This window comes from Impatiens glandulifera, chromosome 1 (assembly GCF_907164915.1).
Source record: "Impatiens glandulifera chromosome 1, dImpGla2.1, whole genome shotgun sequence".
NCBI lineage: Eukaryota > Viridiplantae > Streptophyta > Magnoliopsida > Ericales > Balsaminaceae > Impatiens > Impatiens glandulifera.
Window position 1 is genome coordinate 55,481,254 of NC_061862.1, and position 72,089 is coordinate 55,553,342.

General features: G+C 31.0%; 7 protein-coding genes across 9 annotated transcripts; 2 read left to right on the forward strand and 5 right to left on the reverse strand.

Annotated features, from left to right (window-relative positions):
- Positions 1-4,511: 4,511 nt before the first annotated feature.
- Positions 4,512-9,854, forward strand: LOC124941841 (pyrophosphate-energized vacuolar membrane proton pump). Its single transcript, XM_047482204.1, has 7 exons — positions 4,512-4,833; positions 6,538-7,112; positions 7,750-8,129; positions 8,226-8,312; positions 8,402-8,732; positions 8,822-9,232; positions 9,320-9,854. Exons 1-7 carry the CDS (start codon positions 4,578-4,580, stop codon positions 9,584-9,586), a joined length of 2,307 nt encoding a protein of 768 aa, XP_047338160.1. The 5' UTR covers positions 4,512-4,577; the 3' UTR covers positions 9,587-9,854.
- A 675-nt stretch (positions 9,855-10,529) lies between these two features.
- Positions 10,530-14,308, reverse strand: LOC124941851 (COBW domain-containing protein 1-like). Its single transcript, XM_047482215.1, has 10 exons — positions 13,944-14,308; positions 13,696-13,761; positions 13,431-13,611; positions 12,458-12,654; positions 11,825-11,875; positions 11,599-11,690; positions 11,370-11,488; positions 11,196-11,290; positions 10,981-11,085; positions 10,530-10,889 (listed from the first exon to the last, which is right to left on the reverse strand). Exons 1-10 carry the CDS (start codon positions 14,259-14,261, stop codon positions 10,752-10,754), a joined length of 1,362 nt encoding a protein of 453 aa, XP_047338171.1. The 5' UTR covers positions 14,262-14,308; the 3' UTR covers positions 10,530-10,751.
- Positions 14,309-20,577: 6,269 nt separating this feature from the next.
- Positions 20,578-21,669, reverse strand: LOC124921269 (multifunctional methyltransferase subunit TRM112 homolog A-like). 2 transcript variants are annotated; one of them, XM_047461900.1, is made up of 2 exons: positions 21,591-21,669; positions 20,578-21,152 (listed from the first exon to the last, which is right to left on the reverse strand). In XM_047461900.1, exon 2 carries the CDS (start codon positions 21,126-21,128, stop codon positions 20,760-20,762), a length of 369 nt encoding a protein of 122 aa, XP_047317856.1. In that variant the 5' UTR covers positions 21,129-21,152; positions 21,591-21,669; the 3' UTR covers positions 20,578-20,759. The 2 variants fall into 2 exon arrangements, with proteins under 2 accessions (XP_047317856.1, XP_047317857.1); XM_047461901.1 differs by lacking the exon at positions 21,591-21,669 and adding an exon at positions 21,369-21,439.
- Positions 21,670-27,420: 5,751 nt separating this feature from the next.
- On the reverse strand, positions 27,421-30,105 carry LOC124921308 (AAA-ATPase At3g50940-like). Its single transcript, XM_047461944.1, has 2 exons — positions 28,967-30,105; positions 27,421-27,934 (listed from the first exon to the last, which is right to left on the reverse strand). Exons 1-2 carry the CDS (start codon positions 30,041-30,043, stop codon positions 27,449-27,451), a joined length of 1,563 nt encoding a protein of 520 aa, XP_047317900.1. The 5' UTR covers positions 30,044-30,105; the 3' UTR covers positions 27,421-27,448.
- Positions 30,106-34,521: 4,416 nt separating this feature from the next.
- Positions 34,522-40,735, forward strand: LOC124920898 (dynein regulatory complex subunit 6-like). 2 transcript variants are annotated; one of them, XM_047461475.1, is made up of 16 exons: positions 34,523-34,596; positions 34,787-34,974; positions 35,063-35,191; positions 35,284-35,491; positions 35,713-35,859; positions 36,102-36,176; positions 36,807-36,878; positions 37,282-37,353; positions 37,625-37,696; positions 37,841-37,912; positions 38,490-38,561; positions 39,105-39,176; positions 39,242-39,385; positions 39,465-39,536; positions 40,010-40,156; positions 40,248-40,735. In XM_047461475.1, the coding sequence occupies exons 2-16, from the start codon at positions 34,792-34,794 to the stop codon at positions 40,427-40,429; spliced, it is 1,719 nt and encodes a 572-aa protein (XP_047317431.1). In that variant the 5' UTR covers positions 34,523-34,596; positions 34,787-34,791; the 3' UTR covers positions 40,430-40,735. The 2 variants fall into 2 exon arrangements, with proteins under 2 accessions (XP_047317432.1, XP_047317431.1); XM_047461476.1 differs by lacking the exon at positions 36,807-36,878 and having other exon boundaries at positions 34,522-34,596.
- Positions 40,736-40,909: 174 nt separating this feature from the next.
- Positions 40,910-42,606, reverse strand: LOC124921721 (pentatricopeptide repeat-containing protein At1g80550, mitochondrial-like). The gene has a single exon (XM_047462411.1). The coding sequence runs from the start codon at positions 42,496-42,498 to the stop codon at positions 41,110-41,112; it is 1,389 nt and encodes a 462-aa protein (XP_047318367.1). The 5' UTR covers positions 42,499-42,606; the 3' UTR covers positions 40,910-41,109.
- Positions 42,607-68,777: 26,171 nt separating this feature from the next.
- LOC124922093 (uncharacterized ENTR1 family protein-like) lies at positions 68,778-71,147 on the reverse strand. The gene is made up of 5 exons (XM_047462819.1): positions 70,702-71,147; positions 69,445-69,471; positions 69,296-69,358; positions 69,161-69,229; positions 68,778-69,080 (listed from the first exon to the last, which is right to left on the reverse strand). The coding sequence occupies exons 1-5, from the start codon at positions 71,095-71,097 to the stop codon at positions 68,976-68,978; spliced, it is 660 nt and encodes a 219-aa protein (XP_047318775.1). The 5' UTR covers positions 71,098-71,147; the 3' UTR covers positions 68,778-68,975.
- Between the last annotated feature and the right edge of the window lie 942 nt (positions 71,148-72,089).

A 72,089-nucleotide genomic window follows, 5' to 3' on the forward strand; every position in this document is an offset into this window, starting at 1 on the left:
TTAAATTTATTAAATATATTAATTATATTAAATGATTTAAGATTTATATAAAATATTTAATATTTAATTTTCAATATTATTGAATTATAACACATAATAATGTATTAAATAATAGAAATAATATTAAGCCTGTGTGGTTTCTCTTCGGTCGGTTTATAGATTAAAATGTACAAACAAATTATTGACGTTTGTTTATCTAAATCACAAACTGTCGATTTCGGTTTATTAATCAATTTGATTTAATCGGTTTGACACTCGGTTCGGTTGATTTATTCGGTTTATTCTATTTTAAAAATCTTAATAAAATGAGGCTAATCACTCCAAAAAAAAAAGAAAATCATGTGTGATCATTATATCCCCCAAGATTGAATATTGGTTTCAAATTCATATTAATTAGGATTCCAATATATTATTAAATAATGTTAAATCAAAAAGTCAATTGCTTTAAAATTTAACACTTCATCGGTTTGAACGCTTGGTGAATCTGAAATGGTTTTGCAATTTATACTCTAGCAAAAAAGCAAGTGGGAAGTCCCAATATCTATACTCCATTCCATAATCACAATTCATATCATAAGTATCTTCAACATTGAAAAACCAACATATTTATCTATCAAACAATTTTATAGTATCTACATCATTAAAAAAGTTCACCCAAATTATTTAAGACATATAACCTACCCATATCATAAAATAGATTTACAATAAAATAAATTTACATTGAACTAAAATAAATTTTATCAATGGCTCACAAACAACCTAATAAATTATTCATTCCATCATTTATTCTTCACAAGAAAATTATGTGTAAAATAAAGATGTAAGAAAAATATGAAGTCAATTAATTAAAAAAGCTTTATACATAAAACAAAACAAGATAAAGTACAGAAAATGATTTGTTTTAAAATCTAAAGAAACCATATTTGTGTATGTCTGTCGACTTCTTTCGTCCATTAAAACCTCTTACCTTATAGACAATAAGAAGAAATCGTAAACTGAAACCGAAATATTAACTATAGAAAGACACCATTTAATTAGTGAACATGTAACTGGAGCAATAATTAATGGCGTGTTTAATGAAGGAAGCTGAAAAGGATATAAAGAGCCCCTCTATTCACTTCGTTTATGCTACAACGCGACTCAAATAAGCAAGGAATTGCATTTATTCTATTTAAGCTGAAATACAACTGACCAGTACGCACCAATTGGATAAGTTCATTTCAAGATATTTAGATCATCGTTTAGGGTTTAGGGTTTAAGGGTTAGGATTTAGAACTTAGGGTTTGATTAGTTCGGTTCGGTCAGTTTGCTTGCCTACCTTGTGTCTTAGGAAATAAACATTTTAGTTGTGTTTAAAAAATACTCAAAATAAATAAATAAGTTTACCTCATGTTAAATTTTGTTGTGACCAGATGATGTAATAATATGAAATAACTACTTTTAAGTCAATTATTATTTGAAAAAGAATGTAAAATATTTTTCTATTCCAAAATAAATAGATAGTAATTATTGTTATTATTATTATTATTATTATTATTATTATTATTTTCTTCATTCTTTTATTTATCTATTTTCTAACCTATCTCTAACACTATTTGTTTTTTAAAAAACCATTAGAGAAATTAAATTTGTTTTGAATTTGATTAGAGAAATTTTTTGAATTTGATTAATTATTTGGTAGTTGACATATATATACTTATTGGTTATGCAATAGTGGATGAATGAGTTTCTGAATTTTGAAAAATAGATGATGGTAATAGGTAATAGATAATTAATTAATATTTTATTTTATTTTTTTGATAAAAAGTATTATTATAATATATTTAATAATTTTAATTAAATTTATTTATTTCAAAATAATAATATAAGAGGTTTTATTTTAAATTTATTATAAATAATAATAATAATAAAAGCTTATAAATTAAAATAATTAATTAATTAATTTTTTTAATAATTATATAAAAATAAATTATTTTACTTTTCTTAGAATACATATTTAATAATTAATAAAACTATACATATTTAATAATTAATAAAACTAATATTTAAATAAATGTTTTATTATTTTAAAGTTAACATTATTAAATATAATATACTACAGCAATAATTTATTTAATTTTTTAGATATTAAATATATTTTATTTAAAAATAATAATATATCTGTTTTTAATAATTATGAATTAATATTAACTTATAATAATTTTATATTAATAAAAAATTAATAATATAATAAATAAAATACTCAAATTTTTAAATAAAAGTCTACAAATATTAAACAAAAAATCAATAATTTTATTATATATATTTATTAATATTATAACAATTAAAATATTAAGAAAATATATATTTATATTTTAATTTTAGTATTATAAATATAATTATTTTAGTATTTATGAAAATTTTATTATATTAATAGTATAAATTATAATATTAAATATATATATATATATATATTTAATTTAAATATTTATTATTTGTTTTATTTTTTTAATTAAATATTTTTTTTGTTTATTTATTTATTAATATAATTACTTTCTTTTAAATAATAATGTTAATATTTTAAAATTATCAATTATATATATATATATATAAATCAATAAATATAATATAATTAATAGTAATATATTGGTAGTATATATATATAATTATACTTTATATATTATAATAAATAAGATTTAATTATCATAAAAGTAAAAATGATAAAATCAAAATTTAAAATAATATATTATCATATTTTTGTATTATTATTTAAAATTATTAAGTAATTGTACATTTTTTTTTATATAGAGTATTATATAAAATGAAAGAAATACAAAATACCAATACGATCAATAATTTATTTTTGTTATTACTATATAAATTTTAATAATATTTTTTTAAATATATCTTTTATTAATTGTAAAAAATAAATAATCTTTATTTATTCTATATACATTATTTAAATATTTTTATTATTTTATTTTTTTTTTAAAATAATTTATTTTTTTTAATTATTTTGAAAAAAATATTTATTTAATAATTTTAATATTTTAAATTATTAATTATTTATAAATATATAAATAAATATTTGTAATATATATATATATATAATATGAAACAAAATAATTATTAGTTCTATATAAATAATATTTTAATTTAAAATATTATATATTATAAAAATAAGCATAAGTAAATTATAAAAAAACTAAAAATTATAAAATCAAAAATTAAAATTATTAATTATTATATTTTGTATTAATATTTTAAAATTATTAATTAGTTGCATATCTTTTATATAAAATATTATATTATTATTATTATTTTAAACATTTAATTTATTATTTTAAAAAAAATCATTATATTTTTTTTAAAAGTATATTATTAAATAAAATAATTAAAATAAAATAAAAACGAAATAATTATTTTTTAATAAAAATAATTAGAAAATGATAGAAAATAAAATAATAAAAGAGAGTTAAATTTAAAAATATGTTATTATAACTTTATATCTAGAATTTTCCTATAGAACTTTTAAACCAAATAAAATTTAATATACAATAGTTTAAATATTTATATTTAATTAAGAAAATATATACCTAAAAAACTAAAAAAAAATCTGAAAAAATATAAATAACTTGTGATTAATTCCGATCTTTCATAACTGAACGATTTTCTTATATAAAATGTTGGAGAAAATTGATTATGATAATTAGTTACTCAAATTTGTTTAATTTTTAACTTGTAAAATAAAATTTTGTTTAATCTGTGATAAGGGTTTAGGGTTAATAGATGCTTATTGCAATGAGATAATATAGATAAAGTGAAGAGACATAAAAATATAAAAATAGTGATTATAATAGTGGATGAGGTATTCTGATTTTCATTCATTTCTTTTAATAAAATTTTCATATATTATAAAAAAACAGGTAAGATAATTTATAGCTTATAATGTTTATATATATATAAATGATGTCTAGATAAAAAAAATAAATATTTAAAAATTTTACCTTTTGGTAGATTCAATTTTTGTCTCATTAGTTATTTTTAGAAGAAAAAAACATTTGTCACAGTTGTTCTTTAAAATTCACTAAAAGAGAAAGAGAAAAATTGAGAGTGATTTTGTTTATTTCTAATATAAAAATTAATGAAAGAAATGAATTTTTTGACAATCTTTTTACATGATGTTACAATGATTTTTTTAGAAAATAAAAATCATTGTTAAAAAAGATATTAACATATGTTAGAAACATATAAAGTCAAAACATGTAAATATTTGGGTCTGAGATAAATAATACATAAAATAGACTAGCTAAAAAAAAGGTTAGTCCATAAAGAAGAAAAGTAATCTAGTTCAAGCGTGTATTACACGCGCTAAATTCTTATCCAAACCATAAATTTCTCTTCCCGCCTTATCCTTTTACATTATTACAGTAAAATCACACGACTCAAAATGAAGGTGTACTGAAACGAAGGTATGATCGCACACACCATGTAACTCCGCCTATATTCTTTATCCATCTTCATTTATCTATATATTAACAGTTCACATTTTTTTTTTCTCTCTCTCTCTCTCGCTCTAGGGTTTCGATCTTGCAACAATGGGGGCGGTATTGTTGTCGGATCTTGGTACACAGATAATTATTCCGGTGTGTTCGGCAATCGGGATTATCTTCTCGTTGTTTCAGTGGTATTTGGTGTCCCGCGTGAAGGTTTCGCCGGATGGAAACGTCGGTAGTTCTCCGACGAACAAGAAGAACGGTTACAATAATGATTATCTGATTGAGGAAGAGGAAAGCATCAATGATCATAATGTCGTCCTTAAATGTGCTGAAATTCAGAATGCCATATCTGAAGGTGAAGTTTCCATCTGGATCTAATTTATTTATTATTATTATTTATTTCCATTTTAGATCTCTAGGACTAAAGCTTCGATTGAGTCTGAGTTCTTATAGGGCGAGAAATTAGGGTTTCATAATGAGCAATTATATTATTTGTTTTATTCAGGAGATAGTTTCCATAACTAGGGGAAGTATGGTCCATATTTCGTTTGTATGCAAATAAAGTTTCTGTCTTGATGCTCTTTGTTAATTAATTAATTAATTATTGATATTCCTTGCACGTGAGATGCACGTGATCAGAATCCCAATCTTGTGTTTTCTGGGTTTAAGCATTTTTTTTAAATGCTTCTCATATGTATGCTCTTTCTTCAATTAGGAAGAGCATGTGATTTGGGATTATTGTAATTTAATCCTCGGTTTGGGGGGCTTTTTTTTTATTTAATATTTAAAAAATGCATCTCAATGAAGAATCTACTTTATAAATTTGAAAATTAAATGCATCTTTTTTTAGATTGGATTTTAATATCGATTTTAAAGATTATTTTTTAACATACAATCTACCTGATCTAGAATACAAATGTTTTAATATTTTTATTAAGGTAAAGCACTCACTTGGAGTTGGTTTGTTCAACTAGTATGCCACTTATTGATAATTATTTGTACAATTAGAAGGGGATGTGATAACATATACAAGAAGAGAGGGGAAAGAAATGACCTAAGCCTTTAGATGAGAAGCTTAACCCTCTATAGGCTAATAGCCTCTACTCCTTATATCTTCACTTTCACATCTAAGTGGTCTAAACTATTGCATAAAATGAACCCATGTACTTGTAGTAAATAATAATTCATGACATTATTCTAAGGATACCTTCTCCAGACAGTGCCTTTGGGCTAGATCTGCTTGATGTTCTGGCCAAACCCATCATGCCATATGTTATTTACTCAACTTCATTTTTCTTTTGAGTGATTGCAATGGGGTTGAGTACCTTGAGCTTTTGATCTTGGGTTTTTTTGCAAATATAAACTGTTTATTTATTTATTTAGAAAAACTTGTTTGATGTACAAAGTAGTTTATTTGGATAAAATGTCTAAAATATCTAACTATTTAAAATGTTATAAAAAAACAAAGTAATAGTAATTGATTGAAGGAGATTGATGATGGGATGGTGGTTTATTTAGATTAAATTCAAATAAATCACATCAAACAAGCCCTTTTCTTCTCAACATTCAGAAAATTGTTCATCTTAAGACTTAAGGTGCAAAGATTGTTCACATAGGTTATGCTAACTTCCTGAGTGAAAATAAGTTTTCCTCTTTCACATCTTTGGTGCCAAAAGAGGAATCTTGAGTATATTTTAATTTATTTTTACTTTCTGATTTATTATCTTAAGATTTAGCCTATCTAGAATTCATTGTAATGAATTAAAACATCCACATGCTCTTGCAGTAATTCTCATATATGATTTAAACAATTCATTTATGTAAATAAGAAGCTGTGAAGCTGCGTTATACTAAACAGGTTAGGGTTTATGAATAATTTCAAATATACAATGTCCAACATCCTATATAATATTTTGAGGGATCTTTATCAACCATGGTTAGCTTATTTAGATTTTTTATTGATGATATAAAAATATTACATCAGTTTTTTATGACCAAGTATTGGACTGTTTTTATTTTTCTCTGAATGCTAATAATATATGTTAATTTAATGTAACAGGCGCAACATCATTTCTGTATACCGAATACCAGTATGTTGGGCTCTTCATGATTGCATTTGCTGTCTTGATATTCCTTTTCTTGGGGTCTGTTGAGGGCTTTAGCACGAAGAGCCAACCTTGTACCTATAATAAGGGAATGACTTGCAAGCCAGCACTGGCAACTGCCTTCTTCAGCACGGTTTCGTTCTTACTTGGTGCTATAACCTCTCTCATCTCTGGTTTCCTTGGAATGAAGATTGCGACCTATGCTAATGCAAGGACAACTCTAGAAGCAAGAAAAGGAGTTGGGAAAGCTTTCATAACCGCCTTTAGGTCAGGGGCAGTAATGGGTTTTCTTCTAGCTGCTAATGGGCTGTTGGTCTTGTACATTACAATCAACGTGTTCAAGCTTTACTATGGGGATGACTGGGAAGGACTTTTTGAGGCTATTACTGGTTATGGTCTTGGTGGATCATCCATGGCTTTATTTGGCAGAGTTGGTGGAGGAATCTACACCAAGGCTGCTGATGTTGGTGCTGATCTTGTAGGAAAGGTTGAAAGGAATATTCCAGAAGATGATCCAAGGAACCCAGCTGTAAGTACTATGTTTCGTAAATTACATACAATATTTCTTATTTGAATAGGTTTAGTTAGTATAAAGCTAGTTTGATATTTTCAATGAATGCAATTTAATTCATTAATCCTATTTGAGCCTATTTGAAAACTGGTATTTTATCACAATCACTAATCACTGCTACAATTACATTGGTAAATTGTCAAAGTAGCATTTGGTATGAAAGTTGAATAGTGATTGAAATAGATGAAACATCTTTGTTATAAAATCTTTTGTACATTTTTATCCACTTTTCATATTTGCATTTTTACCATTTTACCCTTACTATTTAGAGGGTTTGGGTTGGGGAGCAATGGCACAAACAGACAAATTAAATTTTATGTTTTATATTTTTGGATTTAGGGTCATTTAAGAATGAGCCTAAATTGTGCCAAAATTTTGGATTTTGGCCCAATTTTTTTTAGCACATTGACAAATTCTCATAACCAAACAGTCCATTAACTAAAGCTGAAGCAGAAATAGTGTAATACTTTTTAATGCTTAATGAATAGCTTAGTATTATTAGTATGTTATATTTCATTGTTCCTGATACTAAATCTTTTTTAGAATTTTAGTGTTGTGATGATATATTTAGTTATTTATATGCTTGTTTTTTCAGGTTATTGCTGACAATGTTGGTGACAATGTGGGAGATATTGCTGGAATGGGATCTGATCTTTTTGGGTCATATGCAGAATCATCCTGTGCTGCACTTGTTGTGGCCTCTATTTCATCTTTTGGAATCAACCATGATCTAACTGCTATGTTTTATCCCCTGCTCATCAGCTCTGTGGGTATTATAGTTTGCTTGATCACTACCCTTTTTGCAACGGACTTCTTTGAAATCAAGGCTGTTAAGGAAATTGAACCAGCATTGAAGAAGCAGCTTATTATTTCAACTGTTCTCATGACTGTGGGGATTGCTATAGTAAGCTGGATTGCTCTTCCATCCTCCTTCACTATTTTCAATTTTGGTACTCAGAAGGTCGTCAAGAATTGGTAAGCAGAAAGAGTATTGAAACGAAATAAATTGAGAAAACAAGAGAAGAGATATGTGGTGAATTCATTTTTTTTTTGTTCTTTTGTACTTTTCAGGCAGCTTTTCCTGTGTGTGGCTGTTGGGCTCTGGGCTGGACTTATAATAGGCTTCGTGACAGAGTATTATACTAGCAATGCATATAGGTAAACAATGTTTATCTTTTCCTCTATGTATAATGCAAACAAACCCCAATCCAATCCAATAAACTTATTATTTTTTATCCTTATTGAAGCCCTGTGCAAGATGTTGCTGATTCGTGTCGAACTGGTGCTGCAACTAACGTAATATTTGGTCTTGCCTTGGGATACAAGTCGGTGATTGTACCAATCTTTGCGATTGCATTTAGCATATTTGTAAGTTTCAGTTTTGCTGCCATGTATGGTATTGCGGTAGCTGCACTTGGCATGCTGAGCACGATTGCGACTGGATTGGCTATTGATGCATATGGTCCCATCAGTGACAATGCTGGTGGCATTGCTGAGATGGCGGGGATGAGCCACAGGATCCGTGAGAGAACAGATGCTCTTGATGCTGCAGGGAACACAACTGCTGCCATTGGAAAGGTGTGTAAAGAGAGATATCTATCATGAAAAAGTTATTTTTACTTATCAGTTTGATATTATAAATTGGTTTCTTTGGGGAATGGGGGCAGGGATTTGCAATTGGATCAGCTGCATTGGTGTCGTTGGCTTTGTTTGGTGCTTTTGTGAGCCGAGCATCGATCACAACGGTGGATGTTTTGACTCCAAAAGTTTTCATCGGGCTATTGGTGGGTGCGATGCTCCCTTACTGGTTCTCTGCGATGACAATGAAAAGTGTGGGAAGTGCTGCACTGAAGATGGTTGAGGAGGTTAGGAGGCAATTTAACACGATTCCAGGTATCATGGAAGGTCTGACGAAGCCCGACTACGCGACATGTGTCAAGATCTCAACGGACGCGTCGATAAAGGAGATGATACCACCTGGTGCCCTCGTGATGCTTACGCCGCTCATTGTTGGAACTTTCTTCGGTGTGGAGACTCTCTCTGGGGTGCTTGCAGGAGCTCTTGTGTCCGGAGTCCAGGTATGTAGGAATCAATTAATTTATTAATTAATTAATTGTTTGATTGGATATGAACCTGGTTAAAAAAAAACTTTAATTGAATAACAGATAGCAATATCAGCATCGAACACGGGCGGAGCATGGGATAATGCGAAGAAGTACATTGAGGCCGGTGCATCTGAGCATGCTCGGTCGCTTGGGCCAAAAGGGTCGGAGTGTCACAAGGCAGCGGTTATTGGGGACACAATTGGGGACCCTTTGAAGGACACTTCAGGTCCATCGCTAAACATTCTTATCAAGCTTATGGCAGTTGAGTCACTCGTTTTTGCTCCCTTCTTTGCTACCCATGGTGGTATCCTTTTCAAGATTTTCTAAACAGGTCAATCCTTTTTCCTGTTATTATGATTGTGTTCGATTGATTCCATCAGACAATGGGTTTTTTTAAGAGTTAGTTTGGTGGGTAGCAGTAGTACTAGTAGTAGTATAAGATGATGATGACGATTCTTGGCAGGTTTTTGATGATCTTAAGGGAATGTTGTTTAGTAGTTGTTGTAGTAGTAGTAATGTTATGTTGTTAAAACTTGATTTATTTGTTCTTGGGGAGTCTTGTCTCCAGATAGATTTGATCTTTTTGTTCTCTTCAGGGCAAACTCTATGGATGGATATTGAGGGATCTATATATGCATCTCATTTTACTTATTGTCTTTCATATTATTTATTATATCTTGTTTTGACATTTGTCAAGTCAATTGATGATGGAAGACTTGCCCCTAAAAATATAGGATAGCTAAAGTACTCGAATTGATTGGTTATAGGAACTGGCGATGCCATATTCAATCCAGACCCAATCTTTTTCTCTTTTTTTTTTTAACTTAATTTTGATTTGTTAATTTATAAACTCATTTTATATTTGTTTGACAGATAACATAATTTTAACTCAATTAACATTTTAACACATTTCATTTAATGTATTCAATCATTTATTCCACCATCAATTACATTTAGAGATAAAATATAACCACTTAAAAACATAAGAGTATTCAAATTTTTTGTTTTTTAAATTTTAAGTGTAACTATTAATCTTATGTGGGACTTAAACTGAAGAAAATTTATAAAAAACACAATTGACAATATTACATTTGTTTTCATGTTTATAAAATTCAATATTAAAATAAAAAAAAGTTTTGGTCCTGTTTTTTTGATTGGGTATCTAACGGGTAAACGAGGGAGTACCCGAAAATTTTGGTTACAGATTTACCCGACCCAGAAAAATTTGATTATTGATTTACGGTTTACCCAACCCTTATGGGAACCCCATTGGCATGCCGTAAGATTGAAGGACCCTTTTCATGTAAACACAATAGATTCTACATGCAAAATAGGCCTCTTAACTTAAAGGAATTATCATCTCTGATGGAAAAAATTCGCTGTCTTTGGAAAGGAAAATGGATGGTATGGTAACTTCTCAATTAGTAAGTAACTAGTACATAAACATAACCTGGTATAACCAACCAAACATCAACAGCACTCAAGCTTATCATCAGATCAAACACGCCTTAAATCCCGTCTCCAATTCTTTCCTGTCCAAGTTTTTGCCAATGAACACAATCTTGTTTACTCTTGCTTCATCAGACTGCCACAGCCTGTCCGGGGAACCTTGAAATACATCATGAACTCCCTGTTGTATATGGAAATCAAGATACATTATATAGGAAGATTATTGTTATAAAGAAAACAATTGTAGTTTGTGGGGAGAGTCTTCTAATCACCTGGAAAACAAATCGTTCATTCATGCCATCCACAGACAAGAGACCCTTCATCCTATATATATCCTCACTCCTATCCATCAGCAATGTACCTAGCCACATGTTAGCCTGCAAAACAGGATATGCAACGACCAAATATATATAGAAAATTAAACTTTTATCCTAAAAAGAAAATTTACCCAGAAATTGTTAGGTGTGGTTGATTTGATTAAACTAACCTTTTCAAGGTCTAAGCTTCCCTCGCATACTATGCTAACTGAAGACACACCAGGATCATGAGTGTGGTCATGGCCATGGGCATGATGACCATGATCTATTTACATATCAAAATTATTAGTACATCTGATCACAGAAAATGTTATAACAAGAAAGCTCTCACAAATTGCTTTTACCATGTTCATGGTGATGATGTTTGTGGTCATGATCATGTTCATGATGGTGATCATGTTCATGATGATGGTCATCAACATGATCTTCCTCTTTACCTTCAGCATTGACAACACTTTCAATTCTGTAAAATATTTTTAAAAAAACTAGCTTATAAGAAAATTATATCATAATATTCCTTGTGTGACACAATAAATTTAAAATTCACAAAAAAGAATGGCATAAGACAATTACCTCTCTAAGTCAAAACCTCCAATTCCAAGGACATAATCCAAATCCACTTTTCCAAATTCTGTCCGTTTTAAATGAGCCATCCCATTTATGTTCTGAGCTCGACATGTTTGGTATATTCATATCAATAGAGGCCCCAAATAGATTAGAGTAGGAACAAACAATAATGAATAGGAGATAGAACAAAAGAGACGAGAAAAATGAAATATTTTACACTTATCATACTGACCTTTATCCGCTGAGTCAATGAAGCAATTTGCTGTTCTCCAACAAGATCAATCTGTAAATTCATTGAGATGCACAAGTCATGTATAAAGCAATAATTATACCATAAAGGGAGAAATTATGTTGATCCTACATTTTATCATCTTTTCAAATTAACCCTCAACGAAATTGCTCTCATTTTAGCTTAATATCAGGAACAAGATACCCACACATTCAATACTGTTGACATGATAACTATGTTCCCTTTCGAGAAATCAACAGTACAAGTGGGAAGAAGTTTAGAAATACCTAAGTTGCTGGCTTTAAAAGACAGAGAAACCAAATAGGGTGATGAGACTTCACTAGAAGTTGGGTTTTCGCAGTATTGACGGCTTTTGCTCATTTACGCACATGCATATTTAAGCTCTTATGTTTCTTTATTGTACTTTGTCGTTACTCAGAACAAACTTCTTAAAATGAAATGAACATTGTGAAAAATAAAAATAACAGTTAGCAGCAACACAAATGGTCCTAAACTCATGTGTTAACGAAAATCACTGTTTGATCAGGAGCAATCTCATGTCTTGTTATCACAAAACAAGGGACTCAACTAGCTATTTCAAATACTGAGGGTAAACTAAGAAATTCCATTGAGTACCTTGTTTACTATAATGCGGTCAGCGTATGCAATCTGTTCAACTGCTTCATTTACTACTCCCTTTGGCTTAACTTCGTCCAAATGAAAGGCAGCATGTTTAGCATCAACTAGAGTTACAACACCATCAAGCTTAACTTCATTAAAAACTTGATCCTCTGCATAAAATGTTTGAATAATTGGAGCTGGATTTGCCAGTCCTGCAAAGCAAAATGTATGACGAAATTCAATAAGATGAGGATCATAAACACTTCAACTGTCCTATTTTATGTGACACGCATCCAATGCACCAAGACGTTTTAATTGATGAAAGTAAATTTTAAATGTATTGAAGCAATTTTTATTCTTTTAAAATCCAGGGTTTATTCCACATTTCCACGTAAGAAGCTAGCATATGACCCCCACAAATATGCCCCCACTTCAATCAAAGCATTCTTATTGGGAATCGAATCAAAGATCTTTGCTAAACGTCTCTTAGGAATGTATTGTAGCAAATGCAGATACAATACTATCAGCATTGTTAAAAACCAAGTTCATCATGACAGAACCAAGCATGATGAGATTGACAGACTTCATATTGGGGAAGATTAAAGGCAAATAAAATTTGAACTGTTACATTCCAACAACTGATCAGATATCCTCACCAAGGCTCTTGCACGAATGAGATTTGAAGAGGTAAGTTGCAAGTTGGGCATGTACATCTATACAACTCAGCTTGCTCATAATTCTAAGATAGAAATTTACCCTAAAATTAATGTGTACATTGTGATCTATGTATTTAAAGGGCATGACCCTTGGAATAGGATTAACACACGATTTACCTACCCTAAATTCCACAGTAGATTTTATAGGTATTGTAGTAAATATAGATATACGAAAATACATCTATGTCACACAAAAAGGGACTAGAGAAGAAATCATTTGTATCAAATAAACCGAGACATGAAGCAAAAAGCCACAGAATCTTCTTCGTCACCTGTAGTTTCTATAACAATATGATCGAAGCGACCTTTCTTCTTACTAACCAATTCGGCAATCATTCTAACAAGATCACCCCTTACTGTACAGCAGAGACAACCATTATTGAGCATTATTATGTCCTCAACCCCAGCAGCCTTGGCAGCTACCAATGAACCATCTATATCTACTTCACCAAACTGCAAAATTTGATATGAAAGTTCAAGCTCATACGCATTTAAAGTAAAATCAACAGCCACAAACATTAATCACTAATCACTTGCCTCATTTTCGATGACTGCAATTCGCTTCCCATGATCCGCAGTCAATATATGATTTAATAAAGTAGTCTGTCAACAATTCATAGAGAATTCAATAAATAACTTAAAAATCTATTGCAGCCTAGTTCAAAACTTTTAAGACCGTGAGCATATAACCAAGATTCGTCCACCACATAAAACCCATTTCAAAACTTTAAGACCGCGAGCATATAACGAGCTAACAATTTATAAAGCATGAGTCAAGTTTGCACCTTTCCAGAGCCTAAGAAACCGGTAATAATGGTGGCGGGGATTCTGTCATCCGGAGGAATCTTGGATAAGACGTCGGAACCATTATCACTCTGGGGAGTTTCCGTCGCAGAAGCAGCAGCCGTAAAGCGACGATTAAAGCGTTTCCGGATGGACCAATTGAGAGTTCTAGGAATAGTTGGTTGGACGGCTAAAGTTCGGAGATTCCGAGATTGAGGAGAAAGTGGGTTTCCCCAGAAAAGACGGAAGGCGGCGGTCCTCTGAATCTTGGCCAGTCCAATGAAGGTCTTTGTTACGTCCGTCGACATTATTGTAGCCATGGCAGCCAGCAGCAGCAGCAACTGTATAAAAAATCCAAATCAGAGGGTTTTCAGGCTTTGCTTCATTTATATATATTATTATTATTATTATTATTATTTCGGATGAATAAATCATATCCTCACATTTTGCCGAATTTGGACAAAGAGCTTATTTTTTTTTTTTTACTTTATTTTAATAGACAATATAACCCTTATAATTTGTTATGCGGTTTTCGAAATTGAATTATACAATTATGTTACGGGTGGTGTCGTTATAGACGATTTTTTCCCGATTTGATAAGTAATTAATCGGAATGAGACAAAGATTCTAATTATTTTAAAACATATATATTACAAAGTTATCCCACGAGGAATCCTCAAGATCGATCAGAACCAGAATGATAAATTGATAATAAACAAAAATCACCGAAATAAAATCGGCTGGGATGGTAACAACATTTTCTGCCAATCGAATTATACCATTATGTTGTGAGTGGTGGTAGTGTGTTAATTTAATATATATTTTTTAATTAAACATATTTATCTTATTTTATATCATAATAAATCATTAATAATATATAATAAATTTTCTATATCATGATAGATATCAAAGAGCATCAAAACTTTCAATACACAAATTCACATTATCTAATGTTAAAGATTTTACTAAATAACTAAAACTTTCAAATTCAATTTATACAAGTGTTTAAAATATTGACTTAAAAAGTATAAGTTGAATAATTGTGGAGTTTAGAATTACTTAAAAGAGAAATAATGTGAAGAGGAAATTTGAGAGAGAATTACGTGACACAATCTAATTCGTTAAAAAAATATTAAACTTTTAAATTTCTCTTACCCTTTATCATTTTTTCAGTAAGTGATGTGATTAACACGTCATTTCTTTCCCTATTACTCTTCTTATTTAAATAGTTTAAATTTAAACTTGTAAAGTAAGTGTAACTCATAGTATAAATACAAATATATTTGTTTTTACACCAATTCTAATTCAAACAAATTTACCATTATTTTTTTTATATTTAATCCACCTTAAATAATTATAAAAAAATTATAAAATTAAATCACTTAATAAATCTAAAAACACTCAATTGTAATAATAAAAGGGAATGGGAGGTCGATTAATCTAATTTTAATTAATTAAATAAAACAATAATAAACTAAGTCTAGAAAATATTGATTTTTTTTTCTTTTCTTTTAAGATGATACGCTTAGACCATATCCTATTTACACCTAAATCCAGGACAGCACAAGCCTAATTATTAAAATTAATAAGATATTTTTATTAAATTTATTATAATTTTAAATAAAAAAGGGTTATATCTTGGTGGTGAAAAATAAGTATTTAAAATTTTTAGTTGATTGTGGGTTCAAATCTCATTAAAAGCTATTTTTTTAATCCACTTTTAAAATAGACTTAGGGCAACAATATTTTCGATCTTTTTTTTATCCGAGACTGGGGCAGTCCAAATCTCAGGACCGACACTGCTAAATCCAAAACCAAGGTATCATCAATTTTCTATGAAAACGTAAATATGCGTTAGCACTGTTCACGTATCTATTATGTTTTCAAAATTATAGAATAGTCCTTTGATTATTAATATGTGAGTGAAATATATCCTTATTTTTTTATTATTTTTTTTTTATTGATATGGGTTAATTTTAGGATTATCTTCTTGTACATCTAACTAAGTTTTAAATATCTAAAATAATCTTATTTTAAATTGATACTTATATATTTATTTTTGTTTAAAATTATTTTATATATATATTTTTTAAACGTTGGGTTCCGATTCTCTTTCGAAGTACGATTAATCCCCGCAAATTAAGCACATAGCCCGTAAATTTACTCAACCAATTTAATCAGACGAACGAAATTTACCGTCTGACGAGCTCAAACTCAGGACCTTGGAGAGACTAAGGACTTGGGGTATCCACTTCCCTTTGCCGCTAGGCTAGGAGAGGTGATAACATTTTTTATTTGAAATTGCTCTTTATTACATTTAATTTTGTTTGAAATAGTTTGAATCTTTCAAATAAATGAAGAACATAATTCAAAGTATAATAAATTTTTACTTTATGGTCGAAATTTGAACATTCTTGATAACTAATTTCAAACCATCTATCGTTTAAGTATATTATTATTATTATTATTTCGGATGAATAAATCATATCCTCACATTTCGCCAAATTTGGACAAAAAGCTTATTTTATTTTTATTTTTACTTTATTTTAATAGACAATATGAACATTATAATTTGTTATGCGGTTTTCGAAACCGAATTATACAATTATGTTACGGGTGGTGTCGTTGCATACAGTTTTTTCCTGATTTGATAAGTAGTTAATCGAGATAAGATGAAGATTCTATTTATTTAAAAAATATATATATAGTACAAAGTTGTCTCGCGAAGATTCTTCAAAACAGATCAGAACATAAAAGAAAATCACCAAAGTAGAATCGAAATAGGATGGTAAAAACATTTTCTGTCCCATTGTAATTTCAAGAGAGTGAGCCGTTTGTGTTAATTTAATATATTTTTTTCTAATTAAACATATTTATCTTATTTTATATTATAATAAATCATTAATGATAGATGAATAAATTTTCTATATCATGATAGATATCAAAGAGCATCAAAAACTTTCAATACACAAATTCACATCTAATGTTAAAATATTTTACTAAATAACTAAAATTTTCAAATTCAATTTATACAAGTGATTAACATGTTGACTTAAAAAGTATAAATTGAATAATTGTGGAGTTTAGTGAATTATTTAAAAGAGAAATGATTTATAGAGAAAATTTTGTGACACAATCTCATTCGTTAAAAAAAATAACAAACTCTTAAATCTTTCTTCACCCTTTATCATTTTTTCAGATTTTGCCAGTCACTTCATTTATTAAATTTCCTCCCCTTTTACTCTTTTTATTTAAATAGTTTAAATTTAAATTTGTAAGGTAAGTGTAACTCATTGTATAAATACAAATATATTTGTTCTTATACTAATTCTAATTCAAACAAATTTAGCATTATTTTTTTATATTTAATCCACCTTAAATAATTATAAAAAAATTATAAAATTAAATCACTTAATAAATCTAAAAACACTCAATTGTAAATTTGTAATAATGAAAGGGAATGGGAGGCCGATTAATCCTAATTTTAATTAATTAAATAAAATAATAATAAACTAAGCCTATAAAATATTGATTTTTTTTTTCCCTTTTAAGATGATACGCTTAGACCATATCCCGATTGACACTTAAATCCAAAACGAAGGTTATCATCAATTTTTCTATGATGAAAACGTAAATATGCGTTATCACTGTTCGTATCTATTATGTTTTCAAAAATATAGAATAGTCCTTTGATTATTAATATGTGAGTGAGTTATATCTTTTTATTTTTTATAATTTTTTTTATTGATATGTGTTAATTTTAGGATTATCTCCTTATACTTCTAACTAAGTTTTAAATATCTGCATAATCTTATTTTAAATGGATCTTTAATTATACATTTATTGTTGTTTGAAATTATTTTTTATACATTTTTTTTAAAACGTTGGGTTCCGATTCTCTTTTGAAGTACGACTAATTCCCGCAGATTAACCACATAACCCACAAACTTACTCAACCAATTTAACCAGACGAACGGAACTTGTCGTCTGGCGGGCTCAAACCCAGGAACTTAGAGGACCTGGAGTATCCAGGTCCCTTTGCCGCTAGGCTAGGAGAGGTGATACCATTTTTTATTTGAAATTACTCTTTATTACATTTAATTTTGTTTGAAATATGAATATTTCAAGTAGTAAAAAATGAAGAACATAATTCAAAGTATAAACAATTTTTACTTTATGGTCGAAATTTAAACATTCTTGATAACTAATTTCAAACCATCGATCGTTTATGATTCCAACTAGATTGTGTTTCTTAGATTTTGATTAGAACTTATTTTGACTTATAAACTAATTTTGTCTTCAAATAAAATTATATTAATTCTCACTAAGGCGATAGTCGCAATTTTGTTGTAAGTTTAGTTTAGCTGGCTGATTCAATTATATTACAGATTTGTATTACGATATCATATTTTATACGATATCATATTTTATATATCGTAATGTTTACCATATTATTATATTTTAACTATATAACTATCGTACATTTTTATCTTATTCAACATCAATATTTTTTAACGCTTAGATAGTTTTGGAGACATAACGCAAACATACAATATTAACAACATCCTTCTCGTCTTAGTCTGTAATATCGTTGTTTGAAAATGGAACATAATAAATACGTTGTCGTTTGATAATATGTCGTTTGATAATATAGTTGAAGAAATTATCTCAAGAAGAAAATAAATTTTTTTTCCGTAATAGGATTTAGAAAAATAAAAATGAATATATCATTCATAAGAGAAATTTGTGCATATTTTAAACATATTTTAAACACAAAATAATGAATTTATAACCTTTTAAATAATTTTAAATATTTATGGTGTAAATTCAAACAAAAATAAATGAAATAAGGAGTCATTTTAAACAAATTAAATGTATAAGGAGTAATTTCAAATAAAAATAAATGTATAAGGATCGATTTAAAACAAAATCATATATATAGAGATATTTAAAACTTAGTTAAATGTATATGGAGCTTTATGTCTATTATTAATTAATTTTATATATTTAATTTTGTGTTTTTATCATATATTTTTTTATTAATATTTTTTACTTATCATAAATTTATAATAAAGAACCATATTGATAAAATAAAGTTAAAAAATTAATTAATTTTATCATATTTTTCTTCATTTTAATGAGAAAAAATATTGGACTCCATTTATAAAATTAAAAAATATATAGATAATATTAAAAAAATAAAAAATTTATTTAAAAAATATATATTCTGTAAATTAATTCATGACATTTTGAATTTGAGATCTATAATTTTTAGGTTAGAATTGTCTTAATAAAGGTAAAACTCATTCATTTATTGACATATTTGGTGGTTGTTTTTATTAATTCATTGACATAATTTGTTTTTCAAAGTAAATTGTATTTATTGACAAGTTAGTTAAAAGAAGGACCTATGAGTTTTTTAAGTCTTTACCCGGATTTTGAGTAAATATTTGTATGAATTAATTTTAAATTTATTTTTTTAGAATTTAATAATCATTCTATTTTAAATAGATAAGATCAAGATATAAGAAAAAAAAATAATAGTATTTTGGCACGTTAGATGGATAAAATAGTAATGGGATAAATGGGAAAAAAAAATATTGAGTTTTAGGTAAAATTCCAAACAAAAAAACCAATATCAAACAAGCTCTTGAAGTGATGTACCGAGCTTGTACAATAACTAAACAAAAGATACAAACAAAATACCCAAAGAAAGATGCTTGCAATGATAGGATCAAACCATTGTAGCATCTTCTTCTTCTTTCCTTTTTCATGTACTTGTATAATAACTAAACAAAAGATACAGCCTCAGTTCCATGCATCGATCAAGAATAAATATGAACTGTAAAATCTAAACATAAACAAAATATCCAAAAAAAAGATGCTTGCAATGCTCGATTAAAACCATTATAGCATCTTCTTCTTCTTCTTCTTTCCTTTTTCATTCTCAGATCCAAGGTTCAGAAATTGGATCCAATTTTCATTGAAAAACTTTCAACACAAATAAAACTTTAAGCTCAAGTTGTATTTAAAAAAAAAAGAATTACATTTTCAGATATGATGGGTCAGCTAGAGAAAACCAGGGCAGTCTCATAAATGGGTCCTGGACTCAATCTTTTACTTAACAATAGATGATACATCAGTATGTTTTCAAATGTTGTGTGTTGGTGTGACAAACGAGATGCAATGTCGATTTATAGGATGTTTGTACTTCCAAGTTCGAGTTCTTGTAAGACTATAACATACAATTTGTTGGTTTGATTTGAATTGAAAGTAAATCGAGGATTAATAAAATCCATTGGCTATACAATCTATAACCAGACCAAATTTAAGGGATTAATAAAATCCATTGGTTAAACTCTCCGATTTTGACAGCCTTGAACCAGACATATAAGAGGAGGATGAGTTCAATGTTGGTAATATATCATTTGGTATATTATTTGTCTAACCATTTGCAACCTAGGAATCAGACTGCAAATTAATAGTTTTTTCTTCAATGCCTTATTTGCAGATGAAGAGCAATGAGATACACATCTATCATGAACAATTGACCTAACTAGAATAGCAACTTCTTTTCATGTTGATTAATATATGGAAAACCATTTTGAAATATTAAGATTGAGCACAGACAATCAATTAAAACACAAATCAATCAAGATTCAAACTCAAATCCAGGTTATATTCAATTTCTTGTATAAAAATTGTACAAACCAGAAGAAGTTGAGTCATTTAGCACCATAAACCCTAACAAAACCCCTAAGAAGCTGAATTACATGACAAAACCAGAGAGATTGATTACCTCTGGATTGATCGTGAAATCAGACTTCGTCTTCGTTGAGGAGCATGTTAGGAATTCCCTTAACGACTGGAAACCGTCTACCTGTTTCAGGGCAGATTAGGGTCCCTTCCTCGAGATGAAATTGGAGAAGAGCGCGATGGAGGCGGCGAAGGAAGTCTTCAGAGTCGAGCATCGACGGTTCTACTTCCTCCGGCAACTCAGCATAGCCCATAGTCCGAGCAGCATCAACGAGTGGCCTCCACTCAATCTTGTAGAACATGTTTCGAAGAAAATCCGGATTGAAGTCTACCTCCTTTTCCATTACTTTCTCCGCTTCGATCTTCAGAGGGAATCCGTTGGTTACCCCCTTTATGTTCGATGATAGCATGTTGTGAGTTAGTAGCCTCATCTTTCTGCAATGCAACTGAGATTCCTAACAATAAGAAGTGAAAATAGATAATAATGAGATTCCTCAGTTTCGTCTAACCTTATATCAGATTAACAATAAACATAACTGAGGAAAAGGAACATGGAGATGAAAATCATATCATTTGAACTGATCTACGACTTCAATAGAGAAACTATGACCTAACTATTACATAATAAACAAAGAATAGAATCTGATTTTCAAACTGCAGCAGCAACATACCAATTAATGAAGATAACAGTTCTAAATGATCTGATCCAAGGAGATGCTAAACATAAAGGAAGCCACCACATCAATGAATATCACTGATACATAGTGTATTAAATTGCAAATTAAATTGCAGATGATGAATGTTTAAAACAAAATCGAATTAATCTAAGAAGTAGCCTTATAGATTCATATAGAACAGTGAAAACGTGAAGATGCAGAATTACATGAAAGAACCTTTTTTAATGAAGAAGACTCTTCCGCCGCGCCGCGCTTGGATTCTATAACCTAGAAAGAGGAAGAGAGGGGAAATTCTTTTTTACCGATTTTTCAAACCATTTTTTCAATTATACCCTCATTTCATTTTTATTCTTAAAATATTTAATTTTTTCTGATACTAAATCTTCCATTATTTTATTTTATAAATATAAATATATATTATTAAAATTAACAATACATATATTAAATAAAATATATTATATAATATTAAATTAAAATATAATACATAAATATTAAAATAACAAATATATATATATATTATTTTACTTAATTTTATAAATATAATATATAAAATTCAAATTCAAATTAAACATTATAAATTAAATAATTCAAATAAATATTATAAACTAAATAAAATATATATAAATATTAAAATAACACATATATATTTTATTTAATTTTATAAATATAATATATATAATTAAAACTAACTGTACTAAATTAAATATTTTAAATTTTAAATGAATATTATAAATTTAAATAAATTTAAATAAAATAAAATAAACATAAATCTTAAAATATTTAGAGTGTGCTACCACCTTACAAAAAAATTTATAAATGTGTCTATAAAAAATTTATAAAATCAAATAAATTTAAAAATATTTATAATATTTACATTATTTTAATATTATTTAATATATTTATTATTTTAATATTAATATAATATATTTTAATATATAATATTAAAATTTTATTTAATATATTTTATTTTAGTATATAATATTTTATTTGAATTTATAATATTTATTTGAATTATTTAATTTAGAAAATTTAATTTTAATTATACATATTATATTTATAAAATTAGTAACAATAAAATAGATGTGTTATTTTAATATTTATATAATATAATATATTTTATTTTAATATATAATATAAAAGGTTTATATAATATATTTTATTTTAATCTATGCTATTTTATTATTTTATTTTAGTTTATAATATTTTTTTAAATAATTTTATTTATAATATTTAATTTTAATTATATATATTATATTTATAAAATTAAATAAAAATATAATATATTTGTTTTTATTATTTATATAATATAATATATTTTATTTTAATATATAGTATTAAAAGTTTATGTAATTTATTTTATTTTAGTATATAATATTTTATTTGAATTTATAATATTTATTTGAATTTTTTAATTTATATGTTTAATTTTAATTATATATTATATTTATAAAATTAAGTACAATATAATATACGTGTTATTTTAATATTTATGTAATATATTTTTTTTAATATTTGTATAATATATTTTATTTAATATATGTATTATTTATTTTAATTATATATATTTATATTTATAAAATAAAGTAATTAATAAGTTTAATTTGAAAGATATGTAATTAATAAATTAATAATTTAGACAGAGTGATTTGAGTATTTTATAGAATTAGAATGAAAAGAAAATATAATTGAAAAAATATTTTAAAATATGGGTTTATAATGAAAGATATAAGACATATATATTATAATAAAAAAATATATTATTAACCCAATCATTCTATTTTTATTTAAATTAATATTTTTTAATATAATTTAATAATTTTACTATCAAATAAATATTACAAAATAAACTTAAATTATTATTTTTAATTAGATTAATAATTAAAATATATATTATTTATAATAATTAAAATTAATAAAAAATAATTATTATTTTATTAATAAAATTAAAATTTCTAATTTATTTATAATATATTTTATATAAAATAATTATTTAAATATTTAGTAAATAAATATCAATCAATTCATATAAATACTATTTTAAAATAAAATATTTTAAAATCTTTTAATAATTTTAATAAGATTAATAATTCTAAACATATATACAATTTTATTTATAATGTATTAAAATATATAATAATTTTTAAAATGTTATGAGCTTATTAAATAAGAAAAAATCATCAGAATAAAATTGTATAAATTTATTTAAATAAATTCATAATATTATATTTCAATATTATATTATAAATAAATAATTTATAACTATTAATCACTATCATACAATATTTTATTTTAAATTTTTATTATTTAAATGATTCGATTTATATTTATTTAGTAAATATTTAAATAATTATCCTAAATAAAATTTATTATAAATAAATTTTTATATAGATTATAATTTTTAATTTTATTAAAAAATTAAAATTATTATTATAAATAATTTATTTGAAATTATTATTAATTTTAATAATTATAAATAAAATATATAATTAAAAAAATAAAAGTATTATTATCAAATTATTTTTTAATTAAATAATTAAATAATTAAATGTATATTATAAAAAATAATTATATTTAATATAATATTTCAAATAAATATGTGTATTGAACATTTAAGTTTTTAGTAATTATGTTATTTAAATTTTAAAAATAATTATGTATTTTAAATTATTTAATTTAAAAGTGTAAATAGATTAAAAGAATTATTTAAAAAATTATATTACAAAAATATATACATTTATAATATATTTAAATAATAATTATTTTAATTAAGTTTATTTGTTAATGTGTATTAATAGGAGAATATATATATTTATTGTATATTTTAAATAGTTATTAATTGAATTTAGATTATTAGATGTTTTTTATATGAACCTTTCTCAAAAATTAACAGGTTTAAAATTTATTTTTTCAGTTCATTTTTTCTTAAATTAAAATAATTTACTATTTTAATTCAGGTATTATATTTTTATTTTTTTTACTGTTTAACATTTTTATTAATATTATAACTTATTATTAAATACATTATAAATTTAATCAGTTATATATTTATTTATTTAAATTATTATTTTATAAAATATAATAAATATTCGCTCAATCATTTTTATTCTAATTTGAAATTAACCGTATTCATAATTTGAAAAAATGTAGTCTATATTAATATAAGATAACTCTTTATTAATATAAGATAACTCTTTAGATGGATATCTAGAATAAAAAAATTTAAAAATATATTTCTATTAATGTTTAAACTTTCATTTATATTTTTATTATTATTATTTTATTAGTTTTAATATTATACATATTTATATTATTTTTAAAAATTGTTATAAATAAATAAAAATAAAATTTTAACATCACTCCCTAATATTTTTAAGGGCTAATATTACAATTTGAATTTGAATCCTCTCTGTATTAACAGAACCAAATTATCCTCCAAATTATCCTGTTTTCGAGAAGGTATTTGTGTATTATACTCCAAATTATCCTGTTTTCTGGATGGTATTTGTGTCCCTTATTATCTCACCACAATTTGAATACTATAAACACAATTAAATATATAAAATTATTAATATATTTTTTTATTTATTATAATTTATAAGAGTGATAAGTTTATTTTTTTATAATAATATAAAATTTTAAAATTTTATAATATATATTATATTAATTTTTTTCATATAATTTTATTGTATAATTTTTTTATTTTTTAAATATTTTATAAACAGTCTAAAACTGGGACATAAATAATATTAAAAAAATTCTCAAATAAAAACAAAACTAAAGTATTTTTAAAAACTTTTTAATTCTATTTAAAAAATGAGGCACAAATAAGAGTGATGTAAAGATTATGTAATTGGTGTTTTGATTAAAACAATTATATATATATATATATATATATATATATATATATATATATATATATATATATATATATATTATATAGGAGTTTCATTATATACTTAAATTAACAAAATTAATTTATATTAAAAAATTACTTAGTTAATAAAATTAATTAGTTAGTGTGAACTAACTAATTAATTGTTTATTATTTTCTATCATATTTTGTTAATTTTTTAAATTTAATTAATAATTGACAATTTATATTATAATTTGCACTTTGATAATTAATATTTTATTTGGCAGAAAAAACATTAATAAGCTAATTCAAATATTAACCCCATTTTGGACTTCGAATTTCTGTTCCAATCTCTTCAATGGAGCACTTGCAAACTTTCTCTTTATCTTTCGCTATCTTTATTTAATCATTCTCATAAGTATTAGAATAAGATCAAATTCATTTATCTGTTTACCTCTTTCTTATTCATTTCTTTTAATATACTCACATTTTCATTCTCCTCTCTAAAATATCTAATTTCTCACCCTAAATCTATTAATTAACCTATTAATTAGATATTTATCTCAATAAATTTAATAATTAATTAATTTTATAAACATAATATATATAATTAAAATTAATAATACTTTATTAAATAATTAAAATAAAATTTAAATATTATATATTAAAATAAAATACATTATATAAATATTAAAATAAAATATATTAAATAAATATGAACATATTTTATCTTTATTTAATTTTATAAATATAATATGATTATTAAAATTAAACATATTAAATTAAATAATTCAAATAAATATTATATATTAAAATAAAATATATTACATTAATGAAAATAAATCAAATAAAACTTTATTTTATCTTTATATATGTTATTTTATTCTTACATTAAAGAAAATAAATCAAATAAAACTTTATTTTATTCTTACAATTTTATTTTATCTCTATACATTTTATATAATATATTTATTTGAATTATTTATTTTTATCTTTACTTAATTTTATAAATATATTATATTTTATTTTATTATAATATTCATTTTAGGAGTGAGTACATAATTCAATTTTATTATACAACTTAATTTATTTTAATGTTTATATAATGTATATTTATTTAAATTATTTAGTTTCATCTTATATTATTTAAAATAATCTCATAATTTAATTCATTAATTAAAATATTAAAAATACTATTTTTTATTTTATATTTTTATACATTATATATTAATATCAAATTATTTGTTATTTATAATCTAAATAAACAAAAATTAGAAATAACCCATTAGAAACACTAGATATACAATGTCTATGTTTATACACTGTTATACATTAATTCTTTACTAATTATATTTTTTGTTCTGATTTTAATATTTCAATTAGAATGACTATAAAATAATTAAACATAATAAGGTGACACTTCATATAAGTCAAAAACACCAAATAACTAATGAACTAAAGAGAAAATTGTGTGGGAAACATGCTTATAATCTCAATGTTATTAAGATTATTAAATTTATGGTTGACATGAGTTTTAAATCTAAGGAAGAGATGTTAAAATGACAATAATCAAATACAATTGTGAGAATGAGGTGGCTTTAAGGTTAAGTATCTATAAACACAATAGAATTAAAGTCATATCCATTAAAGGAAAGTGTTTTGATAATTGTTTGTCAATAAAAATAAGACCAATTCGATGTCTTGGATTGGATGGTAAAGACTTCTCAACCAGAGCATATTTATTGTAAAAATAACAAAAATGTTGGAACTCCTCAATTCATCGCCTTAAAGTATGAGAAAATGATTAAGATAGATTGGGTTAGTTCAATCATGTTTGTTCAGACACAGTTTGAATCCACTCATGCAACACCATCTGTATACAATAGATCCGTCGATTACATTGAAAGTTCTAATCAAAGACTGGAGTTACCAAATCAAAGACTGTAAATCTTGTTCAAATAGTAAATCTTGTCGGTGAAATAATTAACTGAATCAATGAAAGTTTGAAGAGATTCTAGGTGGGAGACTAGGTTAACAAATAAGAGAAATAGTCAATTACCAAATAAGAATGTTTAACTTGTTTTGGAGGCATCTTTAATCATCATAGGCAAATTGAAATGATTAGTTTTAGGATAAATGCATGCAATTGCTCAAATCTTTAAAATAAACTCTGATATCAGATAGATGTTATAAATTATATAACACCTTTTTTTCATTAAACTCAAACATATATATTAACCCTCTCACTGGTGCTCATTTTATTGTCAATGGTGGGCTTATTCTCTTCAACTTGGACACCTTTTCCTTGGAATTCCTCTTCTTCCTCCCTTATTCTCAAAGCTTCCTTCTCTTCATTTTCCATAATTTTATCTTTCAAGAAACGAACTACGCCCCCAAGCGCTGTCTCGGGCTGCTCACTCTTCAACAATTGCTCGGCAATTTCGGCCGGGGTTGCCATTGCCATCTCCAACACAGACTTGACATCGTCGAATAGAGCATGTTCAGTCAATCCCAAGTAATTCTTAGCTAGAGTTTGGAATCCACAAAATGTGCAATAAGACATGTGAACATGCAAGTCCATTCGGCCCGGTCTTAATAGAGCTAGATCCAACCGATCTTTGTGGTTTGTGGTAAAGATAATGATCCGCTCGTCCCCACAACTAGACCATAGCCCGTCGATAAAATTTAGAATGCCAGACAATGTTACCTGAAATTAAAAAAATAATACCATTTTTTAAGTTTTTTTTTAAGACAATAACCATTTTTTTTGTTTTGTTTTCTGTAATAATTCCTCAATACTATTTTTGTAAATTTACTATAATGAGACGCAATAACTATATATAACCCAATGTAGTAACCCAACTTAAATTAAAATGTAATTTTAAGTGAAAATTAAGTCTAGGATTCTGCTACATACAAGGCTTTTAAGACTGTAATTTATTAAGCCATTAAGCAACTTGTGAGGACTACCCTATAACCTGGAGTTGGGGTGTCCAAGTGAAAAATAAAAATTATTATTATTTTTTTTAATTTAGCAGTTTTATTTTGTATTATTTTATTTATTTATTTATTATTTTTATTTTATTTTTTTAAGAAAGGAGAACTAGCATGAAAAGTTATATTGTATTATATAAAATAAATATAATAATTTTGTATAATTTTTAACAAAAACAACATAATTTAGATAATAATTTATCACACAGTGAACCTAAGAATCCAACCGTTCAACTTAGGTCTACAAATGAGTCAAGCCGAGCTCAAGATAACTTTAACTCGACTCGATTAAATACTTATTAGCTCGACTCGAGTTCGAACGAGTTTACAAATTTGAGCTCGAGCTCGACTCAACAATTACCTACAAGTTCGGTTCGACTCAAAAAACTTAACATAAAATTAAATTTTCAAATATTTATTTTAAATTTTAGATTTTAATATTAAAATAAATTATTTATTATCCGGCTCGAAAAAGCTCGACAAGTAATCGAGCAAGTATTATATAAGTTCGAATATTAAATGAGCTCGACTCGAACTTGGTCAAAGTCAAACTCAAATCGAGTTTTGACCGAGCAGCTCGCGAACAACTCGACTCATTTGCAGCCTTAGTTCCACTAATTTATTTTTATTTTAGGTTCCCTAGAAACGTCCTATAGAACGGTGCTAGGACCTTAACCTCTATGTTACGTTTTAAATGAGAATTGAATTTAGTAAACAAAGTATACGAGTGACTGAGGAGACTGACTTGGTTGGTCTTGTGATTATTGTGTTGCTGCTTAACTATGTTAATGGTGTGAGGCTGACGAGTGGACTGAAGCGCCTTGATGATTCGCTGATCGGTTTTCCTATCCTCAAGATCAAGACTACAATCGATATCTTCCACAACAAGAATCGACTGATTCGCTGTCGAAATCAACAGCCTCCTTAAATCCCCGTTATCACGAATAGCAGTCAGCTCTAGATCATAGATATCAAAATTCAGGTAATTCGCAATCGCAGCAATCAAACTAGATTTTCCAGTTCCAGGAGGACCATACAGCAAGTAACCTCGCTTCCATGCCTTCCCAACCGTCCTATAAAACTCCTTCCTCTTAATAAACATATTCAGATCCTCGATTATCATCTTCTTCATATCTCCGTCCATTGCCAATGTATCAAAAGTTGCAGGATGCACAAGATTAACACCGCTCCACGAGCTATCCATGTCCGAGTATCTCCTCGCATGCTCGTTTCCGAGAGTAAAGATCTTAAGAGTCTTCCTCTGTTCCTTTAGTTTGCGCGATTCCTCTATGACGAAAGGGAAATAGGAATCGAACACCAACTGTTTGAATCTTTTATTGAACACGAGTCTATAATACCTGATACTGGATTGCGACGACGACGAGGTGGAGTATTCTCCATGGAAACTAGACGTTCGACTCGATTTCACCTCTTGAGTGACCTGTATCCATTTGAATTGTGCGCCGTTGAAATGATCAACCATCTCCTCATTCCCGGCCATTGAGGTGTGGATATTTGTATCCTTATCCGGCATTGTGACTCTGAAAGTCGAGGTGGATTGGAAGATCTTAGAACCTAAATAGATTTCAGCTGCCTTGTAGAGCTGATTGAAGCCAAATCCGTCGAGTTCTTCAACAATGAGAGTGATTTCGGAGGAGATTGACTTGTAGATCGTATTGATGCCTAATTTGAGATAATAGCGGAATTCGTCTGGGATTAGGTCACGTGAAATCGAGCGGATGAGGACGACAGTAGCAGCAACCGAGGCTGCCGTAGAAATCACTTTATGCAGAGAAGGTTGGACCTCGACGTCGGAAAACATGGTGGCTAGTCGTCGATCAGTCTGGAAAGCTGGACTTGAGTCAATGCAGAATTAAGTGAGTCTTCTTCTTCATCTTCATGTTCAAAGATGGATTATATATATTAGAGGGTTTCTGGAGTGTGGAATGAGACGAACAGATGCAAATTTTTCAATGCTTGGGTCCCAATCTATTGTATATTTGACTAACAATATTAACTTTTTGACATTGGTTAAAAAAGTTAACTTAATATCTTAACTTAACTATTATTTTTAAGAGAAATGATTAGGTGAGGGAATTTGGTGAGGGAATGATGTGGCTTAATCTTATTCGTTGAAAAAATCAAATAATTTCTCTCTTTTCTCTCTTTCCTCCCACTTTTACATTTTCCAACCAATTAAGGTAATGCCACGTCATTCCCTCACCAAATTCTCTCACTAAATTCTCTCACTCTATCACTCCTCTATTTTTAAATAGGAAGTGTACGGGATACGGAAAAAAATATATTGTTACAACGTCCCGCGCATATATTAAATTTAGTGTTGAATTTAAAATATAAAGTGTTATTAGTGTAATTGGTTAAAGAGTTGTACTTATTTTGTTATTTTGTTAGTGAAACATATCTATAGTATTTTTATTTTTAACCATTTTAAGTTTGTGGGCGGGTCAACCCAGAATCTATGTATTTTTATTTTTAATCGTTTTAAGTTTGTGGGCGGGTCAACCCAGAATCTATGTATTTTTATTTTTAACCGTTTTAAGTTTGTGGGCGGATCAACCTAAAATCCGACTCAAATATCTTCTCGACCGACAATTCAGACACTTTCAAAATTAAGCATTATATATATATATATATATATATATATATATATATATATATATATATTAGATTAATAATGTAAATATATATTATTTATAATAGTTAAAATTAATAATAAATTATTTTATTTTTTTAATAGAATTAAAAATTCTAATCTATATATAAATAGATATCAATCAACTCATATAAATAATAATTTAAAATAAAATACTTTTAAATATTTTAATAAAGATTAATAATTCTAAATATATATACATATAATTTTATTTATAATATATTAAAATATTAAGAACTTATTCTAATAATAAGAAAATATTATCAACTAAAATTATTTAGATTTATTCAATTAAATTCACAATATTTTTAAAAGTGATTATAAATTTATTCAAACCCAATTTATTTTTTCATTCTCCATCTACGTTTCTAGTTCTCTTTCTCTCTTTCATCCATAGATGTTTGTTGCAATTGAAGCTCATCCGCGTAAAATACTTTATTTTCGTTGTTTCAGGCACTCTACTTTGTGTATCAACCGCCGGTTCGTTTGACCTAGTGTCTCCGACGTAAACATTGTAAAACGTCTTGGCAATCGTTTCCACAGGTCTATCTCTCTCTCTATATTCTATTCTAATATATCGCGATGTTTCTTTAGGCATTTTGATATATGTTTAATTTTGGAGGTTCCTTCTTTCTGATTGTTCATCTAGATGTAGGCATTTTGATATAGGTTTATTTTGGAGGTTCATTCTTTTCGACTGTTCATCTAGATTTAGGCTTCCAGGTTCTATTGGATATCATATTGGAGACAACCCGATCGAGCTAGATGTAATACATTTCTTTGTGCAATGTTTCTTGTTAAAACATTGATGCTTATTTTTGTTATGTACTTATGTGGAGACTGGAGAGCATTGTTTGTGTTAATGGGTGAATTTTTGTTAACGTGTATTTACGGGTCCGTGTATAAGAATTTAAAAAAATTTCGTGTTTTTTCGTGTTGAATCGTGTCGTGTATATGTTGATCCTAAATTAATTTCGTGTATAACGGTTATGTTGTGTCGACCCGTTAATAAATAATTCGTGTTTGGGCTAAAAGGGTAGACACAATAAGTTTAATGGGTCGTGTATGGGTTGACCCATAATGGGTCGTGTACCATGAAGTACACGATACGAAACACGACCCGTTACTCGAATTGTCACCCCTAATTATAATCACTTTTCAGCAACGAAACTGGTTTGAAATTGATTTTACTTCACACTCTTTTGATTTATTTTCAAATTATAAAATATTTAAATAAATATAAATATTTATTTTATCTATTTTTTTAAATATTTTTTGGTTTATAAATAATTAATTTGGGTTCAAATATGTATAATATTGATCTCAAATTATTTATTTTATTTATTTAAGCCCTCTTAATTAATTTAGGATCAAATGAATACAACTTATTCTTCAACGAATCAATCACCATTCTCAATCGACCTCTAATCTTGTGAATCACACTTTTAATATTTATAATCAATGATTAATTAGTCGACATCTTTTGACTCACACTTTTTCATATGACTCTTTATCATATTTTTACACGTCTCTTATTCATCGGTAAATCAACCACCAATCTCAATCACATTTTCAAACGCCTGTTATTCATCAAAAAACCAATCACCAATCTCAATCATAGTTTCACACGCCTCTTATTCTTCAACAAATCAATCATTAGTCTCAATCGACTTCTAATCTTGTGACCTCATGATCTTTGTCACTCACATCTTATCCCTTGACAAACCACATCTCAATCACACTTCACATGTCTCTTATCCCTAAAAAAATAAACAACCAATCTCAATCGACATTTAATTTCGTGACCTCACACTTTGGTCAATCAAATATTTTATTCATATTTTTTAATCACTCTCATTTGTTACCATCCTATTATCCCTCGGAAAATCACACTTGGTTAAAGGATTGTACTTGTTTTTGTTAGGTTGTAAGTTCGAAACACATATATAACATTTTTAATTTTATTTTTATCCATTTCAAGTTTATGGGCAGGTCAACTCATGATCCAATCCAAGTATTCATTTACTCACACACACATATATATATATATATATATATAAATTAACCATAACTTTCGACCCGACAAACCAAACAAATTTAAATTAAGCATTAAATATATAGATTAGTTTGTTAGGAATATCGCACGTTTATAAAAATTTGGTGTTGAATTTAAAATATAAAGCCTTATTACTTTAGTTGGTTAAAAAGTTGTACTTGTTTTTGTTAGGTTTCAAGTTCGAAACATATATAGCATTTTTAATTTTATTTTTATCTGTTTCAAGTTTATGGGCGGGTCAACCCACGATCCGACTGAAGTATCAATTTACTCTCATATATATATATTAATCTATATATAATGTTTAATTTGAATTTTTTTGAATTGTGAGTCGAGAGTTGTGGTTAATTTGGATATATATATATATATATATATATATATATATCCAAATTAACCACAACTCTCGACTCACAATTCAAAAAAATTCAAATTAAACATTATATATAGATTAATTTGTTATGAATGTCGACACGTTCATAAAATTTGTTGTTAGATTTAAAATATAAAATCTTATTACCTTAGTTAGTTAAAAAATTGTATTTATTTTTGTTAGGTTGCAGGTTTGTTTTGTTAAGTTGAAAGTTCGAAACATATGTATATTATTTTTAATCGTTTCAAGTTTATGGACGGGTCAACACACGATCCGTTCCAAATATCTACTTACTCTCACATATATATTCAAATTAATCACAGCTCTCCACCCGTCAATTTAATTTAAGCAAATTTAAATTAAACATTATTATATATATATACATATATATAAATTAATAATTTATTAAATTATTTATTATTTTCTAGTTTATTTGGTTATTAAAAAAAGTAATTAACTTATGACCATTTATATTATAATTTGTACTTGATAAGGATGTTTTATAAAACAAACATAATTAAAGTATAAGTAATGTCTGGTTAGGTTTGAATTATTTAAATAATCTAAATCACTCAAATATTATTTCCTCAAATATTATTTCGTTTTTATCGATCCTATCATTTAATTTATTAATCAAAATATTAAAATACTATATATTTTAAATTATTATTTATTATTTTATTATTATACATCAATAAAATAATAAATAATAATTTATATCAAAAGTCTATGCTGGAATCAAAACCATTAATCCAACACCTCAATTCATTTTCTTTTTCATTTCTAGGTAAAAAATCACATATCAAACCTTAAAATAAAACAAATCTACTAAACAATGTTAGAATAATTTCTATTAAATATTTTGAATAATGAAAAAGTCATACTAATTATAAGGAAATAAATGTGTAAAGAAAACTTCCAATTAAAAATATGAGATAACTTGGGATAATTTATTACTTTTGACTTTTTAAACTTTTTATTTATTTTTGTTTAGAAATAGAAAGGAGAATAAAATTGCACATGTTTGTTAAAATCATATAATATAATATATTTTGATTCTGAAGCAATCTCCGAACTTAATAATCATTATGCTCTGATCCCACGTGTCGGATACCTGTTGCTTCGGATTTCGGCTCGTCCACAGGTGACTATGTCTACGCCCCCCTTTCATTATTTTTATCTTCTCACTTCCATTCTCTCTCATAGCCGAGCCATGATCAACTGATCATTCATGGACTGATTCCAATAAACATTATTAGGTTATAGCAAAAGAAGGTTCGATTCTTCTTATACTTACTGAACTTGATCTTCTAATCCTTTCCTTCTAAATTTAAAACTTACTTGTCCATCACTCTTTGCATGCGCGCTTGATCAGTTTATGCTTGCTTTGTACTTTACTCTTCATTTGTTAAGATGGATAGATGGATTCCTAAGTGTACTACTTTATGATGCGAATTGATTACAGAAAACATGGGGACAGTTTCTTCTATGAAGAGAGACCAGTTTGTTAATCTTGTTTCTGGAAGGTATTGTGACAGTGGCAGTTCAAAAGGGTACTTGAGTTCCACACTTTCTCGGCTTTCTGTAGAGGGAAAACAAGGAAAGCCAGAATATCCATCTTTATTGGACCTCTGCATATACAAGACATGTGAGGTGAAACACAGATAATAAGTTTATAAATGGAAATTTTTTCTCAGTTCTTTATAACCTGCGTCATTAATTTTCTCATTTTCTGCAACAGGACATTGAAAGATACAGTACTTTTGATATACTTCCAAGGGACGTTAGTCAGTTGATCTTCAATGAATTGGTGTGTTCACAACGTTTAACAGATGCTTCTATTGATGCATTTCGAGATTGTGCTCTACAGGTAAATCCTTTGATGGGTTAGGCTTTTATAAATGTTTCTCATGGGAAATCGCGGGGAGGATTCAAGAAATTGTTTTTGTCTTTTGTTGGTAGGACTTTGATTTGTGTGAATACCCCGGGATGAATGATAGGTGGATGGATGTTATCTCATCACAGGGGACATCTTTACTTTCTGTGGATCTTTCTGGTTCTGATGTTACAGATGCAGGATTAAGCTGTCTTAAAGAATGCAGAAACCTTGAAGACTTGAATTGTAATTATTGCTACAACATTTCAAACCGTGGGCTAAAGCATCTCAGAGGTATATCCGATATTCCCATTTGTTGTATCATATTGCTGCCAAAGTGTCATTTCTTGATCTTTTTCTTTTCTTTCCTTTTTTGTTTGGTTAAAATGAATATTAATAGACTCTACTTCTCTTTATTATTTTGTTTAAGTTGTCATGGATAGGACATACTATGATGCAACACAATAATTCTTTTATATACGTCCATTTTGTTTTGTTTTGTTTTGTTTTTTCAGGTCTTTCAAACTTGGTATCTTTGAGTTTTAGAAAGAACTATCAAATCAATGTTCAAGGAATGTCGTTCTTTTCTGGTTTGTTGAACTTAATAGAATTGGATCTAGAAAGATGCCAATGGATTGATGGTGGGCTTGTTCATTTAAATGGTAAGAGGTCTTTAAATAAGAGATGTAAATCATTGTATTTTTATATGCTTGTTTCTACATCATACATACTGTTGAATCTTATTTTACTATATCCACTATATCCACCTTATTTCTTCTTTTTTGGAGGAGCCCTCTAATTGCTCAACTTACTTTTTTCTGGAAAGTCGAGTGTATCTTATTACTGACAGTAGTCCTATAGATTTTTTTTATGCTTTTGATGTGCATACAGCATTTTCCCGCAGGGTTAACAAAACTGGAATCACTCAATCTCAAATGTTGCAATTGCATAACAGATGTTGATATGAAGCCTCTCTCAGGTCATTATTGCTTTTAGCCCCCACACTGTTGCTTACCTGTTTTCTAATTGCTGAGTAACCTACATGTTTACCCAACAAGTACATGAGGAAGTGAAATAATTGGATTCATGTTGAATCTCATTCTCTACTCCAATGCTTTGATATTCTGTTAGATAATATATGAGTGCCTCATTTTTTTTTGGGAAAAATGAGTGCCTCATTGGAGATTGATGAAACAGGCTTGTGTTATTATTGTTGTTTTCTAAGTTATTTAACATTTAGAGATTGTGTGTTATAGCTCCTACAGTACTCAAAGAAACATAGAATTTACATGTAACTATTTTAGTTCCAGAATAGAGGGTTGATGAGAAGGGAGAATATTACCCTAATTCATTTAATAATCACTCTTCGGTTTGCCCACTTCTATTTATAATCGTAAAGGTTTTCCACATGTTCTCTATTTAATAACTAACTACAGATGTCCTAATCTCCCTAATAACTACTGATAAGAGCAAATAACATAATAACTTCAGGGGCTATCTTACAAATTTGTGCCCCCATCTATAAAACCTAATCCTACTCACATGGAACATCACATTACTAGGATCAACACAAGTCTTTGCTATAACAGTTCATTGCATGTTGTGCCAGGACTTACCAACTTAAAGGAGTTGCAGATTTCATTTTGTAGAGTCTCGGACATTGGCATCACTTTTTTGCAAGGTATCTAGTTTTACCTTCAAATTGCATTCTAATATATTTGATTTCTGCATATTATCTACATTGTAAGTGCTATTTTAAATGTTTCCCCTGCCCCTTCTTTTGTTTTGTCCTTTTTTTGGGAGTGCTATTGAATTAATTTTGGGAGTTTTTTTGTGGGGGAGGAACAGATACTGAGACATGTGATTTTTTTGAAATGCTAAAGTTTGTATTAATAAAGTTGTTGCAAGGGCGACTTCTAACAATAAAAACAATGTCCACACCAAGTCTTGTAAAAGTCAACCAATAATCCATCATATACACCTATAGTGTTATATTACATTTTGAAATGCACAAGTTTGTAGGATTTAGTGATTCATGTCGGAACTAACCGTATGAAAAACATTTTGCAATATTTCCATTGCAGGTCTGCACAAGCTTGTTCTATTAAACATGGAAGGTTGCTATGTGACTGCAGGATGCTTAGAATCTCTTTCAGGTTGATGTTGTCTGCTTCTTTTATTCATGGTTCCATATTTCTGGTTTTCTAAGGAGAAGACATTGTATATGGTGTTTTCCATGTAACAATAAAAGTCTGACATGATAAGAGTCTTAAGAGCTTGAATAACATTTCACCTTATATTGTTTCTTATGATTTCAATGGACTTATTAGGGTGTTATAAGTGAGAAAACTTATTGAGACACCCCTTTTATATTTGAATTTTTTTCTCACACATGCTGATTTTAGTTTTATTTTCCCCTATTTGCAGCTCTTCCGTCCTTGTCATATCTTAATCTTAGCCGTTGTGGTATATTTGATAATGGCTGTGAGAAGTTTGCAGGTAGAATGCTAACTCCATAAAAAATGGATTTTTTCCTAATATTATATTGCAACTTCAGTAAAATAGATAGATCACCTTTTAATTCTCAAAGTTATTGAAGGATGTTATCTAAAGAACTAATTTTTTCCGCTCCTATTGCTGTAGAAATGAGGAAACTGATAGCACTTAACTTGGGATTCAATAATGTCACAAATGCCTGCTTGGTTAACTTGAAAGGTATTCTTTACTTACCTATTATTAGAGTTTTATGAAATAAATTGTTAACTTTTGTTCCATTCATACCTTTGAAGGATTTATTGATTGTTGTGTATCTTGTTTGAATGTTCTGTACAAAGTGTGTTATTTCTTCAAGGTTTGTTACATGAGTGGTGTGTGACTTGTTAGGATTGATAAATAAACATTCGTATTTGATTGTTTATTCTAAAATAGACTTCTTGAAAGGATCTATTTTATTTTCTTAGAGCTTGTTTGATGTAGTTTTTTATTTTTTAAATAATCCAATGTTTTGGAAGAAAAACCCTTTATGATGAAAAAGTTAATTATTTAGGTTAAATGACTAAAATATTCTCTGTATTTAATATTTTAAAATGTTTAAAAAAAGTATTTTAGTAGATGATTTGATTGATGATGATTGATGGATAAGGGTGATACGGTAAATCAAACAAGGCCATACTCTTTTCACGTTGGATTTGGTAGCAGTAGCTTAATGTAAGCGTGTCTTGAATGAATAGAGTATATTCAGCTTGAAATGTTTCTTTGTTAATTTCCATACTTATGTTGTTGTTTCAAGCAGAATTAACAAATTTGGAGAGCTTAAACTTGGATTCATGTGCGATTAGTGATGGAGGCTTGATCAACTTAGCAGGTTGCTCATCATTGAAATTTATTTATGTCCTTCCCTTGTGCCTTCTTATTGTTTAGTTAATTTCTCTAGATCTTTAGGTGATGTTGGGTTATATTTCTTTTTATTGGTTCTTGTGAATTCATTGTTTGGTTTACTTATGCTACTTATGTTGAATCATGCCTTAGTCGTGAAGGATGACTTAGAGTTATTGTGAATTTACAGCCCGTCCCCATTAACCGCTCAATTTTTTAAATTCCATTCATCACTTGTGGCATTACTTTTAATAGGGTTGATAAATCCTAAGTTAAGCTTCAGATTATTTTTTTTGTTTAGATCAAGGTTCAAACGTCGTCTCTTAGTTTAAGGCTCTTACCATTTGAGCTATCTGTGTGGGAAACTTGAGATTTTTCCATCACGTTGAAAATGCAACTAGCCTTGTGGAGCTCTGTAAAATTTCAAAAAATCAATTTAGTTCCCCAACTTCATGACATGTCTTCTGAGTTTTGACTATTGAATTGGTGGAGTGTATTCTTATTATTAATACTTGGTTAGTCTAATCCCCAGGTCTCTACAATTTGAGATACTTGGATTTGTCTGACACTGAAGTTGGAAGCATCGGTCTCAAACATATCGCTGGTTAGACCCATGTCCCTGCCATACTTAAATTTATGTTTTTGTTGATATTCTGTCTTTGCACACAGGTTTGACGAATTTGGAAAGCATTAATTTGTCGTTCACTAACGTCACTGATACCGGCTTAGTAAACTTATCTGGGTTATCATCACTCAAGTCCCTTAATTTGGATTCCCGCCTAATTACTGATGCTGGATTACCTGCTCTTACAAGTATGGTTCGTCTCTTCCTATTATTACAACCATCTTTATAATTGTTCATCGCTTCTTGTGTGTATTTGTTGATATGCAGGCTTGACTGGATTGACTCACTTGGATCTTTTTGGAGCACACATTACAAATTCTGGAACAAAACACCTGCTTAGTATGTCTTACCCACGTTTGTTTGCATAATCAAAGTCTTTTCACTGTCAAATTTTATCTTCCCTTGTTTGATCAGGTGAAGTAATTTTTATATAACCCATGGGTGAGGTAAGTTATGAAAAAAACAGGTTATTTAGTTTTACTATAGTAAAACGAAAATAATGGTATAAATATATTTTAATTTTTCAAAAAAGGGGTATTTGGTATTTTGGTTGAGGATTAGTTGTTCATAATCTCAAATAACCCACATCAAGCTATTGGGTATTCATTCCACAGTTAGTGTGTTATCCGATGATTATTATTGATTCAGATTTTTATTTTGAGGGAAGAAAATTTAGGTCATGTTAAGAACATTATATAGTAGCCAATTGCTAAGCGAGTTTGTCTCTTTGCTTCAGATTCCACTTTGAATAACTGCATAGTCTTGTATCTCTTTGAGTTAGTGTGTTATCTGATTGATTTTTATTGATTCAGAATTTAAACAGCTAAGAAGTCTGGAATTATGTAGTGGACGGATATCAGATGCAGGTGTGAAGAACATCAAAGAACTCTCATCCTTGGCAGTGCTAAATCTTTCTCAAAACCACTGTCTGAGTAATAGATCTCTCAAGATGATTTCTGGTAATCTTTTTTGTTTGTTTTACTTTATTGTTGTTTGATTCAGTTTGCTTGTCCTTAAACAACCTAAAAAATCTTTGTAATGTTGATGCAGGGTTGACAGAATTGGTTTGTCTCAACGTTTCGAATTCTCGGATTACAAATAAGGGACTGCGGCATTTGAAGATGCTGAAGAATCTGAAATCACTGACCATGGAGTCCTGCCAAGTGTCTCCATTTGAGATGAGGAATCTTCAATCCACTCATCTCCCGAATCTGGTAATCATCCGCCCCTGAATAATAATAATAATAATAATATCAGTGCTAGCTCAAGTGAACAAGAATGGTTTCTAAGAGATCAAATGTCATTAACTTGATATGTAGTTAAAGTGGAAGTTATGACCGTGAGGTCAAAATAAAATAAATAAATAATAATAATCTCAGTGGGGCGTTTATAAATAATAGTTAGATTAAGCAGTTAGTTAGTTAAATTGTGCATACAAACATTTCCTCATATTAACTGAAAACAATTACTTTCTTCTTTTAAGGATATGTTTCTTTCTTGTATAGCTGCCAATTCTTAAATAAATTTGCGTCTATGCTTCAGATTTTATTTTGAATAATTGCAGTGTTTTACCTCTTTCCAAGTTTTCAAAATTGCTTCTATTCTTGGTTCATATTTATTTGGAGTAATTCGAAAACTTTGACAATGTTAGTTAAATATATTTTAAAGTCAATTACCCTTGAATGAATTCAGGCGACAAACAAACGCACAATTATATAAATTTGAGAAAAATTCTCTTTGATCATGTTCCACTCTTGTCGTAGCATCTTTAACAATATAGGAACATTCAAACATCATGAGATGTTCGCTCTGCACTATCTTCGATGGTTTTCATCTCTTTGCTTTTGATTATACAAGGTAAATTGAAGGTGGTTTCCCAAAAGTGTTGAAGCTCTTCTTTAATAGTTAGCTTTCATTTTGATGAGATGGATTTTACGGTATCCATCAACTTGGCGTCTAACTCTACCCTCGGCTTAGCCGAAAGCCCTTTTGCCAACATCTCATCGTCGTACTTCTTAGCCATGTCTATCAAACCCTTGTGCAACAGAGCATCAATCAAAGCATTATAGGTATGGTTATCAGGACTCGGCCCGTGTTGTTCCATTTTCTTCCACACGAGAAAAACTGGCCGAAGAAAACCCAACTTTCCGAATTTCCTCATAAGCAAGACGTAAGTATCCAATCTAGGCCTCACACCATTGACAATCATCTCATCGAACAACTTGAGGATCTGCATTGGCTTCTCAAGATAAGCAAAGAATGATTGATATGTAACCACATTGGGAGAATATCCTCTCTTGGACATTTCAACAAACAGGTTATGTGCTTCTCTGAACCTCCTGTTTTGACAAAGAAGATTTATGATTACATTGAAAGTCTCAACTGTTGGATGACAACCCAAATCAGCCATTTCGTGGAAAATTCGAACAGCAAAATCAACACCCTCTGATTGTCCAATCGCGTTAATTACAGTGTTGTAAATCACCACATCTAATTTGATCCCTTTCTTGTTCATTTTCTTGTACATTCTCACAGCTTTCCATGGCTTCCCACTTTTGGATTGAATATCCATATATATGGTATAAGAAAACAGATCTTTCTCAACTCCTCTTCTATCCATCTCTTCCCAAAGTTCTGAACATTTACTCCACCATCTCAATTTCAGCCATCCACGAAGGATCGTGTTATATATTTTCGTATTATTGAGATGATGAACATCATCTTTACCGAAACAAATCTCTGCAGCTTCAACTACATGCTTGTATTCACAGAGGGCATCGATGAGATGAGAAAAGGTGATTTCGTCTTTCAAATTGAAGTCTTGGGATCGATTGTAAGCGATAATGGCTTCTTGAACTAAATGAGCAGAGGCGTAGCGATTGAAGAGAATACGAAACGTGGTGCGATTGGGGAAAGAGAGATGGGTTTTTCTCATCTGATGAATCAAATCCCATGCGTTGTTGAATTGGAAGAACTTACAGAGAATGTCGATGATTCGGTTGTAGGTATGTGTAGTGTGATGAAAATTGGAGTCGGAATGAAGCTGCCAGTTGAAAAAGTCGAGGGCGAGTTTCCAGTCGTTGCTGTAGAGAGAAAGGGTTCGGAGGACGAGTGTGTTTTGGTCCAGATCTTGGCGGCGCAAGTTGTGGTGAGAAAATGAATCGGGCGTGGAGGAAAAACTCAAGGACCGGGAGAGATGATGAAGAATAAGTAGATTTTGCCGGCGACGAAAGATGATGGAAGGAAGAAGAAGAAGCATAATTTTGTTTCTTGCCGCCTGAAACTGAACGAAGCACTTCATTCATTCATTCACGGTGTTTCTGACTCTACTTCGCCCTTCCGCCGAGCCAGTGACTTGTTGGACCGAAATAGGGCGGCAAATAAGTCGAGCTGATTTTGAGTGTTCGGGAACTATTCGGTCAAATCTCTACTTCAGTTTGACTTTAACCAAGTGTCAAACTTGAGCCGGATCGATGAGCTCGTAAAATATTTATTCGATAAAATGTTTGAGCTTTTTGAAATAAATAATATATATTTTTGTTGTTTATTTTAATACTAAAATTTAAAATAATATTTTCTGAAACTTTAATTTTAGTTGAAATTTTTAAGTCGAGCTTATAAATAAATAATCTTCGAGTCTAATAAGGAATGACTATTTTTCACCTAAACTCGAGCTTCTTAATTCACCATCCTCCATTGGCACTTTCCCTTAGTCAAGGGCTAGTATGACGCTGACCTTCATGTATGTCAGTTTTGCAAGTTTAGTTGGTGAGCCATATGATGGACAACAATCAGGTCCTGGGTTAGGAGTGGACTGATTAGCTTAGTCTAACTCTTTCTATTGACTATTGGCGCTGCTGGATGCTGATCAATAGAACAGGAAGGTGAATAAAATATAAATTTAAATTATGATGAGCATCTATTTGAGTAATCATTTCTAAGGGGAATAAAAAATCTGAATTGGAGGGTGGTTACTTAATACCGAACTACCTTCTCTTCTCATTCTACTAAAAAATGTCGATTTTCAGACTAAATTTTGGAAAAATTACCCACTTTCTCTCTTTAAATTCAATATTTATTATTAGGATAAAATTAATACAAATTTAATTTAAAACCCACCAAAATAGCCTAATGATAAGAGTCCGCTTAATAGATTAAAATGTTACGTGTTCGATTTAATCCGTAAGCAATTTAAGTTGAAACTGAGATATAACGATGGGTGTCATGCTAATTATCGTTAATTAAAAAAAAAATCAAATTTAATTTAAACTTCTCATTGTTTTTTATAGTATATTTTGATTGAGTTTATATTTATTAAATGTTTTTAAAAGTTGATTGATATTCTTGGTAAGGTTTAATTAATTTAATTTGAATTATATATATATGTTGTTATTGATATTATGAGATTATTGATTAATAATATTTGGAATTAGATTTCAGATGAAATGTTAATAATAATATTAGTAGTAGTGCATAATTCAAGTGTCACTCTTGATTATTTTATTTCTTTAAATTATCTATTTACAAAATTAGTTTTATAAAAGGTTAGATAAAATTCATTATTAATTGAATACGAGATTTTATAGCTTTGATTCCATGGTTTTATGACTTTTTATGTTTAATTTGTTATATTTAGAGTTTGGATATGTATATTTTATATATTTATATATTTAAGAGTTTTGAAATGTTTATATTATTAGTAAATTTTTACTTATATATAATTATTCAGATTTATCATATTGTGAATATCTTGTATATGATCTTTAACTATAGAATTATTTTGTTATTGTCTTTTTTATTTTTATAAATATGTTGATTGAGTCTATTACTATACATTTATTGGATTTTTTTTTAGAGTTTCTTGATGTACTTGTTAAATTCGATTAATTGGAAGGTGTGGATTTATTTATATTATGAGATATAGGGGTGAGCATAATTTGGGTTTACTCAAATTCAATCCTAACCCAAACTCAAAATATTAATTTGGTTTGGTTAATTTGAGTTGGGTTGAGTATGGGTTATGTTGAGTATGAGTTAAGTTTAATTTGGGTTGGGTTAGGGTTACCCAAATTACCCAAATTATATAAATTTAATTTAATTCTCTATTATTAATCAAATATAAACTAATCATCTTCCAACTTTAAGTCGAACACGTTTTTGACATGTTTAACACGTTTTTCACACGTTTAACACATTTTTAACATTTTTAACAAGTTTTCACACGTTTTTACGTTTTTGGCACGTTTAACATATTTTTGACATGTTTAACACGTTTTCACACGTTTAACACGTTTTTATCACGTTTAACACGTTTTTGATATGTTTAACACGTTTTCACGTTTTTGGCATGTTTAACACGTTTTTGACATATATAATATAACACGTTAACACATTTTTGATAAGTTTAACACAGTTTTCATGCTTTTAGCACGTTTTTTTACACGTTTAACATGTTTTTATCACGTTTAACATGTTTTTGACGTGTTTAATACGTTTAACACGTTTTTGACAAGTTTAACACGTTTTTCATATTTTTGGCATGTTTAACACGTTTTTGACACATATAACACGTTTTTGATAAGTTTAACACGATTTTCACGTTTTTTGCACGTTTAACATGTTTTTGACATGTTTAACACATTTTCACACTAATAACACGTTTTTCACATGCTTAACACGATTTTCACGTTTTTTTATCACGTTTAACACATTTTTGACACGTTTAACACGTTTTTGACAAGTTTAACACGTTTTCACGTTTTTGACATGTTTAACACGTTTTGACATATATAACACGTTAACACGTTTTTGATAAGTTTAACACGGTTTTCACGTTTTTTGTATGTTTAACATGTTTTTATTGCGTTTAACACATTTTTGACGTGTTTAATACATTTAACACGTTTTTGACAAGTTTAACACGTTTTCACATTTTTGACATGTTTAACACGTTTTGACATATATAACACGTTAACACGTTTTTGATAAGTCTAACATAGTTTTCACGTTTTTGGCATGTTTAACATGTTTTTGGCATGTTTAACATGTTTTTGGCATGTTTAACACGTTTTTGACATTTTAACACGTTTAACACATTTTTGATATGTTTAACATGTTTTTCACACGTTTAACACGTTTTTCACACGTTTAACATGTTATTCATGTTTTTTGGCATTTTAACATTTTTTTGACATATTTGACACGTTTTTCACACGTTAACATGTTTTTCATATTTTTGACACGTTTAATATGTTTTTGACATGTTTAATACGTTTTTGGCTCTTTTAACACACTTTTAGAACATTTAACACATTTTTGGCATGTTTTTACACGTTTTGGCATGTTTAACACGTTTTTGCACATTTAATATATTTTGACATGTTTAACACGTTTTTTGCACGTTAACACATTTTGACAAGTTTAACACGTTTTTGGCACGTTTAACACGTTTTTTATATGTTTAAAACACTTTCACGTTTTTGACACGTTTAACACTTTTTTCACGTTTTGGCATATTAAATGTGTGAAAAACGTATTAAACATGTTAAAATTATGAGAAACATGTTAAACATGTTAAAATCGTATCAAAACATGCCAAAAATGTGGAAAATGTGTTAAACGTGCCAAAAACGTGTAAAATATATGTTAAACATGTTAAAAACGTATTAAACGTGTCAAGAATGTGAAAAACATGAAAAAAATATCAAATGTGTCAAAACGTGTTAAACGTGCCAAAATGTAAAAAAAACATATGAAAATGTGTTTAATGTGTCATAATCGTGAAAAACGTGTCAAACGTGTCAAAAACGTGTTAAACGTATTAAAAACGTGTTAAACATGCCAAAAATATGTAAAATGTGTTAAACGTGTCAAAAATGTGTTAAACGTGCTAAAAATGTGTTTAACGTGTGAAAAACACACTAAACGTGTCAAAAATATGCTAAACGTGCTAAAAACGTGTTTAACGTGTGAAAAACATACTAAACATGTCAAAAATGTGAAAACATGTTAAACGTGCCAAAATGTGTCAAAATGTGTTAAATGTGTCATAGTCATGAAAAACATGTCAAACGTATCAAAATATATTAAACGTGTTAAAAACGTGTTAAACATGCCAAAAACATGAAAAACGTGTTAAACGTGTCAAAATTGTGTTAAACATGCCAAGAACGTGTTAAACGTGTCAAAAATGTGAAAAACGTATTAGATGTGTCAAAAATGTGAAAAACATGTTAAACGTGTCAAAAACGTATCAAAACGTGCCAAAACTTGAAAAATGTGAAAAACGTGTTAAACATGTCAAAAATGTGTTAAACAGATAAAAATGTGTTAAATGAGTCAAATACATGTTAAATGAAAAAATAAAAAATAATTTGGATTACTCAACTCATACCCAACCCATATTAGTAAATAATATGGGTTGGATTACGGGTTGGGTAAATTTAATTTGGGCTGAATATGAGTTGGGTAATACGGGTTGGGTTTACCCGTTTGCTCACCCCTAAATTGAGATCATTAATTAATAATGATATTTGGAGTTAGATTTTAAAATAAAATTGCTAATATTGTTTGTATGGACGGACACAGAATTCGGTGGTGGGGTGGACTTAAAAGTTTTTAGGATGGACTTAAATAAATAACGATAAAATTTTGAATAAAATGAGATTTTTTTTAATAATTATATAAACAAAATTGTGAATTATATTAGATTTTTTTTAAAAGTTAGGGGGTAAAAAAAAATTCATAGAAAATTCATAAATTCGTCCCTGATTGTTGGTTGATTATTATTAATTATCTTAAGAACTTTATAAATACATACTCCCACCAATTTTGTTATTTTTATAAAATAATATTTGTCATATAGAGTTTTATAGTTTTGATTTCATTATTAAATAATTTGTTTTAGACTTTTATGGTTTTACTTTAGATTAAGATTTTAAGATTTATTATTAATATTATTTTTTTTAAAGAATTAATTCTTATTAAATTTAAATAGGAGTTACAATGAAAATTAATTAGTAAAAATACAATATAAGTCTATGAAATCAAATTAATAATTGATAATCAAGATATTAAATTGCATAAACAATTTAGACTCTTTAGATGAAAAGTAAAATAATCTCGAAAGGGGGTCAGCTAATCTTCATAATTAAGAGTGTGTTGTCATCTATGCTCACATATATGATGTTGTTATTCATTCTCTCAAGAGTGTAGTGGTAAAAATGGAGAAAATAATGTGTAATTTTTTATGGATCTTTTAACTTATCATTTTGTCATCTAGTTAGATGGGATAAAGTTAAATGTTTTAAAGATCAATGATGTCTAAATATTTAATATCTTATTTATTTTAATAAGGCTCATTTATCAAAATTGGGTAGTAGATTTTTAATGAAGCCAAATAGTATTTGGGAATTGATAATCAAATATAAGTATGATAATGATTGGTTTGGTTGGTTCACCAAAATGTCTAATTATCTAGTGGGGCGTAGCATTTGAAGAAAAATTTATTATATGTGGAAAAATTGCAGTGAGCAGTCTAGATTCATTATGAGAGATAATTTTTCGAATAGATTTTGGGACGACATTTGGTGTAGTGTCAAAAGTCTAACTACGACGTATCTTGAGATTGTTTCAATTGTTATATGTAGAAATGTCAAAGTTAATGACATTTTTGATCATCAGTTTAGTGATTTTGCTAGTCAAATTAGATAAATAAGAAGATTAAACATTATGGAGACTTTGTACAATAATAGAGTTTTAATTTTGGTATGACGCAAACAAATGTTACTGTCTGAACAAGACGTTATGCATTGACAAGATATTGATAGTTTTCATGTGGGCATTACTACAAGTTATTCGCTAAGATGATTTCATATAAATTTTGTTGGAAAAAACTTTGAGAGTCAAAAAATCAATCTAAGATCTCGTTCTTTGGATGAAGCGTTATTCATGGTAGAATACTAACGATGATTTGTGCATGAAAAAATGTTATATTATGGTTAGTCGTATGTGTCACAAAGAGGTTGAATCAGTAACTCACTTACTTTTGAATTGTCGAGAGGTGATTAATATTTTGAGTCTTTTGTGGAGTATTATTGGAATTCATTGGATGATGTCTGAGTCTTTGGATAGTTGCTAAGAGTTTGGATTGATGTGCCTGATATGACAGACCTACATATTTGAGTTATCATCCAAATTATTTGTTGGTATATTATCTGGTTGGAGAGAAATTATCGAACTTTCAATGATCGTAGTTGTCTGATGTGTATCACTCATAATACTATTATTATGATAATTTTTGTAATTAGTTCAGGAAAGTAGAGTCTGTCGGAGAATTAATCGTTTTTTTCGAGGATTTACGAGTTTGATATTTTTTTACCTCACAATTTTGAGTCTCGCACGATTTCTCACGGATGATCCTCTCACTCCTAAGATTGATGAGACAAATGTGGCCTCATCATCGAATTTAAACTTGTTCGAAAGTTTATAAAGTAAAAAAAATTAGATAGGATCTATTTTCTCTCTTCCGTCTTTTTCTTAATTTTTTAGTTATCTCATCGTTGTTCTCCTTGATGAAGTGATCCTACAGTTAGATTTAACAGCTATTTAATTGGATTTATGAGACTTAAATACAACAATTTTCTGTTATTTTTGTTTAACTTTTCATTTTTTTTGTGTTTCTCACAAGGCATTTCTCGAGAAATGTCACTCACGCGTTTAATCTAAAACGCGTTTATGAACTCATGCGTTTTAGATGAAAATGCGTGAATGACATTTCTCGTCTTTTTATCGTATATATACTTTATTTTTTGCCTTAATTTAAAAAAAAACTTCATTCACGAATATCGATCGACTCTCTCACTTTCCACTTCGACTTCCAACTTCGTCTCTCGACTTTCCATTTCAACCTCACGAATATTACAATATGAGTAATTCTATTGTATTGTATAATTGTATGAGTAATTCTATTGTATTGTATGAATAATTCTATTTTTTAAGTTACTTCAAACAGTGGCTCTTAGTTTGGTTGTATGCATATTATAGTGTTCTTATTTTTATTGGTAAGAGATAAACAGTGACTCGTGAATATTACAATATGTTTAATATGTTGGTGTTCCTTGCCATTACGGGCGGGTTTTTTAAATTCCGGGTAAACGGGTCAGAGTTTTCTTTTTAGAAAACGGGTTAGAGTATAAATACTTTTTTTGGGTATTTTTCTCATAACAGAGCAAATAGAGAGAGAGTGAATTACAGATCTAGGGTTTTCTGATTTCCTTCTTCTTCTTGTTCTTTGGCTGATCCAGAGTGAGAGATTGGGGGAGCTTTTGATTGTGGAGTAGTCCAATCATTCCTAGTGTAATCACTTCTTTCATTTGAGAGCAGGGCATGTAAGTTTCTACTATTGACATTTGTTTGATTTAGTGAAACTTATCCCTCCCGTGGACGTAGGTCGATTTTGACCGAACCACGTATATTGTGTTGTCGTTTATTGCTTTGTGCTATTTCAGTTCTTGGTAATCTGTTTATCGTCATAGACGATTTGGAATCTGATTTGCTACAGGTTTTGATTTCTAAGAAGATCCATAGTTTTGCTGTTGCAAAACCCAACAGTGGTATCAGAGCAGTATTAATTGGTTATCTGTTTTAACATTGGAGCAGAGTGCTCTACTGGTTATTTGGCGAAATTCATAGAAGAGATCAACTGGTTTCTTTGCTGGTGTTTTTGTCAGTTGTTAAGGCAGTAATAATGGGGAAATCTAGACCTGATATGGTGAGTCTGAATGGTACAAACTACAGGAAATGGAAACTGATGATCAGTGATCTGTTAGTTTCAGATGATTTGAATGAAGCAATTGAAAATGAGGGTGTTAGACCTGAGACTACAAAAGAGGCTGATTGGAAAAAGATAGATAGAAAGGCCTGCAGCTTTATTCGTTCCTGGGTTGGTGTAAATGTTGTGCACCATGTTGAGAATGAGACTACAGCGTATGGTGTGTGGAGCAAACTTGAAGCTCTCTATGCTGGGAGGTCAGCAGGGAATAAAGCAGCACTGGTACGAAGGCTGGTGAATCTGAAGTACATTGATAATAAATCAATTGCTGAGCACTTGAATGAATTTCAAAATATTTTGAATCAGCTGAGTAGTATGAAGATAAACTTTGATGATGAGGTGCAAACACTTTTAGTCCTTGGATCTTTGCCTGCAAGTTGGGAGACACTTATTATCACTCTCAGTAACTCAGCACCAAATGGTAAAGTCAACATGGCATTTGTCACCAGTTCCTTACTTGATGAGGAGAATCGAAAGGGGGATAAACCCTCTAAGTCTGATATGTTGGTGGCTGATAGAGGAAGATCAAAAGATAATAGAAGTGGTTCGAGTAGGGGAAAGTCTAGAAGCAAGTCTAGAGCTCCAAAGAAGGATGGTGCTTGCCATTACTGTGGCAAAATGGGTCACTGGAAAAATGAGTGCTGGAAATTTAAAAATGATAAAGCGAAGGGTACAGTGAAGCCTAGAGAAAAGAAAGAACAGAGTGCAGATACATCTGCTTATGCTTCAGATGGTGAACTGACATATGCTTCTAACTGTCAAGACTCCTGTCTTAGCACATCTTCAAATGAAACAACATGGATTGTTGACACAGGTGCCTCATTCCATATAACTCCACACAAAGATTACTTTCAGTCCTACAAAGCTGGTGATTATGGTGAGGTTCGCATGGGTAACAGTGGTGTATCCAAGATAGTTGGTCTTGGTGATGTTAAAATCGAGACAAACATGGGTTGTTTCCTGACATTGAGAGATGTAAGACATGTTCCTGATTTAAGAATGAATTTGATTTCAGCAGGTATGCTTGATGATGGAGGCTACCATAATGTTTTCAGTGGTGGAGCATGGAAGCTAAGCAAGGGTTCATTGGTTATTGCACGAGGTAAGAAATGTTGTTCCTTATACAAGACAAATTTGAAAATTGTCTATGATGCGGCATATTCTGTTTTAATGGAGTCATCCTCTGAGTTGTGGCACAAGAGATTAGGTCACATTAGTGAAAAAGGGCTGAATGTTTTGATCAAGAGGAATGAGTTGCTGAATCTCAATGATGCTCATCTTGAAAATTGTGAGCATTGCTTGAAGGGTAAGCAGAACAGAGTCTCCTTTAGTAAGTCAAAAGTTGAACTGAAAAAGAATGTCCTTGAATTGGTCCATATAGATGTTTGTGGTCCTATGAAGATTAAATCCATAGGCGGTGCTTCCTATTTTGTAACTTTCATAGACGATGCATCTAGGAAGGTTTGGGCTTATGCTATAAAGTCCAAGGATGGGGTTGCAGCAAGGTTTGAAGTCTTTCACAAGCTGGTTGAAAGAGAGACAGGAAGAAAACTGATGAGGGTGCGGTCAAATAATGGGGGAGAGTACATAGGCTCATTTGATGATTATTGCAAAGAGCAGGGTATTCGACATGAACAGACTGTGCCCAAGACTCCACAACAAAATGGTGTGGCAGAGAGGATGAACAGAACAATGTTGGAACGGATGAGGAGTATGCTCTCCCATGCCAAGTTGGCTAAGCATTTTTGGGCTGAAGCCATGAGCACTGCAGTGTATGTGATCAACCGTTCTCCCTCCAAGCCATTGAATAATAAGTGTGCAAAAAGCGTCTGGTCAGGTAAAGATGTTAATTATGATTATTTACGTGTTTTTGGTTGCAGAGCTTTTGTGCATGTAATAAAAGATGAGAGGTCTAAGCTAGATGCAAAAACTAGACAATGCATATTTTTGGGATATGGTGATGAAAAGTGGGGATACAGGTGTTATGACCCATTTGATAAGAAGGTTTTGAGAAGCCGAGATGTGGTATTTCTTGAAGATCAGACTATTGAGAATTTTGAAGATGGTGAAAAGCTTGATGCATACATACGTGACCTTTCTGGTCTTGAGTTGTCTCATGATGTTGAGGAGACAAGGCCACATGTAGCTTCAGACTCAGATAATGATGATGATGTTCCTCAGGGTCAAGCTGTAGGCCATGGAAATGATACTAATACTAAAACTGATCTTGGTGATAATGTTGAGGTTGATTTTGAAGTTCAACAAGAAGATGGAAATCAACAGAATCAACAAACAAAGGTACTTCGGAGGTCTACTAGGGAGAAAAGACCAAGTTCTAAGTATCCTGCTACAGAGTATGTTCTTCTAACTGATTGTGGGGAGCCTATATGCTATAAGGAGGCTCTTGAGGATGCTCATAAGAAAGAATGGCTAACTGCCATGGATGAAGAGATGAAGTCATTGCTGAAAAATGGCACATATGATCTAGTTGAAAGACCAGAGAACAGAAAAGTATTACAAAATAAATGGGTGTACAAGATCAAGCAAGAAGGTGATGATAGCAAGACAAGATACAAGGCTAGGCTGGTTGTCAAAGGTTTTGGCCAGAGGCATGGAATCGATTATGATGAGATTTTCTCACCGGTAGTGAAGATGACTTCTATCCGGGTGGTGTTAAGTCTAGTTGCTTGTATGGATCTTAAGGTTGAACAACTTGATATAAAGACTGCATATCTCCATGGTGATTTGGATGAAGATGTTTATATGGAGCAACCTGGAGGTTATAATAAGAAAGGTGAGGAAAGCAAGATGTGCAAACTTGTCAAAAGTCTGTACGGTTTGAAGCAAGCACCAAGGCAGTGGTATCTTAAGTTTGAGTCGTTCATGACCATCCATGGGTATATGAAGACGTCTACAGATCACTGTGTCTTTATGCAAAAGTTTGCTTCTAATGATTTTATTATACTTCTCCTATATGTTGATGACATGCTGATTGTTGGGAGAGACAAGCTCAAGATTGCCAAGTTGAAAAAGGATTTGGCTAAGTCTTTTGAGATGAAAGACTTGGGTCAAGCAAGACAAATTCTTGGAATGCAGGTCATTCGTGATCGGGTGAAGAAAAGGCTATGGTTATCTCAAGAGAGATATATTGAGAAGATTCTAAAACGATTCTGTATGGACAAGGCAAAGCCAGTTGTTTGTCCATTGGCTACACACTTGAAAATAAACAAGACAATGTCTCCCAAGGATGAAGAGGAAAGACAAGAAATGTGCAGTGTTCCATATGCTTCAGCAATAGGCAGTCTGATGTATGCAATGGTCTGTACAAGACCGGATATAGCTCATGCGGTTGGAGTACTTAGTCGTTTTCTTTCAAATCCTGGTAAGACACACTGGGAAGCGGTTAAGTGACTAATGAGATATCTTCGAGGGACCTCCAAATACGCTTTGTGTTATGGTATTGGAAAGTCACATGTTGAAGGGTTTTCTAATTCAGATATGAGTGGTGATATTGACACAATGAGATCAACTTCAGGGTATTTGTTTACTTTTGGAGGAGGAGCTGTATCATGGCAGTCTCGTCTACAGAAATGTGTTGATTTGTCTACTACAGAAGCTGAATATATTGCCATTACTGAATGTTGTAAAGAAATGAGATGGATGAAAGAATTGTTGAAAGAAATTGGCATTGCACAAGACAGGTTTGTGGTGTTTAGTGACTCACAGAGTGCTATACATGTGAGCAAGAATCCAAGTTTCCATTCACGTTCAAAACACATCCAAAGAAGGTACCATTGGATCCGTGAAATGCTCGAGAAGAAGGAGTTATACTTGGAGAAAGTGCACACAGATGAGAAGGGGTCAGATATGATGACAAAGGGCTTGCCAAGAGGAAAGCATGAGATATGTTGTGCCAAAGACGGAATGGTTCTGGCAGAAGCGTCACGATGATGAATGTTTATAGCAACATTCTCCCATGGCTCGGAAGGGGGAGAATTGTTGGTGTTCCTTGCCATTACGGGCGGGTTTTTTAAATTCCGGGTAAACGGGTCAGGGTTTTCTTTTTAGAAAACGGGTTAGAGTATAAATACTTTTTTTGGGTATTTTTCTCATAACAGAGCAAATAGAGAGAGAGTGAATTACAGATCTAGGGTTTTCTGGTTTCCTTCTTCTTCTTGTTCTTTGGCTGATCCAGAGTGAGAGATTGGGGGAGCTTTTGATTGTGGAGTAGTCCAATCATTCCTAGTGTAATCACTTCTTTCATTTGAGAGTAGGGCATGTAAGTTTCTACTATTGACATTTGTTTGATTTAGTGAAACTTATCCCTCCCGTGGACGTAGGTCGATTTTGACCGAACCACGTATATTGTGTTGTCGTTTATTGCTTTGTGCTATTTCAGTTCTTGGTAATCTGTTTATCGTCATAGACGATTTGGAATCTGATTTGCTACAGGTTTTGATTTCTAAGAAGATCCATAGTTTTGCTGTTGCAAAACCCAACATAATATTCGTGAGTTATGTTGTAATATGTGTAACATCAACTCTTGATATTACAACATAACTCACGAATATTACAATATTCGTGAGTTATGTTGTAATATGTGTAACATCAACTCTTGATATTACAACATAACTCACGAATATTACAATATTCGTGAGTTATGTTATAAACCGTGTGAGTTGATGATACACAATATGCGTGTGTTGGATTCTTCTTAATATGCATGAGTTATGATACACCATATTACAACTTAACTCACGCATATTACAACATACATGAGTTTTATGTTGTAGTATGGTGTATCATCAAATCGATTAACTCGCCTATATTACAAGAAAGCCAACACACGCATATTGTAATAACCCTCCATTACATCCACTAACTCATATGACAATAACTAAGGCGTATTGTAATAAATCAACAAACCATAAATAAAAGAATATTCAGTATTACATAACTAATGATGATAAACCATAATATTCAGTATTGTTAACAAAAGTCTAAACAAGGAGAAATTAAGTAAGCATATGCTGCAAATCACAAGCAACAATAGATTCAAGCAACCTTGTGTGAGGAACAACATGTTCATCCAATGTTGATGACACGGCCGCCACTGTCTCAAATAGCCAATTGTCGGGAAAAACATCATAAACATTTTTCATTGGTCGATTCCTACTATTTATCTCCAAATATACTATTATAGTTTTTTCGTCCCTTGGCACAGCAAATGGATTATCCAATTCTTTAGTGCTACCTCCTCCAGCAATTATTAACTCTATGAGATCCTGTTTGTAAGCTGGAAAGAATACAAAAATAAAAATGTAACTGTCGAACAGTTTTGAAAGCTGAAAAACAAAAAAACCAAAAATTTTCAGTTATCAAGCAAGATAATGAAGGTACACAGAGGAGGAATCAAACCAAACTTACATTGTTCCGAAGTCTCCCAGCTCTAGGACCACCTTGGGCCCCATGATTATCTTGCTTAACCTCATACGGTTCCTCATCAACATAGCTTTTGGCTTTCATTGATGATTTTATCCCTACACAAAAACAATTTTAATTTTAATTTAACAGAACATATGTATGAAACAAATCGTGTTAAGAGAGACTCACAATCAATTGTAAGGATCCATCTCTCGTTCAATATTGCCTTCAATACTTTTAAAGTTCGGCTGCATGCACCATTAACATTAGTGTAAGCTATAACATGAGTAATATCATCTCTCCACTTCATAGACACCATTGCACCACAAGTGCGAGCAAATTGCATTATCAACAACTGTGTCAAACAATAATATCATGGTCATTACATTCAAAACTAGATAATATGGACATGGTCAGTAGAGAGAATAGTACATTATATTCACAAGATAATTGATTGGGACAGAAGGTCATCACAGTGTTTGTTGTCTGTATATTATAAAAAAATGTGTTTTGTTATTAAATACGAACGATTTCATCACATTATCTTAACGAGAGATGGTTACATTGTCCTTCCCGTCCCGACTCAAAGAGTCGATGACTAGGATTTGTGAAAAACATAAATATGAACATTTCAACATAACGACATTGTGTGTACGTAGGGTTTAGGGTTGAGTTTAAGGTTTGTGGTTTCCTAAATATAAACAAAAGATAACGATTTTGTTGTACATATCATTTTGTTGAACGAACGGAGCGACCCGGTTGTGGTTGCGGTCGTGGAAGCTCCTGATCTTGAACGAACGGAGCGTCGTGGCAAAGGGAGCGGGAGGGAGGGATATGATTTTGGTGGTTGGAGAGTAGACTCGTCGAGAGGCGAGAGGCGGAAAGAGTTTTTTGTAAAATTAGGGCAAAATAAGTATATATACGATGAAAGACGAGAAATGTCATTCACAAAATTTCATCTAAAACGCGTGAGTTCATAAACGCGTTTTAGATGAAACGCGTGAGTGACATTTCTCAACTTTACATTTACGTGAAATGTCACTCACGCATCTAAAATGCGTTTATGAACTCACGCGTTTTAGATGAAAATGCGTGAATAGCATTTTCCATAATTGAGCGGTAAATCAGGTACGAGAGGGCAGTGCCGTTCCTGAGATTTTTTAGGCCTTAGGCGAAAGCACGAAATTGGGGCCCTACGCATAAACTTTACTTGTGTTTCACCGTTGATCTTCAATAACTTTACAATATCTACAAAGATGCAACATAAATTGTTAACGAAAATGACTTCTTCTTGCATTTTTAGATGCAAAATCATTGATAATTGTATCGTAATCAATATATTCCAAAAAATCTTTTTCAATACATAAAATAGCAAGTCCATTCAATCTATCTTGAGACATCAAAGATCTTAGATAATTTTTCAATAATTTGAACTTATAAAAACTTCTTTCAGCAGAAGCTACCGTAACAGACAATGTTAGTAAAATTCGATATACAATAGAGACATTAGGATAGCAATCAATTGACATTACAAAATCAAGAATTTCAGCAGCGGGCATATCCAAACTAGGTAAAACAACTTGTAGTATTTTTAGTTCAGAAAACAAATCACTCAAATTAACATCACACGTACTTTCATGAGAAAATACATTACAAAATGTGCTACACTTTTCTTTCAATTTGCTTTCATTCAATGCCTTCAACTTTCTTTAACAAACTTGTCAAGCGCACCACTTTGAGATTTAACAAATTGTTCTTCTAATTCTTTCCTTTTTCGTTTTTCATATCCAGATAAATATTTTTTCGGCGCCATCAAACAAGTAAACTATTTTCAAAGATCTTTACGGCTTAACCACACAAATACACAATCTCAAAACAAAGCATAAAAATAAATAACAATCAAACCCTGATGTTGAATTTTCACTTTTAATGGTTAAACCTTACCTCAAGGCTCAACCCAGCGAAACAGAGCCACCGTCGAAATTATTTTGTTGTCGGTTTCGTTGTCGGTTTCGTTGTGAGTTTCATTATCGGTTTCGTTGTCGATGTAGGATACAAAGACTGAGAGAGACAGACAGTGAGACAGACAGTAGGGTTTAAATTTTTTGTTCTGATAGTGTTAGTTTGTTTCTCTATTTGGGCTATAGAGCCATGGGCCAAAAAATCTAACTTAATAAAAAAAATAAAGAATAAGAAACTAAAAATCCTTACTAATACCTAGCATATATAAAAAAAATGGGTCCCTTTTTGGTCCTAGGCCGTGGCCTAGGCTGCCTACCCCTCCGGGCCGGGCCTACGAGAGGGGCATTACGGACTTTTCGAATGATAAAAGGGCCCTTTTTGCAAACAATATGAAGCGGGGTTCATTTTTGTATTTAGACCCTTTAGTAGGGTCATTTCATCAAATTTCCCATGTAATGTTATCTTATTGGGAAATTTGAGGAAATGACCCCAAAATAGGGCCAAATAGCCGATGGTGCGGCTCCCTATTTTTTATAGCGCTGGTGACCCCCAAATATTTTAATGACCATTATACCCATGCGTCACGCACCCTCCAGATGCGTGACGCACCCTGAACCCTATAAAGAATTAATTTTTTTCATTTTCGTTTCATTTTCTCTCTCATCCGGCCCCTTTCTTCCCCGTCTTCTCCGCTCCGCCGTGAAACCCTAATGGTGGCGGAGAAGATTTTCTCTTCTTTTTTAGCGATGAAGAACGAATCGAAGAGGCACCGTCGACAATGGCACCATATTCAACGGCCTATAGCTTCGAAGAACATCCAATGGAGACGAGTTTGCACAGCGCTGAGGATTTCGAACAAATTGACATTTCATTCGACCATTCCACTATATTTTGTGTTTATTTCATTATTGTTTGTTTCGATTTCCTATTCAGTTCGTGTATATTTCCTTTACAGAACGTTCCTCATTGATTCGCTGATTCGTTGAATGCAGGTTGTTTGTTTGGTAGGATGCGTCAAGATGGATGCGTCAACATGGATGCGTCAACATGGATGCGTCAACATGGATGCGTCAACATGGATGCGTCAAGATGGATGCGTCAACTCGGATGCGTCAACTCCGATGCGTCAAGTAGGATACGATGCGTCACATTTATTTTTATTTTATATAAAAACCCAAATAAGCCTCGACCACTATTCATGCTCTCTCTCTCTCGCACCCGACGACGCACCTGCCTCGACGTCTCTTCCTGCTTGTCTTCGTCTTCTCGTTCATTCATTGACTTCATGAGGTTAGTTTTAGTTATGTTGGTTTATGTTATGGTTCGTTCATTCATTGATTTATGTTCATGTTAGGTTTTAGGGTTGGTTGCTTCTTGTTTGCAAATGGTTCATTCATGGTTTATGTTAGGGTTTAGGGTTGCTTCATGCTTGCAAATGGTTCATGCATGTTTTATGTTAGGGTTTTAGGGTTGCTTCTTGCTTTCAAATAGTTCATGCATGTTTTATGTTAGGGTTTTAGGGTAGGTTGCTTCCTGCTTTCAAACGGTTCATGCATGTTTTATGTTAGGGATTATGGTAGGATGCTTCTTGATTTCAAATGGTTTATGCACGGTTTATGGGTTGGGTTGCGTCTTGCGGTTGCGTCAAGCAGTTGCGTCACGCATCTGACAGTTGTTTCTAGCTATTTTGACAGTTGCTTTTCTTCTCGTTTGTTTATATTTGTTGTGAAAGGTTTTCACAAACATTGTTGTTTTTGTTTTCCCTTTTGTAGATGGCAGACTTCACGGTTTATGATTTTCCTGGTAGGATTTCATTGAAATTTGTCCTAGCCTTGAAAAAAGTATCTGATAGGTTTGAAGCGCTGGGTCTTATGGAGAGGGCTCTAAATTCCCAATTTTAGTATTTATTGAGAGGAGTCCCAGACTTGTTGTTCTCAGGGACCATTTTACATCAGTTGCTGGTTCGGAAGGTGAAGGCCAATTTGAATAGGATGATTTTCAACTTTAATGGGGAGGAATATACTTTTGGTCTGAAAGAGTACGCATTGATTACAGGCCTCAACTTCGACAGATTGCCTATATACAAAGATGAATGCCGAGGTTGTCCATCCTTGCTGATAAAATATTTCAAAAGGAATACGTCAATTCGAATGATGGATTTGGAATCTATTTTCATGAAATGAACCAATAAGGAAGACGCATGGAAGATCGGGCTGATCTGCTTGATTAACCAGTACCTCTTCTCATATGACCCAAAACGGCTTTTAAATCTCAAAATCATCCATATGGTTGAAGATGTTGAAGATTTCCTCCGATTTCCATGGGGGAAGGTGTCCTTTAGATTCACCATGAGGGGTCTTGACCAGGACATGAAACACCACAGGTCCGTATATATGTCCAGGAAAGGGAGTGGAGTTACTAATTCTTTTGCTTATAACGTGTATGGGTTTGTACTAGCACTACAAGTGTGGAACTATGAGATCATTCAAAACTTGGTCCCTAAATTCGCCACAAGGAAAGACGTTGATGGCCCTTTTCGCCCAAGGATACTGTTGTATCAATCCAAAAGGAAGAATACATTTCAGGAGGTACAATCTGCCTTTAATAGCGCTGTGTTTTCTAAGATGGAAGAGTCCTCCGAGGAGACGAGTTTGTACAGTGGGGAGGATTTTGAACACATTAACAATTCATTCGATGATTTGTTTGAGGGAGTTACTGATGGGGGAAAAAAGAGAAAGGCTGATGAAGATGTTGATGAAGATGATGATGATGAAGATGTTGATGAAGAACCTACTACTGTCCAACCTTCCAAGAGGAAGAGGAATGTTGAATATGATGATATATCCCCCCCAGCAAAGCAGCCATCAAGCGTCGTAGCCTGCGTAACATGAGTCCCCCATCCGCAACTTCAACACCTCCATCATCACCTGCACGTGAACCGGCACCGGCATCTCATGTTCAGATAAAGGATACCGAAGTGATAAAGAAGGATGTCGAAGTGATAAAGAAGGATGTCGAAGAGATAAAGAAAGATGTCGAAGAGATCAAGAGAGACATAAGAGACATCAAATTGAATCAACAAAACTACTTTATGAGGTTTGAAAAGATGATTCTCAGTCTAAGCAACCAGTTCGCCAGCCATGTCACCAACCAGGTAATTCTGTTAGAGCTTTCTGTTTTTTACTACTTTATGTCTTGACGCAGCTGCTTGACGCATCCTGAATTTAAATTCTTTTCACTTTTGTAGCAGGAGCAGAAGGAGAATGACATCGGTCTGAATGACATTCGTGACGAAGAAGAGGAAGAAAAGCAGAATGACATTCGTGACGAAGAAGAGAAGAATGCCATTGGTCTGAATGACATTCTCGATGAAGAAGAGGAGCAAAAGGAGAATGAGAAGGTTAATAATGGAGCCATTTTGCAAGACAATGTTGAATTGGAGCAGAAGAAGATTGAGAATGAGAATGTTGAGGATCCGCCAATAGAGAACGTTATTCATGAGGCTGATGTCGAGAATGAGAATATTGTTGAGGATCCGCCGATAGAGAATGTTCTTCAAGAGGCAATTATTGAGAATGAGAAAGAAGAAGTGGAGATTGAAGAAGGGGAGAAGAAAGAAGAAGTGGAGATTGAAGAAGGGGAGATTGAAGAAGAAGGGGAGAAGAAAGAAGAAGTGGAGATTGGAGAAGAAGGGGAGAAGAAAGAAGAAGTGAAGAGAAAGCCTATACAAAAGACTTTTCAGAAGAAGGTGGGGAAGAAGGTGGGGAAGAAGAAAGACGAAAATGATGAAGATGAACTGAAAATAGTGAATACTCCTCCTCCTCTTCCTAAGAAAGTCATATTGGTCACGAGAAGGAATAGGAGGCCGAAGAATGATCCAGATTTCACCGACCCCAATCTGAAACAGCCCAAGTTAAAAGATCCTATCACCGTCAATCCACTTCTAAAATATGACGATCAACTTCTTCATCAATTGCAAACATGGCTTAAAGATTCAAAAAATGACAACACAAAAATTGAGCTCCATACTACGTTAGGTGATAAGGCATTATTTCGCCGATTGCTAAAAAGGTTCACCTGGCTGACTGATGATGTAAGTAATATTCATGTTAGAATAATTTTAGATTTGCAGATTGTATTTTAAATGTTTTTCTCTCGTGTAGGAAATCGATGCAGGTTGCTTCATTCTGAGAAGAAGAGCTTGGGTATATCCAAAGACATATAAGAAGAACTTCTTTATTGGAGATTGTTGGCTCCACACCAGGTTCACTGCTGATTACCCTGAGTTTAAGAAAAGTCGTATTGAGTTTGACATTGAAAAATTTTTCGAATACTTCTTGGGCAATGAAAACAACTATAGGAATAGTTGGAAAGTATGCGATGATATATATATTCCTTTGAACATCAAAGACGTCCACTGGATACTTTGTGTTGTCCGTCTACAGCAATGGCGCGTAGACGTATATGAGATGAAAGCTTGGAGAGAAAAGTGGGCAGTGAGGTTATTTCATGGACTTGTAGATCCATAGGTTATTTATGAAACTTTTGTACTGATATCAAATTTTTGTAATGTTAATCTCAAACCTTTGTAATATGGTTGATTTAATGATATGAAACGATGTTAATGATATATATGTTATTGTAATTAATTTAATGCCTTAAGTACACAGTTATATAAACCATGTCTAATGTCATAGGTTCTGCACTAATGTAAACCATGTTTCGTCAAGCAACTGCGTCAAGCAGTTTCGTCAAGCAGCTGCGTCAAGCAGTTTCGTCAAGCAGCTGCGTCAAGCAGTTTCGTCAAGCAGCTGCGTCACGCAGTTTCGTCAAGCAGCTGGGTCTACAAAAACACTTGGTACAAAAACCCTGTCCCTGTATTACATTCACCAGAAAACAACATTGACTACAAAACACCAGAAAACACCAGAAAACAACATTCAATGAATCCTTGTTACAATACACTTTACTAAATCCTTGAATCCTTGATGCAAAAACAACATTAACACCTCCACACAAGACACTTGGTAATAAGTCTACAAAAACAACATTAACACCACAACACAACACTAACAAGTTCATTCTAAGCTAATGGCTCGTAAGATTGAGATGATGGCTCGTACAGTTGAGATGATGGCTCGTAGAGCTGAGATGATGAGGGCTCGTACAGTTGAGATGATGATGGCTCATTCTGCTGAGATGATGAGGGCACATGCTGCTGGGATGATGAGGGCACATGTTGCTGAGATGATGAGGGCTCATGCTGCTGAGATGATGCTCTTGCTCTTGCGGTAGACGGTGCAGGCATCACTGCTTTGCATGTTGCTCTATTATGTCCTAGACCTGCACATGAACTACATCGTCTCGGGACCTTACGGACCTCACCTTGGGATGTCCTACGTTTAATTTGTGGCCGACCTTTCTTAACCTTCACAGGTGGTTTTAGACACACACGTTGTTTGATAATATCGGGAAGATCCCAATTCTCTTCATCACCAACCGGATAACATGTCTCCGCATATGCATTCAACCAAGATACAGTTGTATAATACCTATGAGAAGGAAAATAAAACGATTAAAAATAGGTTAAATAAATAGGTTCAAAACGATTAAATACCTTGAGCATAAGTCGTAAGGAACCACATTCCTGTGATGGGCAGCAGCCAGTGCATGTGTACAAGGAAGACCGGAGACTTCAAATACCCTACAAGTGCAGTCCTTGTCCTTCAAATTGACTTTATAATGTGCCTCATTATCATGCACATAAAACTCAAATCGGTTAAGGGATGATACGGTATAGAATCTTGCTTTCTCAAAACCATCACATAATAACTTTTCATACGTTGGAGATAAAAATTCTTGGTGGTTGGACGCTTTTTCTCTTCTATCATTAAACCACCCTTGTAATGTTGTTCTTAAAGACTCAAGCATTGCTGAAATTGGATACTTTCTGGCTTCCCTGCACTGACTATTCAAACTCTCTGCATAATTGCTTGTAAGTTGATTGTATCGCTTACCAGGGAAATATGCTCTACTCCATCTTTGAAACCCAATCTCTTCCAAATAGGCAGCAATCCTATGATCTTTAACCCTGATCTTGTCAAAAAACTGATTAAATTGGGGGATAGTGTACGCACGAGAAGCTAAATCAAACTCGACATGACAATTATCAGTTTTGAATTTGGCATTAATATTCATCTTTATGTGATATGTGCACGCACCGTGGTCTGCTTCTGGAAAAATAGCACACAAGGCATTGGCTATGCTTGGGTGTCTATCGGATACGAAGACGAGATCATCAACTAATCCAATTGCTTCTATAAGTTTTTGCATAAAATAAGTCCACGAGTTATTATTCTCTGAATCAACAACGCCGAATGCAACAGGATACAGTTGCTCATTGGCATCCAATGCAACAGCCACCAATAGTTGACCTCCCACCTTGTGCTTGAGAAAACTTGCATCAACACACAATACGGGACGACAGAAGGCTTTGAAACCCCTAATTGAGAGGCCTAGAGACATGAACATATACTTGAAGTGGCCGTGCTCGTCTGTCTGAATATCTGTTATGGTACCCAGATTATTCTTCTCCAACATATATAGGTATGAAGGCAATTTTCCATAGGAATCCTCTACCGTTCCTCGCACCGCCGTTAAAGCCGTTTCCCTTGCCCTCCAAGCCTTATTATAAGTCAAAAACATCCCATAAGATGACTGCATGTCTTCAATTATTTTTTTAGGCAAGTGGTTATGGTGATGGTCCATGTACTTACCCTTCATGCACTGCCCAATAACCCATGCCGGTGTTTGCATTTTTTTTCCGGCCTCGACAAAACTGAGCATGAGTGTTGTCGATTGAATTTCCGAATCTCAAACATCTCGGAAAACTTACCTTTCACAGCACGTAAGCTCCACTTGCATGTCTCATCCATACATTTCACATACCAAAGATGTTTTCGAGACTTTTTCACTTTGAATTCAAAATGATAAGTCATCGCATATTTATATAGCGTTAGTTGAAGTTCTTTTTTAGTATCAAATAACGTACCGACTTCCAATACGGTTTCACTAGTTAACGCCAATGCAAATGAAGGGTCTGTCGGTGATACGTCTGTCGGTGATACGTCTGTAGGGTCTGTCGATGGTGTACCCATTGATGGTCTTGCACTAGATGGTGTACCCATTGACGCTCTTGCACTAGATGGTGTACCCATTGACTCTCTTGCACTAGATGGTGTACCCATTGACGCTCTTGCACTAGATGGTGTACCCATTGGTGTAGGTATTGACCGGTGCGGCGTGCGTGCAACTGCTGATGCAGGACTAGTAGTAGCTTGGAAATCACTAACCCGTTCATAATTAAAGTCAATAACGCGTTCATGATTAATCAGTTCATGATGAGCCCGTTCATCTTCTTCTCCTCCTCCTTCATTTTCACTTTCAAATAAAATCTGTTGAGAAACAACTCGAGAAACAACGCCGGGTATAGTTTTTTGAGTAATGATTGGTAGTGTAGTATCTTGACTTGGGTACTTCTCTACTAATGAGACACAAAGTGGTGACGAAGATGACGAACTTCGACCCGATATCAACCGTGATAAATACATGCCCACATCTTTATCTCCCTCAATAACAACAGGGGGAAGTTTTGCAGAAGGATCATACATGACTTTAATCACTAAATCATATGCAGACTTTTGCACGTTAATCGTCTCATAGATTGTATCAACTAATTCAGCAAATGTAGTACATTGGGGTATATCCATGGTTTTGCATGATTGTGCAAAGAAAGACCTGGTACCATTGGCTGCAATTTGCCACTCTCCATTGTACATAACAAATACGTCAGCAAATACTTCAGCTGCAATTGAAAAAATGATAGTATCAATCGAGAGACACCGTAACAATGAAATGCAAGTAAAGTGTCTGGGGTGCGTTACGCATCTGCGTAACGCAACTACGTGACGCAACTGCGTGACGCAACTACGTTACGCAACTACGTGACGCAACTGCGTTACGCACCCGGTTTTCCGCCGCGACGGTGGTATTCCACCTACTCATTCCCTAATCACTATACCCTAACAAACAAAGCGTGGAAAGAGAAATAAAGAAGGAGAAGAATACCCGTAGCAGCAGAAAGAGACATTGTGAAGGAAGAGAAATGGATTCCGCCGTCGTCTTCGTCGGTCGGTGATTGTCTTTTTTAGAGAGAAGGAGGAGAAGGAAAGTGAAGAAAGAGAAGAAGAAAGAAAGAGTGAAGAGAACTAACATTTTTTTTATTATATAGTAAGGGCATTGTGGACTTTTCACAATGCCCTCAGGTGCGTCACGCAACCGGAAGGTGCGTGACGCAACGGGGGTATTTTCGGCAGAAAATTGTTTGGGGGTCACCAGCGCTATAAAAATTAGTGGCTCGCACCGTACGCATTTAGCCCCCTTTTGGGGTCATTTGCTCAAATTTCCCTATCTTATTAATCATTATTCTCCTTGATTCATCCATTATTTTAGTTTCTTAGATTAGATTGGATTTATTTATTTATAAATGTAACGTAGATATATAATACATTAGTGACATTTAAAATTATTAAGATAAAACTTATTTTTGTATAATTTTAACAATAAAAAGCTCAAACTTTAAGGTTTTAAAAAAAAGTCCGAAATTCTAATTGCTCAGAGTCGCTAATTGCAGAGAGTCTCAGTTGGTTTGTTCAGCCATAAATATATTAAATATTATTCTGAAGTATGTTATCAGGGGTGAACGTGATAATGTGAATATACAGAAACCTGGTCCTGAGAATGGTCTCACAATGACACATGTAAAATAGCAACATATCAAACAAAGAACCCTTCACATGGGGGTAAATGTGTAATGTTTAAGGAACATAATGAATAATGGAACCACCTAAAAATGAGGATATTCACCCAAGAATGTCTCAAGAGTATATAAGTGTGGTCATTATCTGTGTTCTCGGCCGGATGTATTGTGGAACTTCTCGAGGAAGATAACATTGCATTTTGAAATTTGGATTATGTATGTTCGACGTGGATTCCCGTAGCTCACTGAGTTTCACATTTTTTTTATGCTTGTATTTTTAATTGTTTGTGTAAATCATTAGGTATTTTTTTTTTATCATTTTATTAGGATGATCTTTACAATAAAGAAAAATCGTAAAAGTTTGATCAAATTCATGTTAATTAATAGAGATGTAAAACTATGAAGAGTGATTTGACCTATCAAAGTAATTTAACTATGAGTAGTCTTATATATAATTCATCTAAGGTGGTTCAAATCACTACTCATGGTTGAATTTGATAAGATATTTGGGTATTGGATACCAATATTCCATCTAAAAGTTAGAACTTACAAAAATACATTAAAAAGGACATTTTTATACAACATAATAGTGTTACTATAATATCTATAAAACATCCAATCTTGTTCTATCAATACATCCAAAACAAATCTTTCTTGAAGGTCACATGTCTCACATCTCCTGGTTGTGATATTTGACGACATTTAATTCTTTAGATCATCTCCATCACTTTAATGCAAATTTTTAAAAAATGTAGAAGAAGAAGAAAATATAAACCGAAATGAATTATTCAGATTCTCGAGATTATTATAAGTATAAAGTATGTTTTATATAGTAATTTAAACTCTAAAAAAAGTGAATAAACTACCATCAAGACATGGATAATCCTAGCCTCATAGCGGTCGGTCCAGGGTTCGAGGCTTCGACCCCATTAGACGTCAAGTTCCGTTCGCCTGATTAATTGGTTAAATGTATTTACGGATTATGTGCTTAACCCACGGGGATTAATCACACCCCTGAAGGAGAAGCGGAACTAGTGTTCTGAAAAATGCAGCTATCTATTTATTATCATTATTTTCATGTTTTATCCCTATATGTCAACATTCCTTGGTCCAACATAAATGTTACAGTGTCTTTCTGAACAATGATCAAATTTTTTTAGTTGGAATAGTTTCTAACACATACACACCACCACAATATATATCATATTTAAAATCAATTCAAACCCACATAATCTTTTCAAACAAAAATCTATTAAGATTCCTATACATAATCATCTAGAGTGCTCGAAACCCATTCCTAGCTAGGTAGTAGGTATATATTTTTCAAATGATCATATCATATGAATTCATCCCATTACTCAATATAGGCACATAAATTCTTAAATGTCTTATAAGAAAAGCTACAAATATTTATATAGTTTGCATTATTGATTTAGTAATGACAAATAGAGTGAATATATATATATATATGTTTGGTCTGAAGATAGCATGGAGCATTATAGGCTGAAATTATTAAAGCATCAATGATGCTTCTAGCCCGTTTTTGTTTAGGCGTGCGCAAATGCCAATATGACTAAAATTAAATTATATAAAAAATAAAATAAAAGGCAACTTCCCATGGTGTATGACAAGAGCTTAGTACCCCATCTATCCATGTGAAGCCACACTTGTCATTTTCATCAATTTGGTTTTCATTTAAGATCTTGCCTGATAAGTTTCCTATTTGAAAACGACTTTTTTTTAATAATGATGGATAATTTAAAGTGTACAACCATGTTGGGTGCATAGATCAAACTACATTTTGGAATAATCAAACACCCTCTACAATATCGCTATTTGTATGAGTATTCATTGAGTGATGCACTAACAATCAAGACTGTCAAAATCGAGCGTTTACGTAGAATCGTTAGCCAGTTTTAAATTCGTAAAATCTAGAGTTTACATGAAATCGTAATAGTTTAATTTGAAAAAATAATAGTTATATATTATTATTATAATAAAATTTTTATAATTAGTCAATTTTAAGAAATTATATTTTTTAATATAAAATTAATTAAAAAATAATAATAAGTAAATAACATTATAAAAAAATTATACTTACAAAATTAATTATATTAATTAATTAATTTAAATAAATAATAACTTTATTTTTTAATTTTTAAATATAAATTTGTATTTTTAAAAGTAAAATCGTATAGAATCGTAAAATCGAAATTATTTATAAACTCGTAAAATTGTAAAATTTTATTAACTTAAATTTAAAATCGTAAGAATTTACCTATTTAAGAGTTCCTTAAAATCAGATTCGTTAACCTTATATGAAATCGTAAAATCGTAAAATTTTAAAAGTTAATTCGAGATTTTAACCTCCTATTAGTATGGTATATTAGTATGGTATAATGTTGTTTTGTTTTTTGTTTTTTAGACTATTTGATTATGTGTTTTCCGTTATGCAGGTATGTTTGTTAAGACCAACATAAATAATTAATGAGGTTAGAAATGTTCATATAGTTGTAATGAAAAAAAAAATATTACAACAGTAGGAATAAGAGTTGGGAATGTGAATAGACCAATATAACAAATATGCATCTTATCATATATGTAGGTTAAAATCTTCCCTGCCTTCTCATGTAAAAACAAAATAAATAATATAGCTAGTTACAACTAAAAAAGCCTATGTTAGACCCTCTCGGGTTTAGGGTTAGGGTTCGGTTTCTCCCATGTATCTCAACCTAACCCGAAACTAGAGATCCTCTTCGTAAACTATATTTAGATCAGGTAAAGAAAACCCGTTCTTCAGATAGGAAACCCCTTCTCCAACATCAGAAGCTGCTGCTAGCTTATCAATCTGCATGGAAAATTCAAATATAAAAATATGCCGATTCGAACACATTATAGTTGAAACACATAAAAAAATGATGATTTTACCTTAAGTCTCTTAAAATTCTGGTTGATTGCTCTCTGGTTCTCTATATTGAGGCGTAACGCTTCCAATTCCTAAAGTATTATCGAGTGATTAGAATCAAAATGTCAAAAGGGAAGAATTATTAAAGGGAAACTCACTTTCTTCAAATGTCTCTTTTCATTCATAAGCAACATCTCCTCCTCTTTAAGGTCAGCCAGAGTCTGTAACCATTAATAATTAATTATTATTGTTACTTTTAACATACAATATTTCAATAATAATGTCACTAAACCACAAATCTCCATACTTTTTTCTTTCTCGGCCTCTTCAAAACCTGCCATGTCATCAACAACAACAACAAAAAATATTAAAAATATTTTTTCAAATTAAAGCAGTTTGTCAACTCTCATCGCATGCATGAACAACTTGCTAGTTTGACTATCCAGTCAATGTTCTTGTACCAAGGTAAAGCTAGAATAACATTGCTGTCACCCAACAACAAATAAAAAAGGTCAAACCAAATTGATAACACATTCCCTTTTTAACCATATAAAAGCATTAAAAGGGGATGGATGGATGATATTATAATATATATGTAGCTAGGTCTTAGCTAGTTTGAAATCTATTTTTCGAATCTTGTTTAATTAAGTTAGGAACAACCCACCATTGATCTTTACAATGTTGTCAAAATAAATCTTCCACCTACTAGAACTAGATGAAAACAAAACATGAGTTTCATAGTTAAAATAAAATCTTAATCCAAACAAGCCTAAAGAGTGTGGTGCGGCGCCTAGGTTTTCTAGCTAGCATGAGTTGTTGTATGCAAAGTGGCATGTTATGAGTCATGAATATGAAAATAAATAATATATAAATATTTATTAGAAAATTTAGAGGTAAATTAAAATAATAATAATAAATCAGATGCAAACAACAAACAACGAGAAATGGGTGCAATCATTTTAAACCCTCCACCCCACCCCACTCCCACCTTCTTCTTTTTTTACCGTGTCTATTTATTCGTTTACGTGTAATCATTTGAAATAAACAAAGTCCGAAAATACCCTTCTTCTCAATCTCAACCAATTTATAAAACATGAGCGTGGGAGCAGCAGTTGGTTGTGTTTAAGATTATAAGGGTAGTTTGGTCTTTTTGTCAATAGTTGGGTGTGCCACGTTGACAGACAATAAATGGGTTTTGGCTGGTGAGTTGAAAGAGAAGCGTGAGGAGTGGGCTTCTTTCGTACGTACCACCAAATGCGTTGAAGTAAAGTCACCCATTTTTTTTTTTCATTTTTCTTTTTTTTCTCATCCAAAATACTTTTGATCATTTATTCAAGTCAATAATAATAATAATAATAATAATAATAATAATATAGATGGTAAGCATTAATGAGAAAATTGCTTCATCCGTTTTTTATTATAAAAAAAAATGGGGTTGGGAGGATAGGATAGGAATCTAGGGTATTACGGTAAAAGAAGAAGATAGATGAAAAAAAAAAACACAAATTAAGAGGAAGTAAAATTAAGAGGAAGTAGGTAGTAAATTAATAATAATAATAATAACCTTAGATCGCGGTGCATCGGGGCACTTCATCGTCATCATCGGAGGAGATGGTCGTCTACTGGATTCAGAGCCGCTTTGTGAGGTAGCGGTGGCGCCGCCAGTACTCCATGACAGAGGAGTGGTCGGGCTGGATCTTGTCGGCGGCGGAGGCGGCGCCGGTAGATTCTTATTCTTAATATTATTATTATTATTATTATTAATGTTGGAGTTGGAGTTGAGTGAGAGAGACTTTGACCGTGGCTGTCTGACAGACCATTCGAGTGGAAGAGAGTCTGTTTTGGTCGGCGGCGGCCGCGGCGGCGAGGCTTGGTGGAGCTGGATTAGAAACTCAACCACAAGGGCGTCGTTTTCCATGGCCACCTGGACCCAATCGTCTTTGTCGTCGTCACGGGTCATTGGGTGGTGGCCGGTTGGTTTTCTAGAGAGAGAGAAAGGGAAAAGTTATGAGAGAAGAATGGTGGCGAAGAAAATGGGGACGGATAAAAAGTATATAAATATAATAATGTTGGCTTATAGGGAGGGAGTGATCCATCTTCCGCTATATGGGTCCCACTTATCTGACGTGGCGACGACCCTAATAAACCCCCTCTTTCTTTCTTTCAACTTTTTCTCTCGAGTCCACGCGCTATACTTTTAAACATACCCGATTGTCGATGACGTGGCACTATAATAGGGAATCCTATTATTCGTCTAGTGGTGTTATTCGGGGTAAGTGGATAAAATCTTAAACCTCATTCAAATTGGGTTATTTGAAAATTTTAGAGAGAAAAAAATAATAAGTAAAAAAATTTAATGGTATCGATATATATATATATATATATATATAAGTAAAATAAGAATTAATAATTTAAAATATAAAATATTTTAGTATTTTAGTTAATAAATTAAGTGATTTGATAAATGATAAAAATGAAATGCGTTCATTTATGAGAAATGATTAGGTGAGGGAATTTTGTGAGGGAATTTGGTGAGGGAATGACATGACATAATCTTATTCGCTGAAAAAATCAAATAATTTCTCTCTTTTCTCTCTTTTCTCCCACTTTTACATTTTCCAATCATGAAGGTGTTGTCACATCATTCCCTCACCAAATTCCCTCCATTTATCACTCCTCTTCATTTATTTTAGTTATTAAATTAACTCAAACAAACAAGTTCTTAGGACATGTTCAGTAGAGGTTATTAGAATAATTCGAAAAGAGAAAAGAAAATGATGATTGGTAATAATTTTGAGTAAGAACGACAATTTAAAATCATCATGCGGTAATTGAATCAAATTACCCCGTTTGTGGCGGTTTTTCCCTGGTTTGACCGGTAGTTGACCGGGGATGAGACAGAGATTGCATTTATGTCCCCCACCCCGAAACGCCCGATTATAACACTAGAAA

What these genes read in the sequence shown, in the direction of transcription:
- LOC124941841 (XM_047482204.1), top strand. Translation starts at nt 4,578, where the DNA reads ATGGGGGCGGTATTGTTGTCGGATCTTGGTACACAGATAATTATTCCG. An exon ending in ATGATCCAAGGAACCCAGCT is followed by an intron (nt 7,113 to 7,749) that starts GTAAGTACTATG and finishes TTGTTTTTTCAG; the next exon opens with GTTATTGCTGACAATGTTGG. An exon ending in TATACTAGCAATGCATATAG is followed by an intron (nt 8,313 to 8,401) that starts GTAAACAATGTT and finishes TCCTTATTGAAG; the next exon opens with CCCTGTGCAAGATGTTGCTG.
- LOC124941851 (XM_047482215.1), bottom strand. Translation starts at nt 14,261, where the DNA reads ATGGCTACAATAATGTCGACGGACGTAACAAAGACCTTCATTGGACTG. An exon ending in ACCGCATTATAGTAAACAAG is followed by an intron (nt 11,876 to 12,457) that starts GTACTCAATGGA and finishes ATGAATTTACAG; the next exon opens with ATTGATCTTGTTGGAGAACA. An exon ending in ATGAACGATTTGTTTTCCAG is followed by an intron (nt 10,890 to 10,980) that starts GTGATTAGAAGA and finishes CATATACAACAG; the next exon opens with GGAGTTCATGATGTATTTCA.
- LOC124921269 (XM_047461900.1), bottom strand. Translation starts at nt 21,128, where the DNA reads ATGAGGCTACTAACTCACAACATGCTATCATCGAACATAAAGGGGGTA.
- LOC124921308 (XM_047461944.1), bottom strand. Translation starts at nt 30,043, where the DNA reads ATGTTTTCCGACGTCGAGGTCCAACCTTCTCTGCATAAAGTGATTTCT. An exon ending in ATAATCACAAGACCAACCAA is followed by an intron (nt 27,935 to 28,966) that starts GTCAGTCTCCTC and finishes TTTTAATTTCAG; the next exon opens with GTAACATTGTCTGGCATTCT.
- LOC124920898 (XM_047461475.1), top strand. Translation starts at nt 34,792, where the DNA reads ATGGGGACAGTTTCTTCTATGAAGAGAGACCAGTTTGTTAATCTTGTT. An exon ending in TGGCATCACTTTTTTGCAAG is followed by an intron (nt 36,879 to 37,281) that starts GTATCTAGTTTT and finishes TTTCCATTGCAG; the next exon opens with GTCTGCACAAGCTTGTTCTA. An exon ending in CGGTCTCAAACATATCGCTG is followed by an intron (nt 39,177 to 39,241) that starts GTTAGACCCATG and finishes CTTTGCACACAG; the next exon opens with GTTTGACGAATTTGGAAAGC.
- LOC124921721 (XM_047462411.1), bottom strand. Translation starts at nt 42,498, where the DNA reads ATGAAGTGCTTCGTTCAGTTTCAGGCGGCAAGAAACAAAATTATGCTT.
- LOC124922093 (XM_047462819.1), bottom strand. Translation starts at nt 71,097, where the DNA reads ATGACCCGTGACGACGACAAAGACGATTGGGTCCAGGTGGCCATGGAA. An exon ending in AGAGGCCGAGAAAGAAAAAA is followed by an intron (nt 69,359 to 69,444) that starts GTATGGAGATTT and finishes TAATGGTTACAG; the next exon opens with ACTCTGGCTGACCTTAAAGA. An exon ending in AGAATTTTAAGAGACTTAAG is followed by an intron (nt 69,081 to 69,160) that starts GTAAAATCATCA and finishes TTTTCCATGCAG; the next exon opens with ATTGATAAGCTAGCAGCAGC.